The following is a 72089-nucleotide window of genomic DNA, read 5'->3' on the forward strand; positions in this document are numbered from 1 at the left end:
ACATACCGATGACAAAGGGAACAACGTATGTTGTTATGCGGTCTGACCGATAAAAGATCTTCGTAGAATATGTAGGAGCCAATATGAGCATCCAGGTTCCGCTATTGGTTATTGACCCGAGACGTGTCTCGATCATGTCTACATTGTTCTCGAACCCGTAGGGTCCGCACGCTTAAGGTTTCGATGACAGTTATATTATGAGTTTATGAGTTTTGATGTACCGAAGTTAGTTTGGAGTCCCGGATGTGATCACAGACATGACGAGGAGTCTCGAAATGGTCGAGACATAAAAATTGATATATTGGACGGCTATATTCGGACACCGGAAGTGTTCCGGGTGATTTCGGAGAAAACCGGAGAGCCGGAGGGTTACCGGAACCCCCCGGGAGAAGTAATGGGCCATATGGGCCTTAGTGGAGAGAGAGAGGGGCAGCCAAAGGTGGGCCGCGCGCCTCCTCCCCCCTGGTCTGAATTGGACTAGGAGAGGGGGGGCGGCGCCCCCCTTTCCTTCTCCCTCCCCACTTCTTTTCCCCTCCTAGTAGGAGTCCTACTCCTACTAGGAGGAGGACTCCTCCTGGCGCGCCAATAGGGGCCGGCCGGCCTCCTCCCCTTGATCCTTTATATACGGGGGCAGGGGCACCCCTAGACACAGAAGTTGATCCACGTGATCATATTCTTAGCCGTGTGCGGTGCCCCTTCCACCATAATCCTCGATAATATTGTAGCGGTGCTTAGGCGAAGCCCTGCGACGGTAGTACATCAAGATCGTCACCACGCCGTCGTGCTGACGGAACTCTTCCCCGACACTTTGCTGGATCGGAGTCCGGGGATCGTCATTGAGCTGAACGTGTGCTAGAACTCGGAGGTGTCGTAGTTTCGGTGCTTGATCGGTCGGGCCGTGAAGACATACGACTACATCAACCGCGTTGTGCTAACGCTTCCGCTGTCGGTCTACAAGGGTACGTAGATCACACTCTCCCCTCTCGTTGCTATGCATCACCATGATCTTGCATGTACGTAGGAATTTTTTTTGAAATTACTACGTTCCCCAACAGTGGTATCAGAGCCTAGGTTTTATGTGTTGATGTTATTTGCACGAGTAGAACACAAGTGAGTTGTGGGCGATATAAGTCATACTGCTTACCAGCATGTCATACTTTGGTTCGGCGGTATTGTTGGACGAAGCGGCCCGGACCGACATTACGCGTACGCTTACGCGAGACCGGTTCTCCCGACGTGCTTTGCACAAAGGTGGCTAGCGGGTGACAGTTTCTCCAACTTTAGTTGAACCAAGTATGGCTACGCCCGGTCCTTGCGAAGGTTAAAACAGCACCAACTTGACAAACTATCGTTGTGGTTTTGATGCGTAGGTAAGATTGGTTCTTGCTTAAGCCCGTAGCAGCCACGTAAAACTTGCAACAACAAAGTAGAGGACGTCTAACTTGTTTTTGCAGGGCATGTTGTGATGTGATATGGTCAAGACATGGTGCTAAATTTTATTGTATGAGATGATCATGTTTTGTAACCGAGTTATCGACAACTGGCAGGAGCCATATGGTTGTCGCTTTATTGTATGCAATACAACTGCGCTGTAATGCTTTACTTTATCACTAAACGGTAGCGATAGTCGTGGAAGCATAAGATTGGCGAGACGACAACGATACTACGATGGTGATCAAGGTGTCGCGCCGATGACGATGGTGATCACGATGGTGCTTCGAAGATGGAGATCACAAGCACAAGATGATGATGGCCATATCATATCACTTATATTGATTGCATGTGATGTTTATCTTTTATGCATCTTATCTTACTTTGATTGACGGTAGCATTTTAAGATGATCTCTCACTAATTATCAAGAAGTGTTCTCCCTGAGTATGCACCGTTGCGAAAGTTCTTCATGCTGAGAGACCACGTGATGATCGGGTGTGATAGACTCTACATTCAAATACAACGGGTGCAAAACAGTTGCACACGCGGAATACTCAGGTTATACTCGACGAGCCAAGCATATACAGATATGGCCTCGGAACACAGAGACCGAAAGGTTGAGCGTGAATCATATAGTAGATATGATCAACATAGCGATGTTCGCCAATGAAACTACTCCATCTCACGTGATGATCGGGCATGGTTTAGTTGATTTGGATCACGTAATCACTTAGAAGATTAGAGGGATGTCTATCTAAGTGGGAGTTCTTTAGTAATATGATTAATTGAACCTAAAATTATCATGAACTTAGTACCTGATAGTATCTTGCTTGTTTATGTTTGATTGTAGATAGATGGCCCGTGCTGTTGTTCCGTTGAATTTTAATGCGTTCCTTGAGAAAGCAAAGTTGAAAGATGATGGTAGCAATTACACGGACTGGGTCCGTAACTTGAGGATTATTCTCATTGCTGCATAGAAGAATTACGTCCTGGAAGCACCGCTGGGTGCCAGGCCTGCTGCTGGAGCAACACCAGATGTTATGAATGTCTGGCAGAGCACAGCTGATGACTACTCGATAGTTCAATGTGCCATGCTTTACGGCTTAGAATCGGGACTTCAACAATGTTTTGAACGTCATGGAGCATATGAGATGTTCCAGGAGTTGAAGTTAATATTTCAAGCAAATGCCCGGATTGAGAGATATGAAGTCTCCAATAAGTTCTATAGATGCAAGATGGAGGAGAACAGTTCTGTCAGTGAGCATATACTCAAAATGTCTGGGTATAATAATCACTTGATTCAATTGGGAGTTAATCTTCCAGATGATTGCGTCATTGACAGAATTCTCCAATCACTACCACCAAGCTACAAGAGCTTCGCGATGAACTATAATATGCAAGGGATGAATAAGACTATTCCCGAGCTCTTCGCAATGCTGAAAGCTGCGGAGGTAGAAATCAAGAAGGAGCATCAAGTGTTGATGGTCAACAACACCACTAGTTTCAAGAAAAAGGGCAAAGGGAAGAAGAAGGGGCACTTCAAAAAGAACAGCAAACAAGTTGCTACTCAAGAGAAGAAACCCAAACCTGGACCTAAGCCTAAAACAGAGTGCTTCTACTGCAAGCATACTGGTCACTGGAAGCGGAACTGCCCCAAGTATTTGGCGGATAAGAAGGATGGCAAGGTGAACAAAGGTATATGTGATATACATGTTATTGATGTGTACCTTACTAATGCTCGCAGTAGCACCTGGGTATTTGATACTGGTTCTGTTGCTAATATTTGCAACTCGAAACAGGGACTACGGATTAAGCGAAGATTGGCTAAGGACGAGGTGACGATGTGCGTGGGAAATGGTTCCAAAGTCGATGTGATCGCAGTCGGCACGCTACCTCTACATCTACCTTCGGGATTAGTATTAGACCTAAATAATTGTTATTTGGTGCCAGCGTTAAGCATGAACATTATATCTGGATCTTGTTTGATGCGAGACGGTTATTCATTTAAATCTGAGAATCATGGTTGTTCTATTTATATGAGTAATATCTTTTATGGTCATGCACCCTTAAATAGTGGTCTATTCTTATTAAATCTCGATAGTAGTGACACACATATTCATAGTGTTGAAGCCAAAAGATGCAGAGTTGATAATGATAGTGCAACTTATTTGTGGCACTGCCGTTTGGGTCATATCGGTGTAAAGCGCATGAAGAAACTCCATACTGATGGGCTTTTGGAACCACTTGATTATGAATCACTTGGTACTTGCGAACCGTGCCTTATGGGTAAGATGACAAAAAACACCGTTCTCCGGTACTATGGAGAGAGCAACAGATTTGTTGGAAATCATACATACAGATGTATGTGGTCCGATGAATGTTGAGGCTCGTGGCGGATATCGTTATTTTCTCACCTTCACAAATGACTTAAGCAGATATGGGTATATCTACTTAATGAAACACAAGTCTGAAACGTTTGAAAAGTTCAAAGAATTTCAGAGTGAAGTTGAAAATCATCGTAACAAGAAAATAAAATTCCTACGATCTGATCGTGGAGGAGAATATTTGAGTTACGAGTTTGGTGTACATTTGAAACAATGTGGAATAGTTTCGCAACTCACGCCACCCGGAACACCACAGCGTAATGGTGTGTCCGAACGTCGTAATCGTACTTTACTAGATATGGTGCGATCTATGATGTCTCTTACTGATTTACCGCTATCGTTTTGGGGATACGCTCTAGAGACGGCCGCATTCACGTTAAATAGGGCACCATCAAAATCCGTTGAGACGACGCCTTATGAACTATGGTTTGGCAAGAAACCAAAGTTGTCATTTCTGAAAGTTTGGGGCTGCGATGCTTATGTGAAAAAGCTTCAACCTGATAAGCTCGAAACAAAATCGGAGAAATGTGTCTTCATAGGATATCCAAAGGAAACTATTGGATACACCTTCTATCACAGATCCGAAGGCAAGACTTTTGTTGCTAAATTCGGAAACTTTCTGGAGAAGGAGTTTCTCTCGAAAGAAGTGAGTGGGAGGAAAGTAGAACTTGATGAGTGAACTGTACCTGCTCCCTTATTGGAAAGTAGTACATCACAGAAACCTGTTTCTGTGACACCTACACCAATTAGTGAGGAAGCTAATGATAATGATCATGAAACTTTAGAACAAGATACTACTGAACCTCGTAGATCAACCAGAGTAAGATCCGCGCCAGAGTGGTATGGTAATCCTGTTCTGGAAATCATGCTACTAAATCATGATGAACCTACGAACTATGAAGAAGCGATGGTGAGCCCAGATTCCGCAAAATGGCTTGAAGCCATGAAATCTGAGATGGGATCCATGTATGAGAACAAAGTATGGACTTTGGTTGACTTGCCCAATGATCGGCAAGCAATTGAGAATAAATGGATCTTCAAGAAGAAGACTGACGCTGACGGTAATATTACTGTCTACAAAGCTCGACTTGTCGCAAAAGGTTTTCGGCAAGTTCAAGGGATTGACTACGATGAGACCTTCTCACTCGTAGCGATGCTTAAGTCTGTCCGAATCATGTTAGCAATTGCCGCATTTTATGATTATGAAATTTGGCAAATGGATGTCAAAACGGCATTCCTGAATGGATTTCTGCAAGAAGAGTTGTATATGATGCATCCGGAAGGTTTTGTCGATCCAAAGAGAGCCAACAAAGTGTGCAAGCTCCAGCGATCCATTTATGGACTGGTGCAAGCCTCTCGGAGTTGGAATAAACGCTTTGATAGTGTGATCAAAGCATTTGGTTTTATACAGACTTTTGGAGAAGCCTGTATTTACAAGAAAGTGAGTGGGAGCTCTATAGCATTTCTGATATTATATGTAGATGACATATTACTAATCGGAAATGATATAGAATTTCTGGATAGCATAAAAGGATACTTGAATAAAAGTTTTTCAATGAAAGACCTTGGTGAAGCTGCCTACATATTGGGCATCAAGATCTATAGAGACAGATCGAGACGCTTAATTGGACTTTCACAAAGCACATACCTTGACAAAGTTTTGAAAAAGTTCAAAATGGATCAAGCAAAGAAAGGATTCTTGCCTGTGTTACAAGGTGTGAAATTGAGTAAGACTCAAAGTCCGACCAATGCAGAAGATAGAGAGAAAATGAAAGATGTTCCCTATGCTTCAGCCATAGGCTCTATCATGTATGCAATGCTGTGTACCAGACCTGATGTGTGTCTTGCTATAAGTCTAGCAGGGAGGTACCAAAGTAATCCAGGAATGGATCACTGGACAACGGTCAAGAACATCCTGAAATACCTGAAAAGGACTAAGGGTATGTTTCTCATATATGGAGGTGACAAAGAGCTCATCGTAAATGGTTACGTTGATGCAAGCTTTGACACTGATCCGGAGGATTCTAAATCGCAAACCGGATACGTGTTTACATTAAACGGCGGAGCTGTTACATTAAACGGCGTGATCTACATGTGAAGCGGAGTACATAGCTACTTCGGAAGCAGCAAACGAAGGAGTCTGGATGAAGGAGTTCATATCCGATCTAGGTGTCATACCTAGTGCATCGGGTCCAATGAAAATCTTTTGTGACAATACTGGTGCAATTGCCTTGGCAAAGGAATCCGGATTTCACAAGAGAACCAAGCACATCAAGAGACGCTTCAATTCCATCCGGGATCTAGTCCAGGTGGGAGACATAGATATTTGCAAGATACATACGGATCTGAATGTAGCAGACCCGTTGACTAAGCCTCTTCCACGAGCAAAACATGATCAGCACCAAAGCTCCATGGGTGTTAGAATCATTACTGTGTAATCTAGATTATTGACTCTAGTGCAAGTGGGAGACTGAAGGAAATATGCCCTAGGGGCAATAATAAATGTTATTATTTTATTTCCTTATATCATGATAAATGTTTATTATTCATGCTAGAATTGTATTATCCGGAAACATAATACTTGTGTGAATATATAGACAAACCAAACTTCACTAGTATGCCTCTACTTGACTAGCTCGTTAATCGAAGATGGTTATGTTTCCTAACCATAGACATGTGTTGTCATTTGATTAATGGGATCACATCATTAGGATAGTGATGTGATTGACATGACCCATTCCATTAGCTTAGCACCCGATCGTTTAGTATGTTGCTATTACTTTCTTCATGACTTATACATGTTCCTATGACTATGAGATTATGCAACTCCCGTTTACTGGAGGAACACTTTGTGTGCTACCAAACGTCACAACGTAACTGGGTGATTATAAAGGAGCTCTACAGGTGTCTCCAAAGGTGAATGTTGGGTTGGCGTATTTCGAGATTAGGATTTGTCACTTCGATTGTCGGAGAGGTATCTCTAGGCCCTCTCGGTAATGCACATCACATAAGCCTTGCAAGCATTACAACTAATGAGTTAGTTGCAAGATGATGTATTACGAAACGAGTAAAGTGACTTGCCGGTAACGAGATTGAACTAGGTATTGAGATACCGACGATCGAATCTCGGGCAAGTAACATACCGATGACAAAGGGAACAACGTATGTTGTTATGCGGTCTGACCGATAAAAGATCTTCATAGAATATGTAGGAGCCAATATGAGCATCCAGATTCCGCTATTGGTTATTGACCGGAGACGTGTCTCGGTCATGTCTACATTGTTCTCGAACCCGTAGGGTCCGCACGCTTAAGGTTTCGATGACAGTTATATTATGAGTTTTGATGTACCGAAGTTAGTTCGGAGTCCCGGATGTGATCACGGACATGACGAGGAGTCTCGAAATGGTTGAGACATAAAAATTGATATATTGGACGGCTATATTCGGACACCGGAAGTGTTCCGGGTGATTTCGGAGAAAACCGGAGAGCCGGAGGGTTACCGGAACCCCCCGGGAGAAGTAATGGGCCATATGGGCCTTAGTGGAGAGAGAGAGAGAGGGGCAGCCAAAGGTGGGCCGCGCGCCTCCTCCCCCCTGGTCCGAATTGGACTAGGAGAGGGGGGCGGCGCCCCCCTTTCCTTCTCCCTCCCCACTTCTTTTCCCCTCCTAGTAGGAGTCCTACTCCTACTAGGAGGAGGACTCCTCCTGGCGCGCCAATAGGGGTCGGCCGGCCTCCTCCCCTTGATCCTTTATATACGGGGGCAGGGGCACCCCTAGACACAGAAGTTGATCCACGTGATCATATTCTTAGCCGTGTGTGGTGCCCCCTTCCACCATAATCCTCGATAATATTGTAGCGGTGCTTCGGCGAAGCCCTGTGACGGTAGTACATCAAGATCGTCACCATGCCGTCGTGCTGACGGAACTCTTCCCCGACACTTTGCTGGATCGGAGTCCGGGGATCGTCATCGAGCTGAACGTGTGCTAGAACTCGGAGGTGTCATAGTTTCGGTGCTTGATCGGTCGGGCCGTGAAGACGTACGACTACATCAACCGCGTTGTGCTAACGCTTCCGCTGTCGGTCTACAAGGGTACGTAGATCACACTCTCCCCTCTCGTTGCTGTGCATCACCATGATCTTGCGTGTACGTAGGAAATTTTTTGAAATTACTACGTTCCCCAACACATACCTCAAGCAGAAAAGTTTGTATCTTGTCAAAGTACACAACAAAATTCTTCAAGTTTCACTCTAGAAAGTATGGTCTCAACTAATATTTATGTTGTGCTACCTGTAAAGAGTGCTTGCTCCTTCGGTTGATGGACTCCGACTTGTTAAAAAAGGACCAAATAATTTATAGAACAAGCCAAGTGGTTCATATGGGGCAGATTTGCAAGCATCAACGACAATTATGTTCTAGATAAGGTTTGTCTACTTAAATACTCTTTGGAACTTGTCATTTCTTACGATTAAGTTCTTACGCTTGAACTTTTGGCAATTACATATACAATACCAAAACTTGATGTATATCATTCTATCCTAGAACAAAGAAACTATGGTTCATAATGGTGGCAGTGCACGACAACTAGAAAAATGTTCTAGTGCACACAAGGTATCTTCATAGTCTCATATACAAAATTATGATCAAACTATAGTGCTCCCATGTTTATGTGTTTACTTGTTGCTATCAGAATGTTGTCAAGAACCAAGAAACTCAAAATTTCAGTGCACTACAAGGGGAAATAGATTCTGCTGCACATAAGGTATATTTTCATTACCATATACTCCCTCCGTCCCAAAATAAGTGACTCAACTTTGTACTACAAAGTTGAGTCACTTATTTTGGGACGGAGGGAGTACAATATTTCCATTGCTTCGATGGTTATGCATCTACTTGTTATCTTGCTATCAGAATGATGTTCAAAACAAAGAAACTTTGCTTGAGAATGTTAGTGCACATCAGGGAGAAAAAACCTCTACTGCAAACAAGATTGTATCTTTCCATAATCACATACAAATTTGTGTTCAGAATATAGTGCTAGATTGTTTATTTGTTTATTACTTCTTTGCTATCAGACTGTTGACCAGACCAAAAAAATAACAAAAAGTGCAGGTAATAAGAGTCTTCAAAGTGGTCCGTTGAGTTGGTTGGGAGTGCCCAAATTCATTTCATATGTTCCCTTGTTTTGTGTCTGTTTTGTCATATGGTAACAATAATTTTCTCTAACAGGTAGGAACTATTGTATTCTTGAAGAGCCTAAAAAATCATAAAGGACGTAGCAAGATTGTAAGTTGTGATAAAAAATTTAAACTTGATGGTGCTCAAATTAAAAATGAATTTTGGGCAGTGCATGTCGATATGGCATTTGTGAAAACTGAAAATTTGGTACGGAGTTGCAAAAACTCCAATACTCTCGGTAATGCAGAAAAAGCAAAGATTGCATGGCCTTCAACATTTGTACATGACTAATATCTTGCCTTTATTACTACTTGCATCATGTCAATGCATTGTGAGTTAACATTTTATTTTGTTTTCTTAATTGTAGATTCAAAATATAAATGGATGAGGATATGGGTGCGTGGCAAGTATACTGCAATGATGATGTCGATGTTCTGTTTCATGATGATGATGGATGCTTTTAGTTTTAGTTATGTTGCAGGAATGACATTCATATTGGATGTTGTTCCTCGCTTAATTTTTAGTTAAGTTGTAGGGATGTCGATGGATGCTTCCAGTTTAAGTTTATGAAAATAATTAGATTATGCATCGCATTTGGATGATGTTCCTCATGTAATATCCACTACTGTAATCCAACAGTTTTATATACTACATGATTTCTTCCTCTCATGAGTATGTTCTCTTATTTTTCCTTTACTTGAAATACATAATTATCACCTTTACATGGACCATTAATTTAATTGCTAGAAACAAATATAATAATAATAATAATATCCACACTGTATATGTACAACACTTGAAGCGTTGGAAATTCTCCGTTGCCAAGCAATAGGATTTTGATTCATGTACATTAAGCACCAACATATAAAAGTGTTGTCAAAATCCGCCTTATCTGTTGTAGTCTTGCAATGGTCCCTTTTACCAATGCTAGTATAAACGTTGCATTATGCGCTAGCAACACTGGATAAGGCTACACATCCTAAACCGTTGGTAAATACTATAGCAGCGCATATTTGGACATTTAGATACAGAAAAATGTGTTACTATAGGGGTGGTCCTGTTGTAGTGCTTTTACCATTTGCTACCTTGCTGTTTTTTTATTTTCAGATTACAAAAACCATTATCTGATATCCATATTGCACTTGTATCACCATCTCTTCGCTGAACTAGTGCACATATACAATTTACCATTGTATTGGGTGTGTTGGGGACACAAGAGACTCTATTATTTGGTTGCAGGGTTGCTTGAGAGAGACCATCTTCATCCTACGCCTCCCACGGATTGATAAACCTTAGGTCATCCACTTGAGGGAAATTTGCTACTGTCCTACAAAACTCTGCACTTGGAGGCCCAACAACGTCTACAAGAAGAAGGTTGTGTAGTAGACATCAGTGATACACATGTTCATAGTATTGAAGACAAACGATATAAGTTTAATAATAATAGTGCAAATTATTTGTGGCACTGCCGTTTAGGTCATATTGGTGTAAAGCGTGTGAAGAAACTCCATGCTGATGGGCTTTTGGAATCACTTGACTATGAATCACTTGATGCTTGCGAACCATGCCTCATGGACAAGATGACTAAGACTCCGTTCTCCGGAACAATGGAACGAGCAACAGACTTATTGGAAATAATACATACTAATGTATGCGGTCCGATGAGTGTTGATGCTTGTGGCGGGTATCATTACGTTCTTACCTTCACAGATAATTTGAGCAGATATGGGTATATCTACTTGATGAAACATAAGTCTGAAACATTTGAAAAGTTCAAAGAATTTCAGAGTGAACTGGAAAATCATCGTAACAAGAAAATTAAATTTCTACGATCTGATCATGGAGGTGAATACTTGAGTTATGAGTTTGGTCTTCATTTGAAACAATGTGCAACAGTTTTGCAACTCACGCCACCTGGAACACCACAGCATAATGGTGTGTCCGAACGTCGTAGCCACACTTTATTAGATATGGTGCGATCTATGATGTCTCTTACTGATTTACCGCTATCGTTTTGGGGTTATGCTTTAGATACGGCTGCACTCACGTTAAATAGGGCACTATCGAAATCCGTTGAGATGACACCTTACGAACTGTGGTTTGGCAAGAAAACCAAGTTGTCGTTTCTTAAAGTTTGGGGCTGCGATGCTTATGTGAAAAGGCTCAACCTGATAAGCTCGAACCCAAATCAGAGAAATGTGTCTTCATAGGATACCCAAAGGAGACTGTTGGGTACACCTTCTATCACACATCCGAAGGCAAGATATTCGTTGCTAAGAGTGGATCCTTTCTAGAGAAGGAGTTTCTCTCGAAAGAAGTTAGGGGAGGAAAGTAGAACTTGATGAGGTAACTGTACTTGCTCCCTTATTGGAACGTAGTTCATCACAGAAATCAGTTCCAGTGATTCCTACACCAGTTAGTGAGGAAGCTAATGATGATGATCATGAAACTTCTGATCAAGTTACTACCGAACCTCGTAAGTCAACCAGAGTAAGATCCGCACCAGAGTGGTAAGGTAATCCTGTTCTGGAGGTCATGTTACTTGACCATGACGAACCTACGAACTATGAGGAAGCGATGATGAGCCTAGATTCCACAAAATGGCTTGAGGCCATGAAATCTGAGATGGGATCCATGTATGAGAACAAAGTGTGGACTTTGGTTGACTTGCCTGATGATCGGCAAGCCATAGAGAATAAATAGATCTTCAAGAAGAAGACTGACGCTGACGGTAATGTTACTGTCTACAAAGCTCGACTTGTTGCAGAAGGTCTTCGACAAGTTCAAGGAGTTGACTATGATGAGACCTTCCCACCCGTAGCGATGCTTAAGTCTGTCCGAATCATGTTAGCAATTGCCGCATTTTATGATTATGAAATTTGGCAAATGGATGTCAAAACTGCATTCCTTAATGGATATCTTAAAGAAGAGTTGTATATGATGCAACCAGAAGGTTTTGTCGATCCAAAAGGTGCTAACAAAGTGTACAAGTGCAAGCTCCAGTGATCCATTTATGGACTGGTGCAAGCCTCTCGGAGTTGGAATATACGCTTTGGTAATGTGATCAAAGCATATGGTTTTATACAGACTTTTGGAGAAGCCTGTATTTATAAGAAAGTGAGTGGGAGCTGTGTAGAATTTCTGATATTATATGTGGATGACATATTGCTGATCGGAAATGATACTGAATTTTTGAATAGCATAAAAGGATACTTGAATAAGAATTTTTCAATGAAAAACCTCGGTGAAGCTGCTTATATATTGGGCATCAAGATCTATAGAGATAGATCAAGACGCTTAATTGGACTTTCACAAGGCACATACCTTGATAAAGTTTTGAAGAAGTTCAAAATGGATCAAGCAAAGAAAGGGTTCTTGCCTGTGTTACAAGTTGTGAAGTTGAGTCAGACTCAGTGCCCGACCACTGCAGAAGATAGAGAGAAAATGAAAGTCATTCCCCCTATACTTCAGCCATAGGTTCTATCATGTATGCAATGTTGTGTACCAGACCTGATGTGTGCCTTGCTATTAGTTTAGTAGGGAGGTACCAAAGTAATCCAGGAGTGGATCACTGGACAGCGGTCAAGAACATCCTGAAATACCTGAGAAGGACTAAGGATATGTTTCCCGTTTATGGAGGTGACAAAGAGCTCATCGTAAACGGATACGTCGATGCTAGCTTTGACACTGATCCGGATGACTCTAAGTCACAAACCGGATACGTATTTTTATTGAATGGTGGAGCTGTCAATTGGTGCAGTTCCAAGAAGAGCGTCGTGGCGGGATATACGTGTGAAGCAGAGTACATAGCTGCTTCGGAAGCAGCAAATAAAGGAGTCTGGATGAAGGAGTTCATATCCGATCTAGGTGTCATATCTAGTGCATCGGCTCAAATGAAAATATTTTGTGACAATACTTGTGCAATTGCCTTGGCAAAGGAATCCATATTTCACAAGAGAACCAAGCACATCAAGAGATGCTTCAATTCCATCCGCGATCAAGTCAAGGAGGGAGACATAGAGATTCGCAAGATACATACGGATCTCAATGTTGCAGACCCGTTGACTAAGCCTCTCTCACGAGCAAAACATGATCAACACCAAGACTCCATGGGTGTTAGAATCATTACAATGTAATCTAGATTATTGACTCTAGTGCAAGTGGGAGACTGAAGGAAATATGCCCTAGAGGCAATAACAAATTTGTTATTTATATTTCCTTATATCATGATAAATGTTTATTATTCATGCTAGAATTGTATTAACCGAAAACTTAGTACATGTGTGAATACATAGACAAATAGAGTGTCATTAGTATGCCTCTACTTGACTAGCTCGTTAATCAAAGAAGGTTAAGTTTCCTAGCCATGGACAAAGAGTTGTCATTTGATGAACGGGATCACATCATTAGAGAATGATGTGATTGACTTGACCGATCTGTTAGCTTAGCACTTTGATCGTTTAGTTTACTGTTATTGCTTTCTCCATAACTTATACATGTTCCTATGACTATGATATTATGCAACTCCCGAATACCGAGGAACACTTAGTGTGCTATCAAACGTAACTACGTAACTGGGTGACTATAAAGATGCTCTACAGGTGTCTCTGATGGTGTTTGTTGAGTTGGCATAGATCGAGATTAGGATTTGTCACTCCGTGTATCCGAGAGGTATCTCTGGGCCGTCTCGGTAATGCATATCACTATAAGCCTTGCAAGCAATGTGACTAATGAGTTAGTTAAGGGATGTTGCATTACGGAACGAGTAAATAGACTTGCCGGTAACGAGATTGAACTAGGTATTGAGATACCGATGATCGAATCTCGGGCAAGTAACATACCGACGACAAAGGGAACAACATATGTTGTTATGCGGTTTGACCGATAAAGATCTTCGTAGAATATGTAGGAACCAATATGAGCATCCAGGTTCCGCTATTGGTTATTGACCAGAGATGAGTCTCGGTCATGTCTATATAGTTCTCGAACCCATAGGGTCCGCACGCTTAACGTTCGGTGACGATCAGTATTATGAGTTTATGTGTTTTGATGTACGGAAGGTAGTTCGGAGTCCCGGATGTGATCACAGACATGACGAGGAGTCTAGAAATGGTCGAGACATAAAGATTGATATGTTGGACAGCTATGTTCAGACACCAGGAGTGTTCTGGGAGGTTTCGGATAAAACCGGAGTGCCGGAGCGTTACCGGACCCCCCCCCCCCAAGGAAGTTATTGGGCCCTTAGTGGGCTTTAGGGGAGAGAGAGGGAAGCATCCAGGAGGTGGCGCCCCCCCAAGGGAGTCCTAATTGGACTAGGGGAGGGGCGCGACCCCTCTTTCCCTCTCCCTCCCTCTCTCCTTCCTTCCCCCTCCTAGTAGGACTAGGAAAGGAGGAATCCTAGTCCTACTAGGAGGAGGATTCCTCCCCCCTTGGCGTGCCCTCTAGGGCCCGCCGGCCGGCCTCCTCCTCCCGTCCTTTATATACGAGGGAGGGGGAACCCCATAGACACACAAGTTGATTGTTTAGCCGTGTGCGGTGCCTCCCTCCATAGATTTCCACCTCGATCATATCGTTGTAGTGCTTAGGCGAAGCCCTGCATCGGTAACTTCATCATCATTGTGATCACGTCGTCGTGCTGATGAAGCTCTCCCTCGACACTCAGCTAGATCTAGAGTTCGTGGGACATCACCGAGCTGAACGTGTGCAGATTGCGGAGGTGTCGTACTTTCGGTGCTAGGATCGGTCGGATCGTGAAGATGTACGACTACATAACCACGTTGTCATAACGCTTCCGCTTACGGTCTACGAGGGTACGTGGACAACACTCTCCCCTCTCGTTGCTATGCATCACCTAGATGGATCTTGCGTGTGTGTAGGAAAATTTTAGAAATTACTGCATTCCCCAACATCACCATCTCTTCGCCGAACTAGTGCACCTATACAAATTACCATTGTATTTGGTGTGTTGGGGACACAAGAGACTTTTTTTATTTGGTTGCAGGGTTGTTTGAGAGAGACCATCTTCATCCTACACCTCCCACGGATTGATAAACCTTAGGTCATTCACTTGAGGGAAAATTGCTACTGCCCTACAAAACTCTGTGCTTGGAGGCCCAACATGAGTCTACAAGAATAAAGTTGCGTAGTAGACATCAGAGCCCCTCCGGCGGTGGGGCAGGGTCTGGCCGCGGACGGTGGTGATGTGGTACACCATCCGTATAGTCAAGATGGCAGAGCCGGTGGTGGATGAGGACGATGATCCAGAGCTGTCGCCGCCGCCTAGCCCGCCGGCTCCACCGTCCGGTGCTGATGAGGGGTTTGATGGGAGAGATCGGCGTGGTCAAGGTGGAGCAGAGGCTAGAACGTGGAGCAGCAGCCTCGCCACCGTTGGCGGGATGCTCCTCAGTGGCGTCAGCGTCGGCGGCGGGGCATGGGCGCGTTCAAAATAAAGTTGTTGCGGGCCAGGAAAGCGAGCATGACACAATGGTGTAGCAGTTGGGCCCTTCTGCACAGTTTGACGAGGCTTTCACCATGGATTCCATGAGGCCAACGACTCAGGAACAGCTGTCTCGGGGCGCGATGACCAGCAGGGTGGATGGTTCTGGAGCGGCCCCATCGGTGTCGACTTGCGCCTTGGGAGATGAGATGAGGGGACGAGAGGAGGTGTGTCTCGCATTGGGATCACTGCCATCTATAATGATGTCCCGCTAGCGTAGACCGTGTGAGCAGGTAGCTCGAGGATTGGAGCTCGTGGATTCGGTTCAGGCGGTGCAGACTAGGGGGATTTTCCTGGTTGGTTGGGTGGAGCTATCGGTGGGGCCAGGGCCGGAGTTGGACCGGTCTGCCATGGGGTCAGACAGGGTGCTAGGCTACTCATTGGCTAGAGACTCCTGTAGACGGATTGGGATGGCGGATTTTGTTGGTCCTCATACATTGTTGGACGCGTCCGGAGCCATGCAACCATCCAGAGATGGACACGTGGACTGCGAGGCGTCAAAGTTTTCATGCACGCAAGGAAGTACGGTTTTCCGGCTACCCTCGCTGGGAGTGCGATCGGCCCGGCATGTGGATCTCGTGGAGGCCTGGGACATGTTCCAGGTGAGTTTGTCGAGGTGTGACAAGCCACCTTCAGAAGTGTCGCCCCATGCACACTAAGGCCGGCCGAACCTATGCTGGTGGATGATGCACATCTCAGGGATAACATGCGCAGATCGATTGAGCCGATCTTGGCAAGGCCGGGGACACGCACTGATGACCCACAGGTATAGGGGATCTATCGTAGTTCTTTCGATAAGTAAGAGTGTCGAACCCAACGAGGAGCAGAAGGAAATGATAAGCGGTTTTCAGCAAGGTATTCTCTGCAAGCACTGAAATAATAGGTAACAGATAGTTTTCTGATAGGATAATTTGTAACGAGTAACAAGTAACAAAATTAAATAAAGTGCAGCAAGGTGGCCCAATCCTTTTTGTAGCAAAGGACAAGCCTGGGCAAACTCTTATATGATGTAAAGCGCTCCCAAGGACACATGTGAATATCGTCAAGCTAGGTTTCATCACGTTCGTATGATTCGCGTTTGGTACTTTGATAATTTGGTATGTGGGTGGACCGGTGCTTGGGTGCTGCCCTTACTTGGAAAAGCATCCCACTTATGATTAACCTCTATTGCAAGCATCCGCAACTACAACAAAAGTATTAAGTTAAACCTAACCATAGCATGAAACATATGGATCCAAATCAGCCCCTTACGAAGCAACGCATAAACTAGAGTTTAAGCTTCTATCACTCTAGCAACCCATCATCTACTTATTACTTCCCAATGCTTTCCTCTAGGCCCAAATAATTGTGAAGTATCATGTAGTCGACGTTCACATAACACCACTAGAGGAGAGACAACATACATCTCATCAAAATATCGAACGAATACAAAATTCACATGACTACTAATAGCAAGACTTCTCCCATGTCCTCAGGAACAATGTAACTACTCACAAAGCATATTCATGTTCATAATCATAGGGGTATTAATATGCATGTAGGATCTGAACATATGATCTTCCACCAAGTAAACCAACTAGCATCAACTACAAGGAGTAATCAACACTACTAGCAACCCACAGGTACCAATCCCAGACTTGGGGACAAGAATTGGATACAAGAGATGAACTAGGGTTTTGAGAGAAGATGGTGATGGTGAAGATGTTTATGGAGATTTCCCTCTCCCGATGAGAGGAGCGTTGGTGATGACGATGGCGATGATTTCCCCCTCTCGGAGGGAAGTTTCCCCGGCAGAACAGCTCCGCCAGAGCCCTAGATTGGTTCCGCCAAGGTTCTGCCTCGTGGCGGCGGAGTCTCGTCCAGAAAGATGGCTTCTGATCTCCATATAGCAGAAGATGGCCATCGGAGGGCCACCAGGGGGCCCACGAGGTAGGGGGCGCGCCCAGGGGGGTAGGGCGCGCCCCCCACCCTTGTGGGCAGGGTGTGACCCCCCTGGTGAACTTCTTGCGCTCAGTATTTATTATATATTCTGAAAATGACTTCCGTGAAGTTCCAGGACTTTGGAGCTATGCAGAATAGGTCTCTAATATTTTCTCCTTTTCCAGCCAAGAATCACAGCTGTCGGCATTCTCCCTCCTTATGTAAACCTTGTAAAATAAGAGAGAATAGGCATAAGTATTGTGACATAATGTGTAATAACAGCCCACAATGCAATAAATATCGATATAAAAGCATGATGCAAAATGGGCGTATCAACTCCCCCAAGCTTATACCTCGCTTGTCCTCAAGCGAAAGCCGAAATCGAAAAATATGTCCACATGTTTAGGGATAGAGGTGTCGATAAAAAATAAAATACGGACATGAGGGCATCATGATCATTCTTAGAACATCAACTTATATAATTCTTGTCATATGATCTCTTATGCTAAAGTAACAATTCAATCACAATTTCAAGTATGAATCATAAACTTCATTGAAAACTAACAAACTATAATCTCATTCTTTGGAGCAATTGCAATTTATCATAACATAGGAAAGAGTCAATATAAGAGCTTTTCAGCAAGTCCACATACTCAACTATCATATAGTCTTTCACAATTGCTAACACTCACGCCATACTTATGGGTATGGAGTTTTAATCGGACACAGAGAAAGATAGGGGCTTATAGTTTTGCCTCCCAACGTTTTACCTCAAGGGTAATGTCAACAATAATAGTTCATGAAAACTCACATCCAATTAGCCATATATACCAGGATCTTTCCAACATGTTGTGCTTGCCAAAAGATAAAATGTAAAAAGGAAGGGTGAAGATCACCATGACTCTTATGTAAGGTAGGAGATAAAGGTAAAAGATAGGCCCTTCGCAGAGGGAAGCAGAAGTTGTCACGCGCTTTTATGGTTGGATGCACAAAATCATAATGCGAAAGAACGTCACTTTATATTGCCACTTGTGATATGGACCTTTATTATGCAGTCTGTCGCTTTTATTTCTTCCATATCACACGATCGTATAAAGCTTATTTCCTCCACACCAATCAATCATACATATTTAGAGAGCAATTTTTATTGCTTGCACCGATGACAACTTACTTGAAGGATCTTACTCAATCCATAGGTAGATATGGTGGACTCTCATGGCAAAATTGGTTTAAGGGTGTTTGGAAGCACAAGTAGTATCTCTACTTGGTGCAAAGGATTTGGCTAGCATGATGGGGAAAGGCAAGCTCAATCATGTTGGATGACCCAAGACAATATAATTTATCTCAGATATAAGAAAACATAACCCATTACGTTGTCTTCCTTGTCCAACGTCAACTCTTTTAGCATGTCATATTTTAATGAGTGCTCACAATCATAAAAGATATCCAAGATAGTATATTTATATGTGAAGACCTCTATTTCTTTATTACTTCCTATTAATTGCAACGATGACCAAAACTATGTTTGTCAACTCTCAATAGCTTTTATTCATCATACTTTTTCTATGTGAGCTCATTACTCTCCATAAGATCCATATGATCTCTTTGTTTCTTTTTATTTCTTTCTCTTTTCTTTTATTCACTTAAGATCCTGGCAAAATAATCAAGCCCTTGACTCAACACTAATCTTTATTATATATAGCTCACGGACTCGATTACATAGAAGGATCATAAAGCAAAACTCACAACTAGATCATACTAAAAACTTTTATTCTACTAGATCAAGATATTACCAAAAGGATCAAACTAAGAAAAACGGTAAAGATAAAAGTGATGGTGATACGATACCGGGGCACTCCCCCAAGCTTGGCAGTTGCCAAGGGGAGTGCCCATACCAGATAATCAATTCTTCTTTGTTGGTGGAGAAGGTGATGGTTTTGTTGATGGCGTAGGCTTCTTCCTTAATTTGCGCTTGAGGACAGAATTTTGGTCCCTTAGGTTCTCGATCTCCTGCTCCAGGCTCAGTATCTTTTTGCATAGTTCCTGCTTGTTTTCTTGCAAGAGGCGGAAAGGGATAAACTCGATCCTAGGTTTCTTTACTCTATCCGGGAGGCTTGACTTTTTGAACTCCACATGCATGTCCCCAGGTTGAGGTAGTGGGACTTCATCTTCATCTGAGCTTGTCTCCTCCTTTCCCTTAGGTCATAGTCCTCTTCTTCTTCCATAGTCCAACCACAATGCTCCACATCCCCATAGACTTTAGGATCTGCAAGGTAGTCAGCCACATAGCTCTCTCCTTCCGAATCCTGGGACGACATGTTGCTCAAATCTGCAGCAGGACAGCTCGAAACAAAGACAGGAGATTTTTGCGTGATACGGTGGTCAAAACCTTCGGGAGGTTATATAATGAATTTTTACCGACCAAAATATGTGTCATGTACGAAAACGGAGTCCGAAGAGCGCACGAGGTGCCCACGAGGTAGGGGGCGCGCCCTCCACCCTCGTGGAGCCCTCGTGTCCTTCCCGGACTGCTTCTTATTTTTCTATTTTTCTAAATATTACAAAACGGAAGAAAATTGCCATTAGAACTGTTTTGGAGTCGGTTTACTTACCATACCACATACCTATTCCTTTTCGGAGTCTGAAACGTTCCGGAAAGTGTCCCTTATGTATTCCTCCGGGGTTACGGTTTCAATAACATTGGTTTCAACATTTATAGGATTACCTGAGATATAATGTTTAATGCTTTGACCGTTCACCACCTTCGGATTTGTGCCTTCGAAGTTGTTGATTTTTATGCCACCGGAACGATAGACCTCCTCGATAACGTAAGGACCTTCCCATTTAGAGAGAAGTTTTCCTGCAAAAAATCTTAAACGAGAGTTGTATAGCAATACATAATCACCTACATTAAACTCACGCTTTTGTGTCATTTTGTCATGCCATCTTTTAACTTTTTCTTTAAATAATTTGGCATTCTCATAGGCTTGGGTTCTCCATTCATCAAGTGAGCTAATGTCAAATAACCTCTTCTCACCGGCAAGTTTGAAATCATAATTGAGCTCTTTAATAGCCCAATAAGCCTTATGTTCTAGTTCGAGAGGTAAGTGACATGCTTTTCCATAGACCATTTTATACGGAGACATACCCATAGGATTTTTATATGCAGTTCTATAGGCCCATAATGAATCATCAAGTTTCTTGGACCAATTCTTTCTAGATCTATTAATAGTCTTTTGCAAAATTAATTTGAGCTCTCTATTGCTCAATTCTACATGACCACTAGACTGTGGGTGATAAGGGGATGCAATTCTATGATTAACATCATATTTAGCAAGCATTTTACGAAAAGCACCGTGAATAAAATGTGAACCACCATCAGTCATTAAATATTTAGGGACTCCAAACCTTGGAAAAATAACTTCCTTAAGCATCTTAATAGAGGTGTTATGATTAGCACTACTAGTTGGAATAGCTTCTACCCACTTAGTAACGTAATCAACAGCAACTAAAATATGTGTATATCCATTAGAGGAAGGAAAAGGTCCCATATAATCAAAGCCCCAAACATCAAATGGTTCAATAACAAGTGAATAATTCATAGGCATTTCTTGACGTCTACTAATATTACCAATTCTTTGACATTCATCACAAGACAAGACAAACTTACGGGCATCCTTGAAGAGAGTAGGCCAATAAAAACTGGATTGCAATACCTTGTGTGCAGTTCTATCTCCAGCATGGTGTCCTCCATAAGCCTCGGAGTGACACTTGCATAGGATCTGTTCCTGTTCATGCTCATGCTCAGGTACACAATGTCTAATAACACCATCTACTCCTTCTTTATAAAGATGTGGGTCATCCCAAAAGTAATGCCTCAAATCATAGAAGAACTTTTTCTTTTGCTGGTATGTGAAACTAGGTGGTATAAATTTAGCAACAATGTAATTAGCATAATCAGCATACCATGGAGCAGTGTGAGAAGCATTTATGACATTTAATTGTTCATCAGGAAAGCTATCATCAATAGGTAGTGGGTCATCAAGCACATTTTCTAACCTAGACAAGTTGTCTGCAACGGGGTTCTCAGCTCCCTTCCTATCAATACTATGCAAATCAAATTCTTGTAGCAAGAGAACCCATCTAATAAGTCTAGGTTTAGCATCTTTCTTTCCCATAAGATATTTAATAGCAGCATGATCCGTGTGAATAGTTACTTTAGAATCAACAATATAAGGTCTGAACGTATCACAAGCAAATACAACTGTTAAGAATTCTTTTTCAGTAGTAGCATAATTTCTCTGAGCATTGTCTAAAGTTTTACTAGCATATTGAATAACATTTAATTTCTTATCAACTCTTTCCCTAGAATAGCACCTACAGCATAATCACTAGCATCACACATAATTTCAAAAGGTAAATTCCAATCAGGTGGCTGAACAATAGGTGCAGAGATTAATGCTTTCTTAAGTATTTCAAATGCTTCTACGCAATCATCATAAAAAACAAATGGTATATCTTTTTGTAATAAATTAGTCAGAGGCCGAGAAATTTTTGAGAAGTCCTTAATGAACCTCCTATAAAAACCGGCGTGACCAAGGAAACTTCTCATACCTTTGATGTCCTTGGGACATGGCATCTTTTCAATAGCATCAACCTTGGCTTTATCAACATCAATACCTCTTTCAGAAATTTTATGCCCCAAGACAATACCTTCATTGACCATAAAGTGGCACTTTTCCCAATTCAAGACAAGATTAGTTTCTTCACATCTTTGCAAAACTCGGTCAAGGTTGCTTAAGCAATCATCAAAAGAAGATCCATAGACGGAAAAATCGTCCATAAAAACCTCACAAATCTTTTCACAAAAGTCAGAAAATATAGCCATCATGCATCTTTGAAAGGTAGCAGGTGCATTACTTAAACCAAAAGGCATACGTCTATAAGCAAAAGTACCAAAAGGGCAAGTAAAAGTAGTCTTTGATTGATCATTGGCTGACACAGGTATTTGAGAGAAACCAGAATAACCATCTAGAAAGCAAAAATGTGTATGTTTGGATAATCTTTCTAGCATTTGATCGATAAAAGGTAAGGGGTAATGATCTTTTTAGTAGCTTTATTTAATTTGCGGAAATCAATTACCATCCTATAACCTGTAATAATTCTTTGCGGGATCAACTCATATTTATCATTAGGAACGACAGTAATGCCTCGCTTCTTAGGGACACAATGGACAGGACTTACCCATTGACTATCAGCAACGGGATAAATTATACCTTCCTCAAGAAGCTTTAGTATTTCCTTTCTTACCACTTCCTTCATCTTAGGATTCAGCGGCCGTTGATGATCACGAACTGGTTTGGCATCTTCCTCTAAATTTATTTTGTGTTGACACAGAGTGGGACTAATGCCCTTAAGATCATCAAGAGAATATCCAATAGCAGCACGGTGCTTCTTCAGAGTTTTCAATAATCTCTTTTCTTCATGCTCTGAAAGGTTAGCACTAATAATAATAGGATATATCTTTTTCTCATCAAGATAAGCATATTTAAGAGTATCAGGTAACGGTTTAAGCTCAAACACGGGATCACCCTTGGGTGGAGGAGGATCCCCTAGGATTTCAACAGGAAAATTGTGTTTTGGGATGGGTTCCTATTTAAAGAATACTTCATCTATTTCCCTTCTTTCATTCATAAACATATCATTTTCATGGTCTAGCAAATATTGTTCTAAAGGATCACTAGGAGGTACAACAATAGAAGCAAGACCAATAATTTCATCTTTACTAGGAAATTCCTCTTCACGGTGTTGTCTACAAAATTTAGAGAAATTCAATTCACGAGACATATCACCTAAGCCAATAGTAACAACATCCTTTTTGCAATCTATCTTAGCATTAACAGTGTTCAAGAAGGGTCTACCAAATATAGTGGGACAAAAGCTATCTTGTGGGGAACCAAGAACAAGAAAATCAGCAGGATATTTAGTTTTCCCACACAAGACTTCAACATCTCTAACAATTCCCAATGGTGAAATAGTATCTCTATTGGCAAGTTTAATTGTGACATAAATATCTTCTAACTTAGCGGGTGCAATGTCATGCATAATTTCTCTGTCTAAGTCAATAGGTATTGCACTAGCACTAGCACCCATATCACATAAGCCATGATAACAATGATCTCCTATTTTAACAGAAATAACAGGCATGCCTACCAAAGATCTAGGTTTATCCTTAGCACAAGGTTTAGCAATTCTAGCAGTCTCATCACGGAAATGAATAACATGCCCATCAATATTATCAGACAAGAGATCTTTAACAATAGCAATATTAGGTTCAACTTTAATTTGCTCAGCAGGTGTATAAGTTCTAATATTGCTTTTACGAACCATAGTTGAAGCTTTAGCATGATCTTTTATCCTAACAGGAAAAGGTGGTTTCTCAACATAAGCAATAGGAATAATAGGATCATTATAAGTGACAGTCTTTTCTTCAACTTTAATAGGTGCAGCTACTTTTACTTCTATGGGAGGATGATATTTAAACCACTTCTCCCTAGGGAGATCAACATGAGTAGCAAAAGATTCACAGAAAGAAGCTACTATCTCAGAGTCAAGTCCATATTTAGTGGTAAATTTACGGAAAACATCGGTATCCATAAAAGATTTAACACAATCAAACTTAGGTGTCATACCTGACTCCTTACCTTTGTCGATGTCCCAATATTCAGAGTTGTGTTTAATTCTTTCCAATAAATCCCATTTGAATTCAATAGTCTTCGTCATAAAAGAGCCAGCACAAGAAGTATCGAGCATGTTGCGATTCTTATCAGAAAACCGAGCATATAAATTTTGAATAATCATTTCTCTTGAGAGATCATGATTGGGGCATGAATATAACATTTATTTAAGCCTCCCCCAAGCTTGGGCGATGCTTTCTCCTTCGCGAGGCCAAAAATTATATATATAATTGTGATCATGATGAACAAGATGCATAGGATAAAACTTCTGATGAAATTCAAATTTCAATCGTTTGTAGTTCCATGACCCCGTATCATCACATAGCCTATACCATGTCAATGCATCTTCCTTCGAAGATAAAGGGAAGACCTTCGTCTTAATAACATCTCCGGGTACACCTGCAATCTTAAATAATCCACAAACTTCATCCACATATATTAGGTGCTCATCAGGATGAATTGTTTTGTCTCCTGCAAAAGGATTAGCTAGCAGTTTTTCTATCATACCCGAAGGAATTTCAAAGCAAACATTTTCATTTTCAGTAGGTTCAGTAGGTTGAGGAGCAACTCTTTGCTCTACTGGTCGGGGTGAAGATACCCCTAACAAGCCCCTCATAGGATTACTTTCCATAGTAACAAGTGACAGTAAATTTCAGCATAATATATAAATTTTTCCTTACCAAATTCCACCTACCAAAGGCGCTTCACTCCCCGGCAACGGCGCCAGAAAAGAATCTTGATGACCCACAAGTATAGGGGATCTATCGTAGTCCTTTCGATAAGTAAGAGTGTCGAACCCAACGAGGAGCAGAAGGAAATGATAAGCGGTTTTCAGCAAGGTATTCTCTGCAAGCCCTGAAATAATAGGTAACATATAGTTTTGTGATAGGATAATTTGTAATGAGTAACAAGTAACAAAGTAAATAAAGTGCAGGAAGGTGGCCCAATCATTTTTGTAGTAAAGGAGAAGCCAGGACAAACTCTTATATGATGTAAAGCGCTCCCGAGGACACATGGGAATATCGTCAAGCTAGGTTTCATCACGTTCATATGATTCGCGTTCGGTACTTTGATAATTTGGTATGTGGGTGGACCGGTGCTTGGGTGCTGCCCTTACTTGGACAAGCATCCCACTTATGATTAACCTCTATTGCAAGCATCCGCAACTACAACAAAAGTATTAAGGTAAACCTAACCATAGCATGAAACATATGGATCCAAATCAGCCCCTTACGAAGCAACACATAAACGAGGGTTTAAGCTTCTGTCACTCTAGCAACCCATCATCTACTTATTACTTCCCAATGCTTTCCTCTAGGCCCAAATAATGGTGAAGTGTCATGTAGTCGACGTTCACATAACACCACTAGAGGAGAGACAACATACATCTCATCAAAATATCAAACGAATACGAAATTCACATGACTACTAATAGCAAGACTTCTCACATGTCCTCAGGAACAAACGTAACTACTCACAAAGCATATTCATGTTCATAATCAGAGGGGTATTAATATACATATAGGATCTGAACATATGATCTTCCACCAAGTTAACCAACTAGCATCAACTACAAGGAGTAATCAACACTACTAGCAACCCACAGGTACCAATCCCAGACTTGGAGACAAGAATTGGATACAAGAGATGAACTAGGGTTTTGAGAGGAGATGGTGCTGGTGAAGATGTTGATGGAGATTGCCCTCTCCCGATGAGAGGAGCGTTGGTGATGACGATGGCGATGATTTCCCCCTCCCGGAGGGAGGTTTCCAGGGCAGAACAGCTCCGCCAGAGCCCTAGATTGGTTCCGCCAAGGTTCCACCTCGTGGCGGCGGAGTCTCGTCCGGAAAGATGGCTTCTGATTTTTTTTCCTCATCGAAAGACTACATATAGCAGAAGATGGCCATCGGAGGGCCACCAGGGGGCCCACGAGGTAGGGGGCGCGCCCAGGGGGGTAGGGTGCGCCCCCACCCTCATGGGCAGGGTGTGACCCCCCTGGTGAACTTATTGCGCTCAGTATTTATTATATATTCTGAAAATGACTTCCGTGAAGTGTCAAGACTTTTGGAGCTGTGCAGAATAGGTCTCTAATATTTGCTCCTTTTCCAGCCCAGAATCCCAGCTGTCGGCATTCTCCCTCCTTATGTAAACCTTGTAAAATAAGAGAGAATAGGCATAAGTATTGTGACATAATGTGTAATAACAGCCCATAATGCAATAAATATCAATATAAAAGCATGATGCAAAATGGACGTATCACGCATGCATGGGGTTCAAACCCGCAAACCCAAGAAGAAGCGGATGCTAGATGTCACACCGCGGAGGAGTGAGAGGATCGTGAAGCATGGGGCCAGCAAGCAGCAACAGGTGCTCATCCGCAAGCTGTGCTTGGATCACGAGGGAGAGGTCATCTCCGAGGAGGCTCTCAGGATGTACCTCAAGCTTTTCAATCGGCCACTCTCGGAAGCTCACATTGCAGCAGTGTTGGCCCTATTCAGGTGGGAGTCACCGCCGGCATCGTTGCTGGACACGATCTAGTCTGCTACCGCCGTGGCCTAGGGGCGGGGATTTGTGGACTTGGTAGGGCATGATCATGAATGCGCAACCTCTAAGGATGCTTGTGTGGAATGTGTGTGGGCTAAATGCCCCGGCACCTAGAGATGCGGTGCGGCACGTAGTGATTGAGGCGAACCTGGGCATTGTTTGCCTTCAGGAGACCAAGCTGCAAGAAATATCAGCAACGGTTGTACAACATTGTCTAGGAAATAAATTTACCAAGTTTTTCTACGTACTGGCGGTTGGTACGCGAGGTGGGATTCTGGTGGCTTGGGACGAGACAATAGTCAGGCTATGAAACCCAAACTACCAGAGTAACTCACTAACGGCAATTGTGAAAGCTACAGGTGTGACGAAGTGGTGGCTTACGTGTGTATATGGACCTCAAGAGGACAGGGAGAAAGTGGGATTTCTACGAGAGCTTGTGGACATTAGAGAGCTACACACAGGCCCTTGGCTAGTAACGGGCGACTTTAACCTCATTGCAAGGCAAGAAGATAAAAACAACGACTTGATCAACCGGAGGATGTTGGGCAGATTGCGAGCCAAGTTAAATAGGCCGGAGTTGAATGAGATGTACTTAAATGGTCGCTGATACATGTGGTCGAACGAACGACACCATGCTATGATGGAGAAGATTGATCACATTTTCATCTCGAATGAGTGGGTGGGATGAGGCATTCCCGATGTGTTTCCTGTCGGCCCTGGGCACAGCAATTTCGGACAATCATTGTCCATTGATGTTGGACATGAATGTGGAGATTAAAACGCAAAGCCTTTTGGGTTAAGGCGGCAAGTTTCATGGAGACGGTGTAGACAGCGTGGAATCTACCCCTCCAGCTTCAAATGACTACCTCACGTTACACTGTAAGCTTAGGGCCATGGCAAAGGCATTGCAGAAGTGGAGTGACCGGTGGATTGGGAATGTAAAGCTATAGATTGCCGTCGCTTTGGAGGTGATCACGCGGCTAGATGTCGCTATGGAGTCACGAGTATTGTCATACGCGGAAAGGGAGCTGCGGAAGTGCTTGAAGCACAAACTACTTGGTCTATGCTCACTGGAGCACTCGATAGCGAGGCAGAGATCTCGGCTACTGTAGTTGCACGAGGGAGATGGTAATACAAGGCTGTTTCATCAGCAGGCTAGCCACAGCCAATGGAAGAATGTGTTGCGTTCAGTCAGGTACAATGGGCAGATTTATTCGGGTCAGAATGAAGTGGCCTCTGCGGTGGATGCGTACTATGGCCGAGCTTTTGGGTGGTGTGAGCCACGACAACACGCACTAAACTTAGAAGGGCTCAACTTACCACAACGAGATCTGGCACAGCTTGAGGAGCCGTTCACACCTGAGGAAGTGGAGAAGGTGATCAAGGAGATGCCAATGGACAAAGCATCAAGGACGGCTGGATTTACAAGAAGGTTCTATGCCATGTGCTGGCACATCATTAAGGTGGATTTCATGAGGGCAATGGATTGTATGTATCGGGAGGACATGAGGGGCATGGTGGCAATCAACAGATCGCTATTGTCTCTACTCCCGAAGAAGGAGGGTGCATTGGATGTGGGCGACTTCTGACCCATAAACTTGGTGCATTGGGCCATTAAGATTTTCGAGAAGGTCCTCTCGACCAGGTTGGCTGTGGAGCTCCCCAATCTTGTGGGAAACCATTAGAGTGCGTTCGTTAAAGGACGATCCCTGCACGACAATTTCATGCTAGTGTAGGGTATGTCGAGGCAGCTACACGCTTTGAGGAATGCGGTTGTTCTACTCAAGCTAGATATTTCAAAGGCATTTGATTTGGTCCAATGGCCATTCTTGTTGGAAGTCTTACATCAGTTCGGATTTGGGCGCAAGTGGAGAGCTTGGATCTGTGGGATTCTTGACACGTCGACTACAAAGGTGATGGCCAATGGAGAGCCAGGAGAAACCATATACAACTGCAAAGGAATGCGACAAGGGGACTCGCTGTCACCCATGTTGTTCATTCTCATGATGGAGCCGCTGCAACGTATGTTTGAGGCTGCGGTGTTACGACAAGTGATGGAGCCGCTGGTAGCGTCGGTCATGAGGCAAAGAATGTCAATATACGCGGATGATGTGGTTCGTTTCTTGTGTCCGAATCAAGTGTACTTGGCAGCATGTAGGGCAATCTTCGCCATGTTTTGGGAAGCTTCAGGATTGCATATCAACATGGGCGCAAGTCAGCTGCTCTACCGATCAGATGCGATGAGCATACCATGGCTTGGGTGAGCCAAGAATTGGGATGCCCGGTGGCATCGTTTCCTATCAAATACCTCGGCTTACCACTCTCCCTAAGAAAACAAACGGCAGGACAGCTACAATACTTGGTGGACAACTTGGCAAATCGTTTATCAAAATGGAGGGCAGCGTAATGCCAAAGAGTGGGAGGTTGACACTTCTACAGTCAGTGGTGTGTGCTATTCCAATACATGCGATGATGGCACTGGACTTACGAATGAAGACAATTCCGGCCATGAACAAAGTGTGCAGGGGTTTTCTGTGGTGCAAGAAGGCCGAGGCAAATGGTGGCAATTGCGCGGTAGCCTGGGAGTCGGTGTGTGCACTGAAGTGGGCAAGAGGACTGGGCATTCCTAACCTGCACTGGTTGAACGTCGCCATGCAAGTGAGGTGGTCGTGGTTGGAACGGGTTGATACTTCTAGACCATGGAGCGAATTCACTATAGAAGTGCCCAAGGAGTCCATGCAACTCTTCCGGACTGCAACTAGAGTCGAGGCTAGGGACGGGAGGACAACCTTGTTCTAGGAGGACAGGTGGTTGGATGGCATGAGGGTGCAGGAGCTGGCCCCAGACTTGTACAAGAGGATTCTGACAAGGATCAGACGAGGAACCATGGTTGGTCAGGTCGCAGCTAATGGAGGGTGGACACATGTTGTCGGTCCGAACATTGATGAGGCTACGCTGCGGCAGTTCCTGGAGTTGTGGAGTAGGTTGGAAGCGTGGGAGCCGCGTGTGGAGGAGCAGGACGTGGTATCTTGGTACTGGGAAACACATGGCCAGTTCACCGTGAGATCAGCGTATGCAAGCAGGTTTTGGGGACGTGAGGAGGTGCCAACATCGAAGCTGATGTGGAAATCTTGGGCACCGTTGGAATGTTGCTTTTTACGTGGTTGGCCCTTAAGAATCGGCGTTGGACCTCGGACCGGTTGGCCAGGAGGGGTTTACCGCACCAAGACGCGTGCCCGTTTTGTGATTCGGAAGAGGAAACTGATACGTCCATTTTGCATCATGCTTTTATATCGATATTTATCGCATTATGGACTGTTATTTCACTTTATGTCACAATACTTATGGCTATTCTCTCTTATGTTACAAGGTTTACATAAGAAGGGAGAATGCCGGCAGCTGGAATTCTGGGCTGGAAAAGGAGCAAATATTAGAGACCTATTCTGCGCAACTCCAAAAGTCCTGAAACTCCACGGAACATCTTAAAACAAATAAAGAAAAATCCTCGCCAAAGATGAAGGCCAGGGGGCCCACACCCTGCTCACGAGGATGGGGGTGCCCCCCCTAGGGCGCGCCCCCCTACCTCGTGGGCCCCCTGGTGGCTCTCCGACGTCCATCTTCTCATATATGAAGTCTTTCGATGAGAAAAAAATAAGAAGGAACCTTTCGAGACGAGACTCCGCCGCCACGAGGCGGAACCTTGGCGGAACCAATCTAGAGCTCCGGCAGAGCTGTTCTGCCGGGGATACTTCCCTCCAGGAGGGGGAAATCATCACCAACGCTCCTCTCATCGGGAGAGGGCAATCTCCATCAACATCTTCACCAGCACCATCTCATCTCCAAACCCTAGTTCATCTCTTGTATCCAATTCTTGTCTCAAAGTCCGGGATTGGTGCTAGTAGGTTGCTAGTAGTGTTGATTACTCCTTGTAGTTGATGCTAGTTGGTTTAATTGGTGGAAGATCATATGTTCATATCCTATATGCATATTATTATCCCTCTGATTATGAACATGAATATGCTTTGTGAGTAATTACGTTTGTTCCTGAGGACAAGGGAGAAGTCTTGCTATTAGTAGTCATGTGAATTTGGTATTCGTTTGATATTTTGATAAGATGTATGTTGTCTAGACTCTAGTGGTGTTACGTGAACGTCGACTACATAACACTTCACCATTATTTGGGCCTAGAGGAAGGCATTGGGAAGTAATAAGTAGATGATGGGTTGCTAGAGTGACAGAAGCTTAAACCCTAGTTTATGCGTTGCTTCGTAAGGGGCTGATTTGGATCCATATGTTTCATGCTATGGTTAGGTTTACCTTAATACTTTTGTTGTAGTTGCGGATGCTTGCAATAGATGTTAATCATAAGTGGGATGCTTGTTCAAGTAAGAACAGCACCCAAGCACCGGTCCACCCACATATCAAATTATCAAAGTATCGAACACCAATCATATGAACGTGATGAAAACTAGCTTGACGATATTCCCATGTGTCCTCGGGAGCGCTTTTCCTATTATAAGAGTTTGTTCCGGCTTGTCCTTTTCTACAAAAGGATTGGGCCACCTTGCTGCATTTTATTTACTTTTGTTACTTGTTGCTCGTTACAATCTATCTTATCACAAACTATCTGTTACCACTTATTTCAGTACTTGCAGAGAATACCTCACTTTATGTCACTTACCACTTATGTTCATGAATGAAAGAAGGGAAATAGATGAAGTATTCTTTAAACAGGAACCTATTCTGCAACACAATTTTCCTGTTGAAATTTTAGGGGATCCACCTCCACCCAAGGGTGATCCCGTGTTTGAGCTCAAACTGTTGCCTAATAATCTTAAATATGCTTATCTTGATGAAAAGAAGATATATCATGTTATTATTAGTGCTAACCTTTCAGAGCATGAAGAAGAAAGATTATCGGAAAATCTGAAGAAGCATCGTGCTGCTATTGGATATACTCTTGATGATCTTAAGGGCATTAGTCCCACTCTATGTCAACATAAAATAAATTTGGAAGCAGATGCCAAACCAGTTCGTGATCCTCAACGACGTCTGAATCCTAAGATGAAAGAAGTGGTAAGAAAAGAAATACTAAAGCTTCTGGAGGCAGGTATAATCTATCCCGTTGCTGATAGTGAGTGGGTAAGTCCTGTCCATTGTGTCCCTAAGAAGGGAGGTATTACTGTTGTTCCTAATGATAAAGATGAATTGATTCCACAAAGAATTATCACAGGTTATAGGATGGTAATTGATTTCCGCAAATTAAATAAAGATACTAAGAAAGATCATTACCCCTTACCTTTTATTGATCAAATGCTAGAAAGATTATGCAAACATACACACTATTGCTTTCTAGATGGTTATTCTAGTTTCTCACAAATACCTGTGTCGGCTAGAGATCAATCAAAGACTACTTTTACATGCCCTTTTGGTACTTTTGCTTATAGACGTATGCCTTTTGGTTTATGTAATGCACCTGCTACCTTTCAAAGATGCATGATGGCTATATTCTCTGACTTTTGTGAAAAGATTTGTGAGGTTTTCATGGATGACTTTTCCGTCTATGGTTCCTCTTTTGATGATTGCTTGAGCAATCTTGATCGAGTTTTGCGGAGATGTGAAGAAACTAATCTTGTCTTGAATTGGGAAAAGTGACACTTTATGGTTAATGAAGGTATTGTCTTGGGGCACAAAGTTTCTGAAAGAGGTATTGAAGTTGATAAAGCCAAGGTTGATGCTATTGAAAAGATGCCATGTCCCAAGGACATCAAAGGTATAAGAAGTTCCCTTGGTCACGCCGGATTTTACAGGAGGTTCATTAAGGACTTCTCAAAAATTTCCCGGCCTCTGACTAATTTATTGCAAAAAGATATACCATTTGTCTTTGATGATGATTGTGTACAAGCATTTGAAATACTTAAGAAAGCATTAGTCTCTGCACCTGTTGTTCAGCCACCTGATTGGAATTTACCCTTTGAAATTATGTGTGATGCTAGTGATTATGTTGTAGGTGCTGTTCTAGGGCAAAGAGTTGATAAGAAATTAAATGTTATTCATTATGCTAGTAAGACTCTAGACAATGCTCAAAGAAATTATGCTACTACTGAAAAAGAGCTTTTAGCAGTTGTATTTGCTTGTGATAAGTTCAAATCTTATATTGTTGATTCTAAAGTAACTATCCACACTGATCATGCTGCTATTAAATATCTTATGGAAAAGAAAGATGCTAAACCTAGACTTATTAGATGGGTTCTCTTGCTACAAGAATTTGATTTGAATATTGTTGATAGAAAGGGAGCAGAGAACCCCGTTGCAAACAACTTGTCTAGGTTAGAAAATATTCTTGATGACCCACTACCTATTAATGATAGCTTTCCTGATGAACAATTAAATGTTGTAAGTACTTCTCATAGTACTCCATGGTATGCTGATTATGCTAATTATATCGTTGCTAAATTTATACCACCTAGCTTCACATACCAACAAAAGAAAAAGTTCTTCTATGATTTGAGACATTACTTTTGGGATGACCCACATCTTTATAAAGAAGGAGTAGATGGTGTTATTAGACGACGTGTACCTGAGCATGAACATGAACAGATCCTACGCAAGTGTCATCCCAAGTTTTATGGAGGACACCACGCTGGAGATAGAACTGCACATAAGGTATTGCAATCTGGTTTCTATTGGCCTACTCTCTTCAAGGATGCCCGTAAGTTTGTCTTGTCTTATGATGAATGTCAAAGAATTGGTAATATTAGTAGACGTCAAGAAATGCCTATGAATTATTCACTTGTTATTGAACTGTTTGATGTTTGGGGCTTTGACTATATGGGACCTTTTCCTGCCTCTAATGGATACACACATATTCTAGTTGCTGTTGATTACGTTACTAAGTGGGTAGAAGCTATTCCAACTAGTAGTGCTGATCATAACACTTCTATTAAAATGCTTAAAGAAGTTATTTTCCCGAGGTTTGGAGTCCCTAGATATTTAATGACTGATGGTGGTTCACACTTTATTCATGGTGCTTTCCGTAAAATGCTTGCTAAATATGATGTTAATCATAGAATTGCATCTCCTTATCACCTTCAGTCTAGTGGTCAAGTAGAGTTGAGCAATAGAGAGCTCAAATTAATTTTGCAAAAGACTGTTAATAGGTCTAGAAAGAATTGGTCCAAGAAACTTGATGATGCATTATGGGCTTATAGAACTGCATACAAAAATCCTATGGGTATGTCTCCGTATAAAATGGTTTATGGAAAAGCATGTCACTTGCCTCTCGAACTAGAACATAAGGCGTATTGGGCTATTAAAGAGCTCAATTATGATTTTAAACTTGCCGGTGAGAAGAGGTTATTTGATATTAGCTCACTTGATGAATGGAGAACCCAAGCTTATGAAAATGCCAAGTTGTTTAAAGAAAAAGTTAAAATATGGCATGACAAAAGGATACAAAAGCGTGAGTTTAATATAGGTGATTATGTATTGCTATACAACTCTTTTAAGATTTTTTGCAGGAAAACTTCTCTCTAAATGGGAAGGGCCCTATGTTATCAAAGAGGTCTATCGTTCCGGTGCCATAAAGATCAACAACTTCGAAGGCACAAATCCGAAGGTGGTAAACGGTCAAAGAATCAAACATTATATCTCAGGTAATCCCATAAATGTTGAAACCAATATTATTGAAACCATAACCCCGGAGGAATACATAAGAGACACTTTCCGGAATGTTTCAGACTCCAAAAAGGAATAGGTATGTGGTACGGTAAGTAAACCAACTCCAAAACAATTTTTAAGGCAATATTTCTCCGTTTTGGAATATTTAGAAAAATAGAAAAATAAGTAGCAGTCTGGGAAGGACACGAGGGCCCCACGAGGGTGGTGGGTGCGCCCTACCCCCTGGGCGCGCCCCCTACCTCGTGAGCACCTCGTGTGCCTCCCGGACTCCGTTTTCTTGCACGTTACGTATTTTGGTCGGTAAAAATTCATTATATAACCTCCGAAAGTTTTGACTCCCGTATCACGCAAATATCCTCTGTTTTCGTTTCGAGCTGTCCCGTTGCAGATTAAATCAACATGTCTTCCCAGGATTCGGAAGGAGAAAGCTATGTGGATGATTACTTAGCAAATCCAAAGGTCTATGGAGATGTGGAACACGATGGATGGACCACGGAGGAAGAAGAGGACTATGAACCCAAGGGGAAGGAGGAGACGAGCTCAGATGAAGATGAAGCACCATTACCTCAACCTGGGAACATGCACATGGAGTTCAAAAAGTCAAGTCTCCCTAATAGGGTAAAGAAACCCAAGTTTGAGTTTATCCCTTATCGTCTCTTGCAGGAAAATAAGCAGGACCTATGCAAAAAGATATTAACCCTGGAGTGGGAGATTGATGATCTGAGGGATCAAAATGCCGTCCTCAAGCGCAAATTAAGGGAGAAGCCTAAGCCATCAACTAAGCCAACATCACCACCACCTTCTTCACCGACAAAGGAGACATAATCACATGGGTATGGGCACTCCCCTTGGCAACTGCCAAGCTTGGGGGAGGTGCCCCGGTATCGTATCACCATCACAACTCCTATCTTTACCTTTTTCTTAGTTCGATCCTATTAGTAGTATCTTGATCTAGTAGAATAAAGTTTATGGCATGATCTAGTTTTGAGTTTTGCTTTATGATCTCTCTTTGTAATCGAGTCCGTGAGTTATATATAATAAAGATTAGTGTTGAGTCAAGGGCTTGATTATTTTGCCATGATCGTGGGTGAATAAAAGAAAGAGAAAAAGAATAAAAGAAACAAAAAGTTCATATTGATCTTATTGAGAGTAATGACTTCACATAGAAAGAGTATGATGATTAAAAGTTGTTGGGAGTTGGCAGACATAGCTTTGGTCATTGTTGCAATTAATAGGAAGTAATAAGGAAAGAGAGGTTTCACATATAGATATATTATCATTGACATCTTTTATGATTGGGAGCACTCATTAAAATATGACATGCTAAAGAGTTGATGTTGGACAAGGAAGACAACGTAATGAGTTATGTATTTCTTATATATGAGATAAAGTATGTTGTCATGGATCCCCTAACTTGTTGAGCTTGCCTTTCCCCCTCATGCTAGCCAAATTCTCAGCACTAAGTAGAAATACTACTTGTGCTTCCAAAATCCCTAAACCAGTTTTACCATGAGAGTCCACCATATCTACCTATGGATTGAGTAAGATCCTTCAAGTAAGTTGTCATCGGTGCAAAGCAATAAAAATTGCTCTAAACATGTATGATTGATTGGTGTGGGAGAAATAAGGTTTATACGATCTTGTGATGTGGAAGTAATAAAAGCGACGGACTGCATAATAAAGGTTCATATCACAAGGGGCAATATAAAGTGACGTTCTTTCGCATTGAGATTTTATGCATCCAACCATAAAAGCGCATGGCAACCTCTGCTTCCCTCTGCGAAGGGCCTATCCTTTATTATTATCTTCTACCTTATGCAAGAGTCATGGTGATCTTCACCTTTTCTTTTTCATTTTATCCTTTGGCAAGCTCAGCATGTTGGAAAGAACATGATATATATGTCTAATTGGATGTAGGGGAGCATGAACCATTATTGTTGACATTACCCTTGAGGTAAAAGGTTGTGGGGCAAAACTATAAGCCCCTATCTTTCTCTGTGTCCGATTAAAACTCAGTAACCACAAGTATTGCGTGAGTGTTAGCAATTATGGAGGACTAAATGATAGTTGAGTATGTGGACTTGCTTTTTAGCTCTGACATAGACTCTTTCCGATGTTATGATAAATTGCAATTGCTTCAATGACTGAGATTATAGTTTGTTGGAGCCCAATAAGGTTTATGATTTATACTTTTGCATTGTGAATAGATCATCACTTGAACATAACTAATCATATGACAAAATCTATATATGTTGCTGTTATGAGAATAATCATGATGCCTTCATGTCCATATTTTATTTTTATCGACGCCTCTACCTCTAAACATGAGGACATATTTATTGTTATCGGCTTTTCGCTTGAGGACAAGCGAGGTCTAAGCTTGGGGGAGTTGATACGTCCATTTTGCATCATGCTTTTATATCGATATTTATCGCATTATGGACTGTTATTTCACTTTATGTCACAATACTTATGGCTATTCTCTCTTATTTTACAAGGTTTACATAAGAAGGGAGAATGCCGGCAGCTGGAATTCTGGGCTGGAAAAGGAGCAAATATTAGAGACCTATTCTGCGCAACTCCAAAAGTCCTGAAACTCCACGGAACATCTTAAAACAAATAAAGAAAAATCCTCGCCAAAGATGAAGGCCAGGGGGCCCACACCCTGCTCACGAGGATGGGGGGCGCCCCCCCCCCTAGGGCGCGCCCCCCTACCTCGTGGGCCCCCTGGTGGCTCTCCGACGTCCATCTTCTCATATATGAAGTCTTTCTATGAGAAAAAAAATAAGGAGAAACCTTTTGGGACGAGACTCCGCCGCCACGAGGCGGAACCTTGGCGGAACCAATCTAGAGCTCCGGTAGAGCTGTTCTGCCGAGGATACTTCCCTCCAGGAGGGGGAAATCATCACCATCGTCATCACCAACGCTCCTCTCATCGGGAGAGGGCAATCTCCATCAACATCTTCACCAGCACCATCTAATCTCCAAACCCTAGTTCATCTCTTGTATCCAATTCTTGTCTCAAAGTCCAAGATTGGTGCTAGTAGGTTGCTAGCGGTGTTGATTACTCCTTGTAGTTGATACTAGTTGGTTTAATTGGTGGAAGATCATATGTTCATATCCTATATGCATATTATTACCCCTCTGATTATGAACATGAATATGCTTTGTGAGTAATTACGTTTGTTCCTGAGGACAAGGGAGAAGTCTTGCTATTAGTAGTCATGTGAATTTGGTATTCGTTTGATATTTTGATAAGATGTATGTTGTCTAGCCTCTAGTGGTGTTATGTGAACGTCGACTACATAACACTTCACCATTATTTGGGCCTAGAGGAAGGCATTGGGAAGTAATAAGTAGATGATGGGTTGCTAGAGTGACAGAAGCTTAAATCCTAGTTTATGCGTTGCTTCGTAAGGGGCTGATTTGGATCCATATGTTTCATGCTATGGTTAGGTTTACCTTAATACTTTTGTTGTAGTTGCGGATGCTTGCAATAGAGGTTAATCATAAGTGGGATGCTTGTTCAAGTAAGAACAGCACCCAAGCACCGGTCCACCCACATATCAAATTATCAAAGTATCGAACGCGAATCATATGAACGTGATGAAAACTAGCTTGACGATATTCCCATGTGTCCTCGGGAGCGCTTTTCCTATTATAAGAGTTTGTTCCGGCTTGTCCTTTGCTACAAAAGGATTGGGCCACCTTGCTGCATTTTATTTACTTTTGTTACTTGTTGCTCGTTACAATCTATCTTATCACAAAACTATCTGTTATCACTTATTTCAGTACTTGCAGAGAATACCTTGCTGAAAACCGCTTATCATTTCCTTCTGCTCCTCGTTGGGTTCGGCACTCTTACTTATCGAAAGGACTACAATAGATCCCCTATACTTGTGGGTCATCAGAAACGATAAACCACATTTTGCTCACGTGCATGTTCGCCAAGACGGCATGGACGGTGGTTGGAGAGGCACTTGGCAGGACTGACTGGACGCTGAGCCAGGAGGACACACTTGGGGACTGGCTATGTAGTAGAAGTGCGGATAATGCTACGTGCATCAAGGACTTGCGTACAGTGTTGCTACTTGTAATGTGGGAACTATGGAAACATTGCAATGCCATTGTCTTCAACGACGATTCTCCGTCGATCGCGAGGCTCATCGACAAGGTGAAGACGGAGGCCAAGGTGTGGGCTACGGCAAGGCTAATCAAGAGGGAGTTGGAGGGTTTCCTAGGTAGATTGTATAGGTGGGCTATGAGGGGGGAGTAGGGGGAGCTACTACAATAGAAAAAGGGCCACGGGTGCAAAAATAGAAAAAAGAAACATGGTCCATCGGATTATAGATCGACGGTACAGATTATGGAGTGTGGGATCTGTACTCACAGTTACCTAACTTTTGCAAAAAGGTCCCGGCAATTCTGATTGATTTTTGCACACGGGTCACCCCTCTCCCCCATCGCCCTATCTCTTGCACATAGTGGCGGCGGTCCAGATCCGGTGGGACGTCGTCGACTTGCGCAGCGCATTCCCGGTACTCCGGCTCGCAAGTCGTCTGGATCAGCCTCCCTGACACCCACGACGTTGCTCTCCACATCAACCCAGAAGCCTCCGTCCCAGCAGCCACTGCCAAGGTCCACTCCCCCGGGGCACCACCCGGCCTTCACCGCGCCGGACTACGGCGGGTTTGTGGCCGGCCGGAAGACCCATAGCACGGACGTGCCCGAGAGGACGCAGCCTGACGGCCGCAGGTGCCAGGTCTTCTTCCTCGACCCCGACGGAGAGGGATTCGTTCTCGGGTGATGCTTAATGTTCGTTGGATTCCTATTTTCTAAACAGTATTTACAGTTATAATTGTAAATTGAACTTGCTATCTCGGTGATTTCTCTATTCTTGGTCTATACGTCCCAGGATCTAGCAGTGGCATGTTGATTAGTAGTTGTGGTATTGTATATTGCTACTCGCTGATGGCAAGTTTGGTGGATCGATGCTAGGCTCCTTTCCAATCAGCTGAAGCCATGGATTTTTTCTCTATGTTTTGGTTTCGTACTGATTATAGTGTTGTCCTACTCGGCTTTCCTGCTTTCGTTTGGCACTGTATCCGATACCTTCTCAGCTTGCCCAGTCCAGGGGTTACTCTAAACTTGATCTAGTATTAGACTGAAACACTTTTTGAGTTCTTTAGATGTTTCTTTCTTTCTCTGTAGCAAAAGATCGGAGTGGGGAGCACTTTTTTCTTCAAAACAATATTTTGATAATATATCTGAAAACACATGGACAGAAATATTAATCACTGCACAAGCTTGATATGCTTATACTAGATTTTCGAGCAGTTTTGTAAATTGAGATTTCATCCTCTTCTCGGATATTGTACACGGGAACAAACTAATCTCATCTACCCATTAAATTACCTGCATGTGAAGTGGTTGTATGCATAGGACTGAAATTCGTTAGACTTGCAATAGGTGCCACTTCACTGATTTCTGAGAGTTCACTATCTATTTGTCCAATAATGTCATTGAAACTAAAATCATGATAGTTTTGGTTTAGTGAAACAATTGTATTAGCTTTTTGGTCGTACTCATTCGGCTTTTATGACACTACGTTTGTAAAAAGAACAGTTGCAACTTTTTTACCTTTTGTATGTAGAAAAGAAGACTCTCTTTCTGTGTATCTTTTTAATTTGCAACATTAACATTGCAATCTTGGAATTGGGGCTGATTTTCTCAATTTCTGTTGTGCGTATGCTGGATAGATTGAAGCTCGTCGACTAGTAGTACTAAGTTTGTTCTCCGCTATTTTGTTGCTGCATCTTGAACTGAAATGAAGGGAAGTAGTGAGACATCGCCTTCAGGAGAGCCCATAATTGCAAAATTTGTACCAACACTATCAGGTGAGAAGACGCAATCCAAAAAAGCAAGAATATGTTGTCATTACCTAATTTTCCGTTAATCCCTTCTTTGATGTTTTTTGCTTAATATTTGTTTGCAGCCGTGGAATCTGTCAATAGTGTTCAAAATCAAGATTTCAGCGATGCTACCTCTTTTGCAGAGATTAATTCTCCAATGGTTCTCATTGATGATGCGAGTACACCGAAAAAGAAACAAGCTTGCTCTCAATATTGTTCTTCTCAAACCCATGACTTCTTTTCAGTGATTAAATTGTCCAAGTGGCTTCTCTGTCCATGACTTCTTTTGAGGGATTAATTTTTCTCTAATTTTCCTTCCATGTCGTATGTGCAGCAAGCAATCAAATTGTATTGTTTATACTCATATTACCACAAAATCATCATTTCTTTCTTAACATTAAGGAAATGTTAAGTCACAAGATATAATTAGCAGGAAATAACCATTGGAGGGAGTAAATGGCTTACTGTTTTGACCTACTTGCGCTTGATTTGGGATAGACGACCTTCGGTTGCTAACCAGCCATTGAGCCATAAAACTTATAATGTAATATCAATACATCAGTACAGCCGGTCGTAAGCTGTTTGCGTTACGCAAGTCTTCTTGGGATGATGAGCTATGTAAATTGATATAAATGTTCAATTATTGTCAAGCTGTGAATATATTTTGCTGTATGATATTGTTTTCATTTTCTCTTCACTGGTCTGACATGTGCCTTTGTGCTGCAGCATGAAGTTTTTTGCTGAGTGGTGTCTCTCCCAGAATGGCTTACTGTTTTGACCTACTTGCTCATCAATTATTGTCAAGCTGTGAATCATGTTTGCTGAGTGGTGTCTCTCCCAGAACAAGAAGCTTGATGAGCAAGAAGTAGTAGAACTGGAGGGAAATGCTAGAGCTTATCATTTTAAATAGCAATGCATGTTGAGTGATGATCATATTAGTCCTTAATACTTTGTCTTGCTGGCCATGTACTAAAAATAGTGCTACCATGTCTCATCAAGATATGTATGCTTGTGATATGCTCAATCTGGGATTGTCCAGTCTGATGTTTAGTTATGCTTCAAAGGGTGGCTTAATTTGATCTATGTACTCACATATTTGTGATACATATTGACATACTTTGCACTGACAATCGTATTCAGCTTCTTTTTGCATAATTGGTGATGTAGTACAAGCCACGAAAAATACTTTGCAGACTCCATAAGGGTCGTTGGACAAAATGAATGGAGAGGGAGATGAAATACTTGAGGTGGTTGCTGCAAATGTTCTGTTTTATAACTACTTGTTAGTAGGGGTTTTTCGTAAAATGTACATTAAATGGCAGAGATCCATCCACCTGAATCTGTGCCATCTACCTACGATCCAATGGCCCAGGTTCCTTTTTCTATTTTTGCACATGTAGCCCTTTTTTTTATTGTAGTTGCTCCCTGGAGTAGGGTAATTGCTTGTAAGTGGCGTGGGTGCGAGCTAAAAGCCGCACGGACATGTACATGTAACTTGTGGTGAAGGCTTTCTTTGCCTTTCTTTAATATATGATATGTAGACTCGTGCATATTTGAGAAAAAAAGTTTTATCGTTCTTTCGAGATTCGGGGCACGAGGGACTTGTTCATATAGGTTGTGATGCGCTAAGTAGAGAACTGATAAACCTGGATAAAATAACCAATGATACAGTCTTCTTTTATTGATATAGGTAGCGATACATGCGTTCTTTAGCACCGAAAGAACTGTAACAACACGTACTCTAAAATAAAACAAACTTTGGCAAGACTAGTAGAAAACAAAGCCTGAATCTCAAGGTGACCATGGAGAGTGGATCATGCATGCTATAAGATGCTCGCGCAGTAGAAAAATTACTCTCGTAGGCACACGTACAGATTCTTTATCATTGTTAGACCACTCGATCATTACTACTACTAGCTTTCAGCTTCGTTATCATCATCGCCACTATTATCCTTGGCATCATCGGAATCCTCCTCGTCCTCCTTAGCACGATCACAATCCTCCTCCTGATCCGTACTGGTAGTGGCAGATTCTGCCAACAATTCTTTCTTTGACTTTAGGAGCTCGATAAGAGCATGGAGGGCGACATCTGGTTCTTCGCTCCTCATCAAGGTCTCGGCGACCTCTGCAGGCGTCACTTCCACCTCCTCCATCAACGCCTCGATCTGTGGATAGGTGGCATGGTAGTCGATGGAGTGGTAGTTGTTGACGAGAATCCTGAAGGCCTCGGTGGTGCAGTATCCCATGTGGACGTGCATGTCCATCCTGCCGGGCCGTAGAAGCGCGGGGTCGAGACGGTCCTTGTAGTTGGTGGTGAAGACGATGATCCTCTCCTCCCCGCTGGTGGACCATAGGCCGTCGATGATGTTGAGAAGCCCGGACAAGGTTACCTGCTTGTTGTTGTCGTCCTTGGTGGTGCTAGAAGAAGTGTTACTATCATCATCTCGTTGTTTGAGGTCAATGGTGCAGTCGATGTCCTCGATGACGAGGACGGACTGGTTGGTCATCCCGATGAGAAGCTTCCTGAGGTCGGAGTTGCTGTGGACGCCGGTGAGCTCGAGGTCGTATATGTCGAACCTGAGGTGGTTGGCTATGGCGGCGATGAGGCTGGACTTGCCGGTGCCGGGCGGGCCGTGGAGCAGGTAGCCCCTCTTCCAGGCCTTGCCGATCTTCTTGAAGTATGCCTTTCTCTTGATGAACTTGTCGAGGTCGTCGATGACGGATCGCTTGAGCGTGCGGTCCATGGCGAGCGTGTCGAAGGTGGAGGGGTGGTTGAGGTCCATGGGAGACCAGTCGGAGCCGTCGTTCATGTAGATGGTGAGAGGCCTGTCCTTGTCCCTTATCTCCTTGGCGGTGGCGAGGATGTGGGGGACGTATGCTTTGATGGCCTTCTCCTTGTGCTTCTTGTGGAAGGTGAGCTCGTAGTACTGCCTGCCGCCGCCGCGGCCGAGGGTGGTGGAGGAGTCGCCGGGGAGGTCGTGGGAGTGGAGGCTCCATCTGAACTCGGCGCCTTGGTAGACCTCGATCATCTCCTCGCCCTCCTCCATACCGAGGACGAGCTTCTCGGGGTCGTCCTCGTCGTCCAGGCCAAAGCCGCCGCTGCTGAGGCGCAGGCGCTGCACGTCGCGGGTGGCGTTGTAGTTCTCCATGCGCGACGCGAGGTAGGTCTTGACGGAGTAGAAGACGTTGTTGGTGTAATACCCGTCGGTCTTCTCGACGACAATGGTGTGGCGCCACGCCATGCGGGACTGCAGGCCGCTCAGGCAGTAGGAGAGCAGGCTGCGCGCCTCGGGCGGGATCAGGTCGTTGGCGAGGCTGCGCACCAGCATCATGGACGCGGCGACGGACGTGGCCATGGCCATGACCTCTTTGGCCTTCTCGTATGACGCCGACGACGACGAAGCAGGCATGGCGACTTGGGTCTCGATCGAGATCTGGTCGTTCTTCTTGAAAAAGGCCGGCGAACCCGCGTGATTTGATCGAGTCTCGATCTGATTCTGATGGCGCTTCTGCTGTTTTGGGGACCTCAAACTTGGGCTGCCACGGTGCAGTGCCACTTCATATACTAACCCGAGCCTGCCCGAGTTCGTCGCAAAACTGGACTGGAATCCGACACAAACTCAACCTCTCCTAATAAACTGCTGCTCACGGAACAAATTTTCTTTTTTTGCAGGGAACGAAATTTTGCTGAGTTTACTTGCTTATATAATTGACATCCGAATTGCTATTAGAGCATCTCCAACAGCCGCTCAATACGCGGCGCCCAAAAAAGGGTTTATAACACGCAAGTAGTTTTTTTAAAGCCCTAGAAGACGTTTGCTCCAACAAGCGCTATAAAATATGCTGCGCGCGCGAGTCCAACGATCCCAATCAAGCGGTCCCATCTGCAGTAGTCCAGAGTTTGCAGCGCGCGCGACTGGACGCACTAAATATGCTGCATGTGATGCCTTTTTGATGTGTGCGCTGCATTAGTAATAACGTGTGCACGCTTTTTGTGCGGCTGCTGGAGACTTTAAATCAGGTCCGCACGTCGCTTATATAACGCTTTTGTTGGAGATGCTTTTGTACCTTTTTCGCGGAGTTGTTTAGCAAAGAATTGTATATGATTCTGCACCGCAAGGGAAAGGAATAAACCCAGACATAGGCGCTCACAAATATGTGCAAATACTACAGGAAAAATAGTATTTTAACCATGGTGAAGCGTAAGCCGAGTGTTACACTGATTTAGTGTACTTGGCTAAATGTGTACCGGTTTATGGCCTATAAGCCGAGTGGTTATTGGGCACTCGCCTTATAGGTAAGCCGAGAATAAAACAGTGGCACCCGGCAAAAAAAAAAACTGAGAACAGGCGGTGCCACGTGCTCCAGCTGCTATACATGGATCTTGGGTGTGTTTGGTTGCTTCCCTCGTAAAAGTTTGCCTAGCCTGGATCATCCCTGAGACTTGCCTGGACCGTGTTTCGTTGACGTCCTGGGCCATACGAATCAAGCCTGGCCTGCAAGACCTGACAAAGAAATGCCTAAAAACCTAACGTTCACTTGGTATTCAGATCCTACACTCCTACTATCCGTTTGAGGTGCAACTGTTGTTCCTCGAGAGATCCCCCCCTCCCCCCTCCCCCCTCCCCCCCCCCCCCCCGCGTCGTCTCCTCCGAGGCGACCCGGGGGCCAACCCTAGCCGCCGCCACCTAGTCCCCCCGTCTCCCTCCCTCCCTTCGCCGCCGCCAGAGGTGGCCAGCGGCGCGGCCGCTCGGCACCCATGAAGGTGGCGGCGGGGACCTTGGCGGATCCACCCTTCGTGGAGAGCCTCGGCATCCGGGGCGGCGGCCCCGGGCGGCGGCCAGCGGCGTGGCCTGTGCGGCGGGCGGCGCCGCAGGGTGCAGGTGGGCCGCCTTCCCGGCCGCGCGGGCGGCGTGGAGGCGGCAGGCGTCGGCGGCTACAGCAGCTTCCCGTAGGCCGGCTGAACCTTGGAGAATCGGCGTCCTCAACCTCGATCTGCTCCGATCCGCGCCGCCCCTGTTCCTGGTGGTTCCGGTTGCCGTTTTCTGGATGGCGGGTGTGCGGATCTGGTGGTTGGGTGCGGATCCGGGGGAAACCCCTGGCCGGCACGGCAGCCACACTGAAGATGTCGCCTTTGGGCGTCGTTTTCCTTGCTGAAGGCTTCGGTGGGCTTCCTGCACCTCCCACCCCACCCAGCAGCTCAGGTGAAAGCCTAAGTTCCTCGATTCATGGCGACGACGGCACCTTGGTGGCGTGATCCTTCCTGAAGGCGTCGTCAGGGAAGTGCTCAAGTGGTGGTGGAGTTGGTGGTGGTTCGACGGTGGATTGTATTGGTCTGATCTTCATCTTCGGCAACTTGCTCGGGTCCAGGTGTGGAGGGCTTCAACCGCTGGTGCGAGGGGATCGGGGTCCCTCTCTCGTGCCATGGGCTATGGAGACTCCTATCCTTGACCGGTGCGTGGTGCTGCATACTCTTGGCCTTCTCCAGGGTTTTTCAGCGCCTTCATTTCGACAACTCGCGTCCGGTGCTCTGCCTTGCTGCTGCCGGCAACGGTGACTGGGTGTTCGGCTCCCCATTTCGTGTGGGTGTGTTCCTGGTGCCTCCTTTGGCTGCACGGGAATTCTGATCTGGGTTCTAGGGTGAACCACTCTGCAGGCCGCCGGTGCGGCATCCGTCGAGCCCGGGTGAAAGGGTAGGGGCCCTTTGCGGAGGGGAGTCAGGTCATGTGTTGCCCCTGTTTTCCCTCTGGTGACAGTCAGTGAGACAAAACATGCACGATGGTGCCTTCCTCCCATAGCCTTAGTAGGTTAGCTGGTTTCGGCATAGCGGCGTTCGATGACATTGTTCTATGCCTTCGAGTTGTTCTACCGAGCACAATGTATCTTCTTTTCCGCTCTTTGTTTTCTTGTTGTTAGTGGCAGTCATGTAATCCTGGCCGGTTGATGGCTTTGTTAATTCAAAGCCGGGCTCTTCTTGAGCCTTCGTTCTAAAAGACCTGACAAAGAGATTAGCCAGCCTGGCCACCCGGCAGCTCCGCCTGGGTATGACTGCAGCTACGCCGGGTAAAGTCTGTTTTAAACCCTGAACTCGTACGTGTCGTCGATTTTAAACCCCAACCTCCAAATCCCGGAAGTATGTACCCTGAACTCTCTAATCCCAGTCGTTTTAGTCCTTGTTGCCGTATCCAAACGACGAAAGGCCGGGATTGCTGAGTCAGCGAAGCGTGGTGGGGCCGGATCGGTCGCTGGAGAGGCTAAATGGTTGAGCCAGACCAGCTCGCTCCCCTCCTCCCTCACTTCGCCCCTTCCCCTTCTCTCTCGACGCATCACCTCACTCCGCCGCGGCAATGGCGACATTCAGAGGATGATCGCGGCGAGATTGGACGACCACGCCGGCGGCAAAGCAGCGGGTTCATCATCCTCATCCGCCGTAACTGATCTGTTGGTTTCTTTTCTGGCCTCGTGGAGTTAGGTTTAGGGTTTTAAAGGGGGTGAAAGGTGGGGGTTTGGGGCAAAGCTGCAGCATTTTTATTTGATTTTCTGGGGGCGCAATGTAGTGCACATGGAGTGATACAAGATATGCATTGTAGATTAATTCGATTTTGTAGGCATTTAGATCGATTTTGTAATTTTCAGTACTGAAGGTGTCAACTTTGCACACATTTTAACTGTCAGTACTGAAGCATTAGTAACTTATACATGGCTATACATGGCTTGCACTGCAGGTTTTCTTTTTAATCATGGATCCAGCAGATGTGTTGAATGTGAGGTTCCATTATGGGGGTGAGTTCATCCGTATTGGCCCAAGCCTTGATTATGTTGGGGGTGATATTGCAATGTCAGAGATAGAGAGGGATAAGCTATCACTGCCTGAGCTGAAAGGATTTCTAGGAGATCATTTAGCTGTGAAAGAGAGCATGAAGTTTTATTTCCTTATGCCTGGGAGAGAGTTGCTAAATGGGTTATTGTTTTTATATACTGATGAGGGTTGCATGAGGATGTCAGAGCATATTACAGATGGAGGTGTTGCTGACATATTTGTGGAGTACAATGGAGAGCAAGATGAACCACGGGAAGAGGATAGTGTGTCTGATTTTGAAGCAGATGAACTGGATGACCTGCTTAACAATGGCAGTGAGCTTGAACCAGATGCAGTTATCACAACAGAGGAAGAAGATGTTGTGTAGGGCAATGTTCAGCAAGTGAATGCAGTACCAGAGTCACACATATTGGAACATATCTTAGTTCCTAATGAGGGAGGTGTGGTAACTCAAGTGATAAGTAGCCCTGTGAAGAACAATTGCAGAACTGATGATCTGTCCCAAGGTTCTCAAATTCTCAATCCTTCTCAGCCAGTTGCTGCAAGCCAAATTGTAGCTCCAATTCCAGAAGATGCAGGAAATGGTTCAGAGTCCAAAGATTCAGATGATCCAGATTATGTGGCACACACTGATGACAGTGGAGAGGAGTCATAGGTAGTTGAGTTGAGAAAACATGCTAGAAAATTCAAGAAGAAGATGAAACCTTCAGAAATTTGGTTTTCAAAGGAGTCTACAGGTCCAGTTCCTATAGAGCTAGTTGCTAATGTGGAAGAAGTTGTACAGGACTTGGAGTTTGAGTCATCTGATGAGGACTATAGTTATGATGAAGATGAAGATGGCCAGATGGTCAGGAGGAAGAGGCAGTATGTTAGGTTCAACCCAGACACAGAAATTCCACATTTTAGTTTGGGAATGGTTTTCAAGAGCAAGAACCAATTAGTGAAAGCACTAAAGAGGTATGGGCTTGCCACTAAAAGGAGCATATCATTTGTAAAATCTGAGGAGCATAGAGTGAGAGTAAAATGTGATTGGCCTGGTTGCCCCTAGATGCTGTATGGTGCCAAGACAAGTAGATGCTCTAGGTTTCAAATTATTACCTATGAAGATGAGCACAATTGTGCACAAAACAGGGAGAACAAGCTTGTTACTGCTAAGGTGATTGCAAATAGATATGAGCACATTATCCTAGCAAATCCAATGTGGAAAATTGACAGCATTAAAGCCACAGTGCTCAAAGATATGTTTGTTGATGTGCCAGTTTCAAAGTGCAAGGCATCAAAAAAATTGTACTTGATAAACTCATGTGTGGAATGAAAAGTGAATACACAAAAGTGTTTGATTATCAACTAGAACTTCTTAGGAGCAACCCTGGCAGTACAGTGGGCATTACCCTAGATCCAACAGATCTCTAGAAGAACATATTTGAGCAGTTCTATGTTTGTTTTGATGCTATGAAGAAAGGTTTTAAAGCAGGGTGTAGGAGAGTGATTGGCCTAGATGGCAGCTTTTTCAAGGGAGCTTGTCAAGGTGAATTGTTGGCTGCAATTGCAAGGGATGCTAATAATCAGATGTACCCAGTAGCTTGGGCTGTAGTGGAGAAAGAGACCACTGATAGCTGGAAGTGGTTTATAGGTCTGTTAATCAAAGATTTGGAAATTAATGACCAAGGAGCAGGTTGGGTTTTCATTTCTGATCAGCAGAAGGTACTAGCTTTTCTTGAATGCAGAACTACACTGCTTTGTTAAGTAAATAAATGTACTTGCTTTTCTTCATTGCAGAAATAACTTACTAGCTTTTCTTCAATGCTTTGTACTAAACATGTCCTGTTTCACTATTTTCAGGGCTTGATTAACAACATGAGGGACTATTTGCCCAAGGCAGAGCACAGGATGTGTGCCAGACATATATATGCCAACTGGAGGAAGAAGCACAAGGACCATGAGTACCAAAAGAGATTTTGGGCAATTGCTAAGGCTGCAAACAAAGAGGATTTTAACTACAACAAGGCCAGGCTTGCTCAGCTAACTCCTGATGGTGCAAAGGATATCATGAGAACAGAGCCAGTATATTGGGCTAGGGCATTTTTTCCTACAGGAACTAACTGTGAATCAGTAGATAATAATCTTTGTGAGTCATTCAACAATGCCATTCTAGAATCAAGGTTCTATCCAATTATTTCACAGCAAGAGATGATAAGAAAGAAGATGCTTGTTAGGGTGCAGGAGCAGAGAGCCAAAGGGGCAAATTGGAAGGGCAAAATTTGCCCAAATATTTTCAGGAAACTCAAGGTAAGTATTAGATTGAAACAGTACATTGATGTGCTCTGGAATGGCAAGGAGGGGTTTGAGGTGCAACACATGAAGGGCAGAAAAAAGAAATACACAGTAAATCTTGAAAAAAGGATATGCACTTGTGGTTACTTTCAACTGTCAGGTCTGCCTTGTTGTCATGCTATTGCAGCAATTTACAAGAGTGGAAGAAAGGTAGATGACTACATAGACAAGTGCTACTGGATTGAGACATTCAACAAAATTTATGAGCATTGTCTCTAGCCTGTTCTAGGAGAAGAAAACTGGCCTGTGTCTCAAAACCCTAGGCTAGTAGCACCTGGATACATTGCTATGCCAGGAGCAAGGAAGAAAAACAATGACAGGAGGAGAGAAGAGGGTGAAGCTCCAAAGGGGAAGAAAATGAGCAAGCATGGCATACAGATCACTTGTGGATCCTGTGGGCATAAGGGACACAATAAAAGTGGTTGTAAAATGAATGAAGATAGAACACAGAAAACTAAATCATATCTTGGGAAAAGAGGGAGAAAGCAAAGGGAAACAGAGGTACTACTATGATAATTGCTCTGTTTTTCTCACTTTTGAACTATGCTTATACATAAGTACTAAGCTCTGTTCATTCATTTCTTTTGTTTGCAGCAAGCTCAGACTGATGGATCAGCTTCATCTAGGTCTAAAGCTCCAAGAGGTAGAGCAAGAACTAGAACAGCAGCAAGCTCTCAAGCTGGCACATCAGGATCTCAACCTACATCATCAACATTCAGAGCTCCTGGAGTGGCAAGCAGCTCTAATCCTGGTGCAAGCACATCTGCTGGGAGAGGAGGAGGGAGAGGATCAAGGAGAGGATCAGGAAGAGGATCAGGGAGAGGTTCAGGGAGAGGATCAGGTGGAGGGTTTGCTCCCTACTTCAATGCTAGTGGCAACTACTGAAGATGTTTTCCACCTAACGGTGGCAATGGCAGCTACTGTAATGCTAGTGGTCTGGATGTCACTTTTGAACTATGTGCAATTGGTACTATGTACTCCTGTTATCTTGACCTTTGGCTCTCACTTTTGAACCATGTAATGTTGGAATTATGAACTAGTTCTCAAGCTTGTCAAGCAGTATATATGCTGCCAACTTAATATGATGCCAAAACATGTTGTCAGAAGCTCCAATTTGTACTGCTGAAAGCACTATTGCAATGAGTCATAACTAGGCATCGACTTGTCGATGAGTCGTAACTAGGCATCGACTTGTCGATGAGTCATAACTAGGCATCGACTTGTCGATGGAGTCGTAACTAGGCATCGACTTGTCGATGGAGTCGTAACTAGGCATCGACTTGTCGATGAGTCGTAACTAGGCATCGACAAGTCGATGACTCAAAATATGCATACTGCCAAGAGCACTCTACAAATGCTGCCAAAAGCCATTTTGTTGCCACTCTCATTTGGCATTTCCATTTGCAGTCACAGAACATATGTTGCCAACATGATCACTTTCATTTTCATTTCAAACATCAATTACATTATATTTCAATACCACTCATATCCATTACATTGCAAAATAAACCAGCAACAAACTTCTAATTTGTCCTATCAGAACTACTGAACTAGAAGGAACCCTACAACTAAACCAGCAACAAAGAGCACCATGCCATAAAACAGAGACTTATACATCTGCATCTCATCTTTCCTATCACATTTGCCTCTCATTTCTGCAAGTAAAGCTTCTTTCTCCTCCAATTCCTCTCTCAGTAAACCAACCTCTCCTTCCCTTGAATGCCCAGCAAGCTCATCCTCCAGCCTCCACACTTTATCCCGTAGATCTCCAAGCAATTGACGAAGAAATGGCATCGTGGGGGTGTCATGCCAGTCGATGAAGCCATGTTGCTCAGCTCATGAACCAAAAACAGAGATTGAGACAAAAAAACAGAGAACAAGAGGACAGGTGACGAATCAGGCATACCTGAGAGTCCACGCAGGAATAGTATCTCCTGCCAGGGTTCGCCGGACTCCAGGATATCCAGCGCGGCGCCTTCCTGCCGCAGCGAGCGCAAATCAATGCCGGCTCGTAATCCATCGCTTGCTCACGATAGGGCACCGGAGATCTTGCTGCCCCGCCTCTCCTTCGAAGCCCACCACCGCGAGAAGACGATGAATCGGCGGAGGAGAAAGACATGGTGGGGCGCAGCGGCGGCGGCGCCGGCAATCGCCACACTCTGTCGCCAAGCGCAGCCGACGAACCCTAGCTCCGTTCCCCACCCTCGCCTGCGCTTCTTATAACAAAAACATAGATGAGAGAGATAGGTAACCCACGTGGACCAAAATAAGTACCAAACCCGGCCTACCGCCCTGCCACGTCACCTAATCCTCTCATTAGGACTAAAACAACTGGGATTAGAGAGTTCAAGGTACATACTTCCGGGATTTGGAGGTTGGGGTTTAAAATCGACAACGCGTACGAGTTCAAGGTTTAAAATAGACTTTACCCAGCTACGCCTGGCATTAGTTTATTATTTCTTTTGCATAGAATCAATGGATGTGGGTTTCTCTGTGTACTAATTGTAGTGTAAATCAACAACAAAATTTTCCAACATTTGAGGTTAGCCTGGCCAGGCAAAATTGTCCAACATTTGAGGCCTAATCCAGGCATGAGTTTTCTTTAGGCACGTTGTCCAGGTCTTGAACCAAACTGGCCCCTTGTCTTGGGCCTGGATCCGGTTGGAGAAGAGGAAAGAAGGCCGATTGTTCGAAATCACTAATTAAGAAGTACTCGTTGCAAAGAACACTCCACTTTCCCAGGTCGCGACAAGTGGCGCACATACAGCGCGCCACTTGTCGCAATCGGGGAGTTTTCCCTTTTTTCGTAGATTCGTTTATTCAAAATGTTTTATCTCTTAAACCGTGTGTCCAAACCTCGCGTCGAGATCTTCAAAACTAGATCCCATGTTGATAGGTTTTGACGAACTTTTTTTCATGAAAAAAATGGACGAAAAAAACCGGGCGAAAAAACCGAACCGGGAGCACGGTTTTTTCCCTTTCCGAAAGAGGCACGCCCGTGCCTCTCGCGAAATCACAACCGTGCCTCTCGTGGAAGCAAAACCGTGACTCTCGTGGAAAGAAAAAAACAGAAAACACATTTTTTTTCGTTTCTGAGAGGCACGACCGTGACTCTCGCGAAAGCACAACCGTGCCTCTCACGAAAGCAAAACCGTGACTCTTGCGAAAGAAAAAAAACAGAAAACGCGTATTTTTTCCCTTTTCGAGAGGCTCGGCCGTGACTTTCGCATAAAAGCACAACCGTGCCTCTTGCGGAAGGAAAACCGTGACTCTCACGAAAGAAAAAAAAACAGAAAAACGCGTTTTGATTTTTTCCTTTCCGAGAGGCACGGCCGTGACTCTCGCGAAAGCACAACCGTGCCTCTCGCGGAAGCAAAACCGTGACTCTCGCGAAAGAAAAAAAAATAGAAAACGCGTTTTTTTTCGTTTCCAAAAGGCACGGCCGTGACTCTCGCTAAAGCACAACCGTGCCTCTCGCGGAAGAAAAACCGTGACTTTCGCGAAAGGAAAAAAACGCGTTTTTTCGTGCAAAAAAAATTTGAATTTTTTTTATCGAAAAGATAAGAAAGACCGGGGGAAACCAAAACGTCAAAAAAACCGGGAAAACCCGTTTAAAAAGCCGAAAACGCATGTGAAAAAATAAAATAAAAAATCCAAAAAGAGCGTCCAGAACGCGACACGTGGCGAATGGCTGAGAGCGCGTCTAGTGACGCTGATCGTTACGAGGCTCCCGAAGAAGCGCTCGTTAACTAGTTCCTCCCCCGATTGTCGCCAGAGGCCACGCTCGGCGACGGAGAGCAGGGTCGGAGCTGGGCCCCGGGCACCCAGGGCCCAGGCCGGGGGAGTGAGAAATTTTTCTGTCTAGTATATGTACAAATTTTTTCATAGGCCCAGGGTTCAGCCCAGTCAAAGGAGGACCAAAGCCAGCGATCCACGAATCAGACAACAGAAGCCAACGATCCATTTCTAAAAAAAAAGAAGCCAGTGATCCACTTCCGGGAAAAGGCAGCGATCCACGCCTGGCCTTTTTTGGTTCATAGGATAGGAATATTATAGTAATAGGAAAATCATAAGAAATGTGATGACATGCATGTCAATTCCTATAAAGAAAGTGATGCCATTTGATGCATAGGATAAGATTTTTTTCATTGAGTCTAGTCTAATCAAAATGTGAAGGATTGATTCCTATTCTATATAAGAATAGGAGTCCATTCCTACAAACCAAAGGGCTTTAAAGAAATTTTTCCTTTGCAAATTCTATCATATGAAATTCCTATAAAAATCCTACAAAACCAAAGCAGGCTCGTATGCACAGGACTCGCGCCGCTACATCCTGCTCGGCCGCCGTGGCGGCTTGCGCGAGGCGCCCTCGCCGTCCACCGGCTGCGGTGTCCCTTGGCTTCCCCAGGCAGGCCCCTGCTCCGCCCCTCTCTGTGTGTGAGAGAGAGAAAGAGGGGTGCCAGCCGATAGATCTGGGAGGATCCAACAACTAAAGATCAGGATCCTTGGGGTGCTTGCGGCAACCACGAAAAATGCAGCATGTTTGCCAAGTATAAGCAGAAGAGTACTTGACAAATATATTTTTTCTTCTTATTATCATTTTTATTTTATTTTATTTGTATTTTTTCTAGTGGTGTACTCCGGCCAGCGCACCCCTTGAGAAGAAACGCCACAGGCAATAAAAGAGCCTAAAACGTGCTTGATGTATTAAATGTATAAAAATGTGATTAATTTATTAACTAGGGCAAACAAGCCTGACGAAATGCAATTTTTTACGTATACCATGTAATGGTGTATGTTGCCTATAGAAAAATATTCAAATTCAAATGAAAACCAAAAATAAAATAAAGACAGCATGAAAAAAATACAGAAAAACACAACTTTTTTTGAGTGAAAGAAAGACACAACTAAACTCTAGAAAAAGGTATCACGGGCCGGCCCATTCTCCTGCGGTACAAAATCTTCTCAGAAAAAAAAGCTTTCTTTATTGGTGAGGGAGACGAAAAGGCCAGCACAACAGAGATGGTCCCGGACACAAATATATTTCCCATGCCATGAACCCATGATTCCCCTATATCTCGCCTTCAGAGTCCAGCTTCCGCCTCACTGAAGGGGCGAGCGAGATGTGCCGAACAACACGTGCGGCAGGCCACAACCTTTTCTTCTGTTTTTGTAACTTTTTCTTAATTTTGTACTTCTATTAATACTTTAAAATATTTTGAATTTACTTATTACAGAAAACACTCTAGAGAAAATATTTGAAGCTTTTTGAACAAGTATTTAAAAATGGTAATCAAGCATTCAAAAAACTGTTGAATGTGTATAGTAAAAATGCTGTTCATGTATTAAAAAATTATGAAACTTTTTTATCGTATATGCAGAAATATTAATCAAGCATTTTCAAAAACCAATTGAATAAGTATTTGAAAAATGTTAATCAAACATTTGAGAAATGTTAGATGTGTAGAGAAAATCTCCCTGGAGACCAGAGACCAGTCCTTGCTTCTCCCCTTTCCTCTGCTCTTTTTACTTTTTTTAGCGAATCTGCTCCTTTTAGTTACTATATGCACGCGCGAATGGGCCGGCCAATACGACGTGGGGGATGGAAAACCTTCAGCGAGAGATGCTACCCTCGCTTAATCCGAGACATAGCGTTCGCGAAAAAAACTGATCCAAATCTGAAACCCTTGCTGGCCGCCGTCTAGTACGGAACATTTAGAATATTTTTGCATACATGAAGGCGAGTACTATCGATGGGGCGTGTGATTGCCGTTGTTCCCCTTGTTTTCACTGTACCCTCCCATGGCGGGAACCACCAGTCTCGCCTTCACCAGCTGCTGTTGCACGCACCGGGCGCTGCTCCTCCTCCACGGGATGGAGGAAGGCGTCGCCGTACAGCGGCAAGCAGCAGACGCCGCCCGCTTGAAATTGGTGAGGATCGTCGTGAGGGTAATAAACCTATTCTTCTTCCTTACCGCTCCTATATCTCGCAATTGGAGAACTTATGGCAATTCGAAAATTTAGATTGTTACTGTTTGAACAATAGACTGTTGATCTTCTATTGGAAGATACACTAAATCATCTTATATAGGAGAGTACTGATCAAATTCTTATGATAGGAGTGGACAACAGTAGAAAATCATGTCTTCGGTCCTTGAAAACAGATTCAGGTGTACTGATCTAATGTCATCTTATTGTATACTACTTTTTTTAAACAGAGGCAAAAGACTTGTCTAATTCATTAATAAAGGAGGAGAGTATTAGAGCATATAACAGTGGCTGCACAATATAGTCCGTCCGTCAACAAAATAAAAACAATAACTACTCTCACGGCATGATAATGCTTCAGGTGCCTAGCTCCTGCCGTGACCTAAAGTTTAGCAAAGTTTAGCTTCATCTTGGATTAGTTTTAGAATGTAGAAGGCCGGCGTTCATTTCTTCCTAAAATCTCTAGCGTTTATCTCGTTCCAAATAGCCCAACCGACAAGCATAGTAAACAATAGTGATAGTAAAGGAAGCCATGGCCTTCCGATTCGGCGTATTGGGCTTCGACATGTTTGTCCACCAATACTTGATGCTGCGCTCCGCCTGCCATTGATGGATCTCGAGAGCCCCTAGGCCAAGCCACTCCTTTACCCATCTCCATATGCGCAAGGTGAACCTGCACCGAAAGAAGAGGTGCGCGAACATCTCGTTTGCCCTTCTATAGAGGGCGCACAGGCCGCAATTCTCCCAACCTCGCTTCTCCAATCTATCCGCCGTCCATATTCTGTTTTGAATCGCTAGCCAGGAGGAGAGCTTGACCTTGGAAGGTGCCCAAACCTTCCAAATAGTCTTGTTCATGGTCGTCGTTGTGGAGCCCAAGAACTGGATCCTATAAGCAGAGGCCGCTGAATACTCACCGTCTGCCTCATATTTCTAGGATATGTCATCATCAATGTCAGAGGGAGTACTATGGAACTATATTCGTTGTCGAGTTGATCAAATTTTGTCATAGAAGCATTAACATGCTTTAAATTCGCATTGTTTGACCGTCACATACAACGTCACAACGTTGGTATGTCTTTTCATGATGCGGTATTTATACAAGGATCCTGAGTATCAGAACCTTTCTACTCTGATTTTCTATGTTTGTTTCTCTCACTCCAACACTGTTCTTTTTCGTTATGGCACGAGAAGATATGGAGATCTACACCTAAGCATATATATCAGGAATTTCAAGGGAATACATGGTTGTAATTTGATTTATACGTGTATAAAAATCGAATCCAGTTGGCTTATTGTGAACATTTTACTTCGCAACTGGACTACATTTTGTTATCTGCATTTTAACTAGAAAAATATTTCAAAGGTTGTTCGCCGATGACACCATCATTATGGTGGAAGGCTCGGAGACGGACATCTCTAATCTCAAGTTCCTCCTCCTCTACTTCCAACAAATGTCTGGCCTCAAGATCAACTTCAATAAGAGCGGTGTGATGGTGATGGGCTACTCTCCAGATGAACGCATGGGCATTGCCAACCGGCTTAACTGTCGCTTGGGCTCCTTCCCCACGACCTACTTGGGGACGCCCATTAGTGACTCTCGGCTCACCGTCGCCGACTTGCGCCCGATCGTGGCCAAGCTGCAGACGCGAATTGAGCCTTGGCAGGGCAGGTGGCTCTCTAAGGCGGCCCGGGCCATTCTCATCAACTCCTCCTTATCCAGCCTCCTCTTGTTCCTCATGAGCTTCCATAGCCTGCACGAGACTCTGCACCATGAGATCGCTAGAGTCCAGTCTCGTTTCTACTAGGCGGGCGACAAAAATAAGCAGAAATACCATATGGCCAGCTGGCCGGACATCTGCAAGCCGCGGGAGAAGGGGGCCTCGGGATCATGTGCTCTAAGCGCGTGCACTGAAGGAAATATGCCCTAAAGGCAATAATAAAGTTATTATTTATTTCTTTATATCATGATAAATGTTTATTATGTTGGGCAACGTAGTAATTTCAAAAAAATTCCTACGCACACGAAAAATCATGGTGATGCATAGCAACGAGAGGGGAGAGTGTTGTCTATGTACCCTCGTAGACCGTTCGCGGAAGCGTTATATCAACGCGGTTGATGTAGTCATACGTCTTCACATCCGACCGATCCAAGTACCGAAAGCATGGCACTTCCGAGTTCTGCACACGTTCGGCTCGGTGACGTCCTCGCCTTCTCGATCCAGCAAGAGGGGCGAAGTAGTAGATGAGTTCCGGCAGCACGACGGCGTGGTGACGGTGTTGGTGAAGAACAATCTCCGCAGGGCTTCGCCTAAGCATTACGAAAACTATGACAGAGGATAAACTAAAGGGGACGGGGTTGCCGGCACACGGCTTGGTGTTTCTTGATGTGTCTTTGGTGCTAGCCTTACCCCTCTATTTATATGTTGAGCCTTGGGGTCGAAACTTGGAGTAAAAGCCTCCACAAAGTCGGTTTCACCCGAAAGGCAAGAGTCCTTCTCGGACTCCAAGGCCGGACGCCATCCAGACGCCAGGGACCCTGGCGTCTGGCCCCTGGACTCCGCAAAACTTCCTTTTGCGCTTTCCAAAAAACCTTGTGGGCTTTCCCCTTTGGCCCAAATAAAGTGTTCTTGTACCCAACCATTTCGGGAAACATCCGGAACTCCTTCCGGTGATTTCCGGAACCCTTCCGGTGACCAAACACTATTATCCCATATATCAAACTTTATCTCCGGACCATTCCGGAGTTCCTCGTCATGTCCGTGATCTCATCCCGGACTCCGAATTACATTCGGTCATCAACATATATAACTCATATAGTACTATATCCTCAACGAACGTTAAGCGTGCGGACCCTACGGGTTCGAGAACTACGTAGACATGACCGAGACACCTCTCTGGTCAATAACCAATAGCGGGACCTGGATGCCCATATTGGCTCCTACATATTCCACGAAGATCTTTATCGGTCAGACCGCATAACAACATACGTTGTTCCCTTTGTCATCGGTATGTTACTTGCCCGAGATTCGATCGTCGGTATCTCAATACCTAGTTCAATCTCGTTACCAGCAAGTCTCTTTACTCGTTCCGTAATACATCATCCCGCAACTAACTCATTAGTTGCAATGCTTGCAAGGCTTATAGTGATGTGCATTACCGAGTGGGCCTAGAGATACCTCTCCGACAATCGGAGTGACAAATCCTAATCTCGAAATACGCCAACCCAACAAGTACCTTTGGAGACACCTGTAGAGCACCTTTATAATCACCCAGTTATGTTGTGATGTTTGGTGGCACACAAAGTGTTCCTCCGTTAAACGGGAGTTGCATAATCTCATAGTCATAGGAACATGTATAAGTCATGGAGAAAGCAATAGCAACAAACTAAACGATCAAGTGCTAAGCTAATGGAATGGGTCAAGTCAATCACATCATTCTCCTAATGATGTGATCCCGTTAATCAAATGAGAACTCATGTCTATGGTGAGGAAACTTAACCATCTTTGATCAACGAGCTAGTCAAGTAGAGGCATACTAGTGACACTCTGTTTGTCTATGTATTCACACATGTATTATGTTTTCGGTTAATACAATTCTAGCATTAATAATAAACATTTATCATGAAATAAGGAAATAAATAATAACTTTATTATTGCCTCTAGGGCATATTTCCTTTAGTCTCCCACTTGCACTAGAGTCAATAATCTAGATTACACAGTAATGATTCTAACACCCATGGAGCCTTGGTGCTAATCATGTTTTGCTCGTGGAAGAGGCTTAGTCAACGGGTCTGCGACATTCAGATCCGTATGTATCTTGCAAATTTCTATGTCTCCCACCTGGACTAAATTCCGGATGGAATTGAAGCGTCTCTTGATGTGCTTGGTTCTCTTGTGAAATCTGGATTCCTTTGCCAAGGCAATTGCACCAGTATTGTCACAAAAGATTTTCATTGGACCCGATGTAATAGGTATGACACCTAGATCGGATATGAACTCCTTCATCCAGACTCCTTCATTTGCTGCTTCCGAAGCAGCTATGTACTCCGCTTCACACGTAGATCCTGCCACGACGCTTTGTTTAGAACTGCACCAACTGACAGCTCCACTGTTTAATATAAACACGTATCCGGTTTGCGATTTAGAATCATCCGGATCAGTGTCAAAGCTTGCGTCAACGTAACCATTTATGATGAGCTCTTTGTCACCTCCATAAACGAGAAACATATCCTTAGTCCTTTTCAGGTATTTCAGGATGTTCTTGACCGCTGTCCAGTGATCCACTCCTGGATTACTTTGGTACCTCCCTGCTAGACTTATAGCAAGGCACACATCAGGTCTGGTACACAGCATTGCATACATGATAGAGCCTATGGCTGAAGCATAGGGAACATCTTTCATCTTCTCTCTATCTTCTGAAGTGGTCGGGCATTGAGTCTTACTCATCTTCTCTCTATATCATTTCCAATTAGTAATATGTCATCCACATATAATATCAGAAATGCTACAGAGCTCCCACTCACTTTCTTGTAAATACAGGTTTCACCAAAAGTCTGTACAAAACCAAATGCTTTGATCACACTATCAAAGCGTTTATTCCAACTCCGAGAGGCTTGCACCAGTCCATAAATGGATCGCTGGAGCTTGCACACTTTGTTAGCTCCCTTTGGATCGACAAAACCTTCCGGTTGCATCATATACAACTCTTCTTGCAGAAATCCATTCAGGAATGCAGTTTTGACATCCATCTGCCAAATTTCATAATCATAAAATGCGGCAATCGCTAACATGATTCGGACAGACTTAAGCATCGCTACGGGTGAGAAGGTCTCATCGTAGTCAATCCCTTGAACTTGTCGAAAACCTTTCGCAACAAGTCGAGCTTTGTAGACAGTAATATTACCGTCAGCGTCAGTCTTCTTCTTAAAGATCCATTTATTCTCAATTGCTTGCCGATCAACGGGCAAGTCAACCAAAGTCCACACTTTGTTCTCATACATGGATCCCATCTCAGATTTCATGGCTTCAAGCCATTTTGCGGAATCTGGGCTCACCATTGCTTCTTCATAGTTCGTAGGTTCATCATGATCCAGTAGCATGACTTCCAGAACAGGATTACCATACCACTCTGGTGCGGATCTTACTCTGGTTGATCTACGAGGTTCAGTAATAACTTGATCTGAAGTTCCATGATCATCATCATTAACTTCCTCACTAATTGGTGTAGGTGTCACAGAAACCGGTTTCTGTGATGAACTACTTTCCAATAAGGGAGCAGGTACAGTTACCTCATCAAGTTCTACTTTCCTACCACTCACTTCTTTCGAGAGAAACTCCTTCTCTAGAAAGGATCCATTCTTAGCAACGAATGTCTTGCCTTCGGATCTGTGATAGAAGGTGTACCCAACAGTCTCCTTTGGGTATCCTATGAAGACACATTTCTCCGATTTGGGTTCGAGCTTATCAGGTTGAAGCTTTTTCACATAAGTATCGCAGCCCCAAACTTTAAGAAACGACAACTTTGGTTTCTTGCCAAACCACAGTTCATAAGGCGTCGTCTCAACGGATTTCGATGGTGCCCTATTTAACGTGAATGCGGCCGTCTCCAAAGCATAACCCCAAAACGATAGCGGTAAATCAGTAAGAGACATCACAGATCGCACCATATCTAGTAAGGTATGATTATGACATTCGGACACACCATTACGCTGTGGTGTTCCATGTGGCGTGAGTTGCGAAACTATTCCGCTTTGTTTCAAATGTAGACCTAACTCGTAACTCAAATATTCTCCTCCACGATCAGATCGTAGAAATTTTATTTTCTTGTTACGATGATTTTCAACTTCACTCTGAAATTCTTTGAACTTTTCAAATGTTTCAGATTTATGTTTCATTAAGTAGATATACCCATATCTGCTTAAATCATCTGTGAAGGTGAGAAAATAACAATATCCGCCACGAGCCTCAACATTCATCGGACCACATACATCTGTATGTATGATTTCCAACAAATCTGTTGCTCTCTCCATAGTACCGAAGAACGGCGTTTTAGTCATCTTGCCCATGAGGCACGATTTGCAAATACCAAGTGATTCATAATCAAGTGGTTTCAAAAGTCCATCAGTATGGAGTTTCTTCATGCGCTTTACACCGATATGACCTAAACGGCAGTGCCACAAATAAGTTGCACTATCATTATCAACTCTGCATCTTTTGGCTTCAACATTATGAATATGTGTATCACTACTATCGAGATTCATCAAAAATAGAACACTCTTCAAGGGTGCATGACCATAAAAGATATTACTCATATAAATAGAACAACCATTATTCTCTGATTTAAATGAATAACCGTCTCGCATCAAACAAGATCCAGATATAATGTTCATGCTCGACGCTGGCACCAAATAACAATTATTTAGGTCTAAAACTAATCCCGAAGGTAGATGTAGAGGTAGCGTGCCGACCGCGATCACATCGACTTTGGAACCATTTCCCATGCGCATCGTCACCTCGTCCTTGGCCAGTGTTCGCTTAATCTGTAGTCCCTGTTTCGAGTTGCAAATATTAGCAACGGAACCAGTATCAAATACCCAGGTGCTACTACGAGCTCTAGTAAGGTACACATCAATAACATGTATATCACATATACCTTTGTTCACCTTGCAATCCTTCTTATCCGCCAAATACTTGGGGCAGTTCCGCTTCCAGTGACCAGTCTGCTTGCAGTAGAAGCACTTAGTTTCAGGCTTAGGTCCAGACTTGGGTTTCTTCTCCTGAGCAGCAACCTGTTTGCTGTTCTTCTTGAAGTTCCCCTTCTTCTTCCCTTTGCCCTTTTTCTTGAAATTGGCGGTCTTATTGACCATCAACACTTGATGCTCCTTCTTGATTTCTACCTCCGCAGCCTTTAGCATTGCGAAGAGCTCGGGAACCGTCTTATTACGAAGCTCTTGTAGCTTGGTGGTAGTGATTGAAGAACTCTGTCAATGACACTATCAACAGGAAAATTAACTCCCAGTTGAGTCAAGTGATTATGATACCCAAACATTTTGAGTATATGTTCACTGACAGAACTATCCTCTTCCATCTTGCAGCTATAGAACTTACTGGAGACTTCATATCTCTCAATCCGGGCATTTGCTTGAAATATTAACTTCAACTCCTGGAACATCTCATATGCTCCATGACGTTCAAAATGTCGTTGAAGACCCGGTTCTAAGCCGTAAAGCATGGCACACTGAACTATCGAGTAGTCATCAGCTTTGCTCTGCCAGACGTTCATAACATCTGGTGTTGCTCCTGCAGCAGGCTTGGCACTTAGCGGTGCTTCCAGGACGTAATTCTTCTGTGCAGCAATGAGGATAATCCTCAAGTTACGGACCCAGTCCGTGTAATTTCTACCATCATCTTTCAACTTTGCTTTCTCAAGGAACGCATTAAAATTCAACGGAACAACTGCACGGGCCATCTATCTACAATCAACATAGACAAGCAAAATACTATCAGCTGGTACTAAGTTCATGATAAATTTAAGTTTAATCAATCATATTACTTAAGAACTTCCACTTAGAAAGACATCCCTCTAATCTTCTAAGTGATCACGTGATCCAAATCAACTAAACCATAACCGATCATCACGTGAAATGGAGTAGCTTTCAATGGTGAACATCAATATGTTGATCATATCTACTATATGATTCACGCTCGACCTTTCGGTCTCAGTGTTCCGAGGCCATATCTGCATATGCTAGGCTCGTCAAGTTTAACCTGAGTATTCTGCGTGTGCAAAAACTAGCTTGCACCCGTTGTAGACGGACATAGAGCTTATCACACCCGATCATCATGTGGTGTCTGGGCACGACGAACTTTGGCAATAGTGCATACTCAGGGAGAACACTTTTATCTTGAAATTTAGTGAGAGATCATCTTATAATGCTGCCGTCAATCAAAGCAAGATAAGATGCATAAAATATAAACATCACATGCAATCAATATAAGTGATATGATATGGCCATCATCATCTTGTACTTGTGATCTCCATCTCCAAAGTACCGTCATGATCACCATCGTCACCGGCGCGACACCTTGCTCTCCATCGTAGCATCGTTGTCATCTCGCCAATCTTATGCTTCCACGACTATCGCTACCGCTTAGTGATAAACTAAAGCATTACAGCGTGATTGCATTACATACAATAAAGCGACAACCATATGGCTTCTGCCAGTTGCCGATAACTCGGTTACAAAACATGATCATCTCATACAATAAAATTTAGCATCATGTCTTGACCATATCACATCACAACATGCCCTACAAAAACAAGTTAGACGTCCTCTACTTTGTTGTTGCAAGTTTTACGTGGCTGCCACGGGCTTAGCAAGAACCGTTCTTACCTACGCATCAAAACCACAACGATAGTTTGTCAAGTTGGTGTTGTTTTAACCTTCGCAAGGACCGGGCGTAGCCACACTCGACTCAACTAAAGTTGGAGAAACTGACACCCGCCAGCCACCTGTGTGCAAAGCACATCGGTAGAACCAGTCTCGCATAAGCGTACGCGTAATGTCGGTCCGGGCCGCTTCATCCAACAATATCGCCGAACCAAAGTATGACATGATGGTAAGCAGTATGGTTTATATCGCCCACAACTCACTTGTGTTCTACTCGTGCATATAACATCAACGCATAAAACCTGGCTCTGATACCACCGTTGGGGAACGTAGTAATTTCAAAAAAATTCCTACGCACACGCAAGATCATGGTGATGCATAGCAACGAGAGGGGAGAGTGTTGTCTACGTACCCTCGTAGACCGTTCACGGAAGCATTATATCAACGCGGTTGATGTAGTCGTACGTCTTCACGTCCGACCGATCCAAGTACCGAAAGCACGGCACCTCCGAGTTCGGCACACGTTCGGCTCGGTGACGTCCTCGCCTTCTCGATCCAGCAAGAGGGGTGAAGTAGTAGATGAGTTCCGGCAGCACGACGGCGTGGTGACGGTGTTGGTGAAGAACAATCTCCGCAGGGCTTCGCCTAAGCACTACGAAAACTATGACGGAGGATAAACTAGAGGGGACGGGGTTGCCGGCACACGGCTTGGTGTTTCTTGATGTGTCTTTGGTGCTAGCCTTACCCCTCTATTTATATGTTGAGCCTTGGGGTTGAATCTTGGAGTAAAAGCCTCCAGAAAGTCGGTTTCACCCGAAAGGCAAGAGTCCTTCTCGGACTCCAGGGCCAGACGCCAGGGTTCCTGGCGTCTGGACCCAGACGCCAGGGACCCTGGCGTCTGGCCCCTGGACTCCGCAAAACTTCCTTTTGCGCTTTCCAAAAAACCTTGTGGGCTTTCCCCTTTGGCCCAAATAAAGTGTTCTCGTACCCAAACATTTTGGGAAACATCCGGAACTCCTTCCGGTGATTTCCGGAACCCTTCCGGTGACCAAACACTATTATCCCATATATCAAACTTTATCTCCGAACCATTCCGGAGTTCCTCGTCATGTCCATGATCTCATCCCGGACTCCGAACAACATTCGGTCACCAACATACATAACTCATATAGTACTATATCGTCAACGAACGTTAAGCGTGCGGACCCTACGGGTTCGAGAACTGTGTAGACATGACCGAGACACCTCTTTGGTCAATAACCAATAGCAGGACCTGGATGCCCATATTGGCTCCTACATATTCTACGAGGATCTTTATCGGTCAGACCGCATAACAACATACGTTGTTCCCTTTGTCATCGGTATGTTACTTGTCCGAGATTCGATCGTCGGTATCTCAATACCTAGTTCAATCTCATTACCGGCAAGTCTCCTTACTCGTTCCGTAATACATCATCCCGCAAGTAACTCATTAGTTGCAATGCTTGCAAGGCTTATAGTGATGTGCATTACTGAGTGGGCCCAGAGATACCTCTCCGACAATCGGAGTGACAAATCCTAATCTCGAAAAACACCAACCCAACAAGTACCTTTGGAGACACCTATAGAGCACCTTTATAATCACCCAGTTACGTTGTGACATTTGGTGACACACAAAGTGTTCCTCTGGTAAACGGGAGTTGCATAATCTCATAGTCATAGGAACATTTATAAGTCATGAAGAAAGCAATAGCAACAAACTAAACGATCAAGTGCTAAGCTAACGGAATGGGTCAAGTCAATCACATCATTCTCCTAATGATGTGATCCCGTTAATCAAATGACAACTCATGTCTATGGTTAGGAAACTTAACCATCTTTGATCAACGAGCTAGTCAAGTAGAGGCATACTAGTGACACTTTGTTTGTCTATGTATTCACACATGTATTATGTTTCCGGTTAATACAATTCTAGCATGAATAATAAACATTTATCATGAAATAAGGAAATAAATAATAACTTTATTATTGCCTCTAGGGCATATTTCCTTCATATTATTCATGCTAGAATTGTATTAACCGGAAACATGATACATGTGTGAATACATAGACAAATAGAGTGTCACTAGTATGCCTCTACTTGACTAGCTCGTTGATCAAAGATGGTTATGTTTCCTAGCCATAGACAAAGAGTTGTCATTTGATTAACGGGATCACATCATTAGGAGAATGATGTGATTGACTTGACCCGTTCCGTTAGCATAGCACTTGATCGTTTAGTTTATTGCTATTGCTTTCTTCATGACTTATACATGTTCCTATGACTATGAGATTATGCAACTCCCGTTTACCGGAGGAACACTTTGTGTGCTACCAAACGTCACAACATAACTAGGTGATTATAAAGGTGCTCTACAGGTGTCTCTGAAGGTACTTGTTGGGTTAGCGTATTTCGAGATTTGGATTTGTCACTCCGATTGTCGGAGAGGTATCTCTGGGCCCACTCGGTAATGCACATCACTATAAGCCTTGCAAGCATTGCAACTAATGAGTTAGTTGCGGGATGATGTATTACGGAACGAGTAAAGAGACTTGCCGGTAACGAGATTGAACTAGGTATGAAGATACCGACGATCGAATCTCAGGCAAGTAACATACCGATGACAAAGGGAACAACGTATGTAGTTATGCGGTTTGACCGATAAAGATCTTCGTAGAATATGTTGGAGCCAATATGAGCATCCAGGTTCTGCTACTGGTTATTGACCGGAGACGTGTCTCGGTCATGTCTACATAGTTCTCGAACCCGTAGGGTCCGCATGCTTAAAGTTTGATGACGGTTATATTATGAGTTTATGTACCGAAGGAGTTCGGAGTCCCGGATGAGATCGGGGACATGACGAGGAGTCTCGAAATGGTCAAGACATAAAGATCGATATATTGGATGACTATATTCGGACATCGGAAAGGTTCCGAGTGATTCGGGTATTTTCAGGAGTACCGGGGAGTTACGGGAATTCGTATTGGGCCTTAATGGGCCATACGGGAAAGGAGAGAAAGGCCTCAAAGGTTGGCCGCACCCCTCCCCATGGGCTGGTCCGAATTGTACTAGGGAGGGGGGCGCCCCCTTCCTTCCTTCTCCTTTTCCCTTCCCTTTCCTTCCCTCCTACTCCTACTACTTGGAAGGGCTCCTAGTTCTACTAGGAAAGGGGAAATCCTACTCCCGGTAGGAGTAGGACTCCCCTAGGGCGCGCCATAGAGAGGGCCGATCCTCCCCCTCCTCCACTCCTTTATATACGGGGGCAAGGGGGCACCCGAAAGACACAACAATTGATCTCTTGATCTCTTAGCCGTGTGCGGTGCCCCCCTCCACCATGATCCACCTCAATCATATCGTAGCGGTGCTTAGGCGAAGCCCTGCATCGGTAGAACATCATCATTGTCACCACGCCGTCGTGCTGATGGAACTCTCCCTCAAAGCTCAGCTGGATTAGAGTTCGAGGGACGTCATCGAGTTGAACGTGTGCAAAACTCAGAGGTGTCGTGCATTCGGTACTTGATCGGTCGGATCGTGAAGACGTACGACTACACCAACCGCGTTGTGCTAATGCTTCCGCTTTCAGTCTACGAGGGTACGTAGACAACACTCTCCCCTCTCGTTGCTATGCATCACCATGATCTTGCGTGTGCGTAGGAATTTTTTTGAAATTACTACGTTCCCCAAAAGTGGCATCCGAGCCAGGTTTTATGCGTTGATGTAATATGCACGAGTAGAACACAAGTGAGTTGTGGGCGATATAAGTCATACTGCTTACCAGCATGTCACACTTTGGTTCAGCGGTATTGTGGGATGAAGCGGCCCGGACCGACATTACGTGTACACATACGCGAGACTGGTTTTACCGCCATGCTATGCACACAGGTGACTAGCGGGTGTCAGTTTCTCCAACTTTAGTTGAATCGAGTGTGGCTACGCCCTGTCCTTGAGAAGGTTAAAACTGTACTAACTTGACAAACTATCGTTGTGGTTTTGATGCGTAGGTAAGAACGGTTCTTGCTCAGCCCGTAGCAGCCACGTAAAACTTGCAACAACAAAGTAGAGGACGTCTAACTTGTTTTTGCAGGGCATGTTGTGATGTGATATGGTCAAGACGTGATGAGATATAAGTTGTTGTATGAGATGATCATGTTTTGTTGAAATTATCGGCAATTGGCAGAAGCCTTATGGTTGTCTCTTTATTGCATAAGATGCAAGTGCCAAATAATTGCTTTACTTTATCGCTATGCGATAGCAATAGTTGCAAGAGCAATAGTTGGCGAGACGACCATGTGACGACACATTGATATAGATCAAGATGATGGAGATCATGGTGTCATGCCGGTGACGATGGAAATCATGATGATGCTTTGGAGATGGAGATCAAAGGCACAAGAAGATGATGGCCATATCATGTCACATATTTTGATTGCATGTGATGTTTATCTTTTATACATCTTATTTTGCTTAGTTCGACGGTAGCTTTATAAGATGATCACTCACTAAATTTCAAGATAAAAGTGTTCTCCCTGAGTATGCACCATTGCCAAAGTTCTTCGTGCCCAGACACCACGTGATGATCGGGTGTGATAAGCTCTACGTCCATCTACAATGGGTGCAAGCCAGTTTTGCACACGCAGAAATACTCGGGTTAAACTTGACGAGCCTAGCATATGCAGATATGGCCTCGGAACACTGGAGACCGAAAGGTCGAGCGTGAATCATATAGTAGATATGATCAACATAATGATGTTCACCATTGAAAACTACTCCATTTCACGTGATGATCGGTTATGGTTTAGTTGATATGGATCACGTGATCACTTAGATGATTAGAGGGATGTCTATCTAAGTGGGAGTTCTTAAGTAATATCATTAATTGAACTTTAATTTATCATGAAATTAGTCCTGGTAGTATTAGCATATCTATGTTGTAGATTAATAGCTCGCGATGTTTCTCCCCATTTAATTTTTATATGTTCCTAGAGAAAACTAAGTTGAAAAATGTTAGTAGCAATGATACGGATTGGACCCGTGATCTGAGGATTATCCTCATTGCTGCAGAGAAGAATTATGTCCTTGATGCACCGCTAGGTGACAGACCTATTGCAGGAGCAGATGCAGACGTTATGAACGTTTGGCTAGCTCAATATGATGACTACTTGATAGTTTACTGCACCATGCTTAACGGCTTAGAATCGGGACTTCAAAGACGTTTTGAACGCCATGGACCATATGAGATGTTCCAGGAGTTGAAGTTAATATTTCAAGCAAATACCCGAGTTGAGAGATATGAAATCTCCAACAAGTTCTATAGCTAAAAGATGGAGGAGAATAGCTCAAGCAGTGAGCATGTGCTCAGATTGTCTGGGTACTACAATCGCTTGAATCAAGTGGGAGTTAATCTTCCAAATAAAATAGTGATTAACAGAATTCTCTAGTCACCATCACCAAGTTAGTAGAACTTCGTGATGAACGGTAATATGCAAGGGATAACGGAAATGATTCCCAAGCTCTTCGTGATGCTGAAATCGATGGAGGTAGAAATCAAGAAAGAGCATCAAGTGTTGATGGTTAACAAGATCACTAGTTTCAAGAAAAGGGCAAAGGAATAGAAGGGGAACTTCAAGAAGAATAGCAAGCAAGTTGCTACTCAAGTGAAAAAACCCAAGTCTGGACCTAAGCCTGAAACTAAGTGCTTCTACTGCAAAGGAACTGGTCTCTGGAAGCGGAACTACCCAAGTATTTGGCGGATAAGAAGGATGGCAAAGTGAACAAAGGTATATTTGATATACAGATTATTGATGTGTATTTTACTAGTGTTCGTAGCAACCCCTCGGTATTTGATACTGGTTCAGTTGCTAAGAATAGTAACTTGAAACGGGAGTTGCAGAATGAACAGAGACTAGTTAAGGGTGAAATGACGATGTGTATTGGAAATGGTTCCAAGATTGATATGATCATCATCGCGCACTCCCTATACTTTCAGGATTAGTGTTAAACCTAAAATAAATGTTATTTAGTGTTTGCGTTGAGCATGAATATGATTGGATCATGTTTATTGCAATACGGTTATTCATGTAAGTTAGAGAATAATTGTTGTTCTGTTTACATGAATAAAACCTTCTATGGTCATACACCCAATGAAAATGGTTTGTTGGATCTCGATCGTGGTGATACACATTTTTATAATATTGAAGCCAAAAGATGCAAAGTTAATAATGATAGTGCAACTTATTTGTGACACTGCCGTTTAGGTCATATTGGTGTAAAGCGCATGAAGAAAATCCATGATGATGGGCTTTTGGAATCACTTGATTATGAATCAGTTGATGCTTGCGAACCATGCCTCATGGGCAAGATGACTAAGACTCCGTTCTCCAGAACAATGGAGCGAGCAATAGATTTGTTGGAAATCATACATACTGATGTATGTGGTCCGATGAATATTGAGGCTCGCGGCAGGTATCATTATTTTCTGATCTTCACAGATGATTTGAGCAGATATGAGTATATCTACTTGATGAAACACAAGTCTGAAACATTTGAAAAGTTCAAAGAATTTCAGAGTGAAGTGGAGAATCATCGTAACAAAAATAAAAGTTTCTACGATATGATCGTAGAAGTAAAATATTTGATTTACGAGTTTGGCCTTCAGTTAAAACAATGTGAAATAGTTTCACTACTCACGCCACCTGGAACACCACAGTGTAATGGTGTGTCCGAACGTCGTAACCGTACTTTATTAGATATGGTGCGATCTATGATGTCTCTTACCGATTTACCACTATTGTTTTGGGGTTATGCATTAGAGACAGCTACATTCACATTAAATAGGGCACCATCTAAATCCGTTGAGACGACACCGTATGAACTATGGTTTGGCAAGATACCTAAGCTGTCGTTTCTTAAAGTTTGAGGTTGCAATGCTTATGTGAAAAAGTTTCAACCTGGTAAGCTCAAACCCAAATCAGAGAAGTGCATCTTCATAGGATACCCAAAAGAAAATGTTGGGTACACCTTCTATCACAGATCCGAAGGCAAGATATTCATTGCTGAGAATGGATCCTTTCTAGAGAAGGAGTTTCTCTCGAAAGAAGTGAGTGGGAGGAAAGTAGAACTTGATGAGGTAACTGTACCTGCTCCCTTATTGGAAAGTAGTTCATCACAGAAATCTGTTCCTGTGACTACTACACCAATTAGTGAGGAAGCTAATAATGATGATCATGTAACTTCAGATCAAGTTACTACCGAACCTCGTAGGTAAACCAGAGTGAGATCCGCACCAGAGTGGTACGGTAATCCTATTCTAGAGGTCATGTTACTTGACCATGACGAGCCTACGAACTATGAGGAAGCGATAATGAGCCCAGATTCCACGAAATGGCTTGAGGGCATGAAATCTGAGATGAGATCCATGTATGAGAACAAAGTATGGACTTTGATTGACTTGCCCATTGATCGGTGAGCCATTGAGATTAAATGGATCTTCAAGAGGAAGACGGACGCTGATAGTAGTGTTACTATCTACAAAGCTAGAATTGTCGCAAAAGGTTTTCGACAAGTTCAAGGTGTTGACTACGATGAGAGTTTCTCACTCGTATCTATGCTTAAGTATGTCCGAATCATGTTAGCAATTGCCACATTTTATGAAATCTGGCAAATGGATAAACAAAACTACATTCCTTAATGGATTTATTAAAGAAGAGTTGTATATGATGCAACAAGAAAGTTTTGTCAATCCTAAAGGTGCTAACAAAATATGCAAGCTGCAACGATCCATCTATGGACTGGTGCAAGCATCTCGGAGTTGGAATATACGCTTTGATAAGTTGATAAAAGCATATAGTTTTATAAAGACTTGCAGTGAAGCCTGTATTTACAAGAAACTGAGTGGGAGCACTACAGCATTTCTGATAAGTATATGTGAATGACATATTGTTGATCGGAGATAATGTAGAATTATTCTGCAAAGCATAAAGGAGTGTTTGAAAGGAGTTTTTCAAAGAAAGACCTCAGTAAAGCTGCTTACATATTGAGCATCAAGATCTATAGAGATAGATCAAGACGCTTGATAAGTTTTTTCAATGAGTACATACCTTGACAAGATATTGAAGTAGTTCAAAATGGAACAATCAAAGAAAGAGTTCTTGCCTGTGTTGCAAGGTGTGAAATTGAGTAAGACTCAAAGCCCGACCACGGCAGAAGATAGAAATAGAATGAAAGTCATTCCCTATGCCTCATCCATAGGTTCTATAA

The 72089-nt window shown here is 43.5% G+C and overlaps 2 protein-coding genes, 1 long non-coding RNA gene and 2 pseudogenes across 3 annotated transcripts; 4 read left to right on the forward strand and 1 right to left on the reverse strand.

The window, feature by feature from the left end:
* The first annotated feature begins 28430 nt into the window (after positions 1–28430).
* LOC147973362 (secreted RxLR effector protein 78-like) lies at positions 28431–28955 on the forward strand. The gene has a single exon (XM_087524655.1). The coding sequence runs from the start codon at positions 28431–28433 to the stop codon at positions 28953–28955; it is 525 nt and encodes a 174-aa protein (XP_087380781.1).
* A 9865-nt stretch (positions 28956–38820) lies between these two features.
* LOC147973363 (uncharacterized) lies at positions 38821–41336 on the forward strand. Its single transcript, XR_015603650.1, has 3 exons — positions 38821–39186; positions 40131–40268; positions 40367–41336. It is a non-coding gene; the product is annotated as an uncharacterized LOC147973363 (long non-coding RNA).
* A 705-nt stretch (positions 41337–42041) lies between these two features.
* LOC125506204 (AAA-ATPase At3g50940 pseudogene) lies at positions 42042–43777 on the reverse strand (annotated as a pseudogene).
* A 3246-nt stretch (positions 43778–47023) lies between these two features.
* LOC147973364 (uncharacterized) lies at positions 47024–50870 on the forward strand (annotated as a pseudogene).
* Positions 50871–55239: 4369 nt separating this feature from the next.
* Positions 55240–57230, forward strand: LOC147973365 (uncharacterized). Its single transcript, XM_087524656.1, has 2 exons — positions 55240–55337; positions 56789–57230. The coding sequence occupies exons 1-2, from the start codon at positions 55240–55242 to the stop codon at positions 57228–57230; spliced, it is 540 nt and encodes a 179-aa protein (XP_087380782.1).
* Positions 57231–72089: the final 14859 nt, after the last annotated feature.

The sequence above is a fragment of the Triticum urartu genome, chromosome 5A (genome assembly GCF_056163025.1).
Source record: "Triticum urartu cultivar PI428250 chromosome 5A, HENAU_Tu73, whole genome shotgun sequence".
NCBI classification, from domain to species: domain Eukaryota; kingdom Viridiplantae; phylum Streptophyta; class Magnoliopsida; order Poales; family Poaceae; genus Triticum; species Triticum urartu.

What these genes read in the sequence shown, in the direction of transcription:
- LOC147973362 (XM_087524655.1), top strand. Translation starts at nt 28,431, where the DNA reads ATGTCGAGGCAGCTACACGCTTTGAGGAATGCGGTTGTTCTACTCAAG.
- LOC147973365 (XM_087524656.1), top strand. Translation starts at nt 55,240, where the DNA reads ATGGCGGGAACCACCAGTCTCGCCTTCACCAGCTGCTGTTGCACGCAC. An exon ending in GAAGGCGTCGCCGTACAGCG is followed by an intron (nt 55,338 to 56,788) that starts GCAAGCAGCAGA and finishes AATATTTCAAAG; the next exon opens with GTTGTTCGCCGATGACACCA.